This window comes from Nicotiana tabacum, chromosome 3, assembly GCF_000715075.1.
Source record: "Nicotiana tabacum cultivar K326 chromosome 3, ASM71507v2, whole genome shotgun sequence".
NCBI lineage: Eukaryota > Viridiplantae > Streptophyta > Magnoliopsida > Solanales > Solanaceae > Nicotiana > Nicotiana tabacum.
Window position 1 is genome coordinate 35763088 of NC_134082.1, and position 72089 is coordinate 35835176.

Consider the following 72089-nt stretch of genomic DNA (forward strand, 5'->3'; position numbering starts at 1 on the left):
ATGGTAGCTTTATGCAATGCAGAGAATGCAGATGGATACAGAGCTTAGTCTCGGAAGGTAGAATGGTAGCCTTATATAGGAAGTAAAATGGCAAATGGCAATAGAGTTTTCTTAGCTGATAGCGGATTACGGTATCGCGATTGCTGGGGATATTCTGCCTGTTGGGGATACTGTTGTGGGAATGCGATTGCGAGCGAGTGCAACGGTTCGAATAGATGTATTCTTGAACTTTGTGAGTGAGCATATATTATATTTGATGATTTTGCAACTCAAGTTCCTGTATCCAAAGAAAAATCATGAGTTTGTAAAAAGGGAAAAAGTTAGTTCGTATCCCTGCTGGCTTTGCTTGACCTGCTCGGATTTGATTTGGCGATATTGTACGTATCATTAGGGTAGAGTTGCTAAACAAGACAATTTTAGTAATAAATATGCATGATTTAGTAAAAGCATAACATAAGTACATAATTAAGAATAGTTCTCTTTAGATGAACCGACGACTGTGACGTGGTTCAAAACATTGCAACTTCTCTTGCTCCGGAATTTTGAGGGTCCTCCTCAAAATTCTGGCCCAGTTTACTGGGCTGTTGCTTCTGACGGCTGTTAATGATAAATGGCTAGAATCAACTTCGGAATTTTGAGGGTCCTCCTCAAAATTCTGCCCCAGTTTCTAATAGCGGGGAAAATGGAAATTTTATTGAATTGTGACTGAACCCATAGAGCTGCCTACATATCCCCTCTTAAATGGGAATCAGGTCAGGCGTAGTTTAAATTACATCATATAAGGAAAGCATAAAGATTACACATAGTATCGCTTGACTGCGTCTGAATTGATCGGCTTTCGCCAGATTTCTCCGTCCATTTCTGCGAGTATGAGGGCTCCTCCTGTTAGAACCCGGTGAACCATATACGGACCCTACCAATTGGGAGAGAATTTCCCTTTGACTTCATCTTGATGTGGAAATATTTTATTTAACACCAGCCGCCCCGGTGTGAACTGTCTCGGCTTGACTCTTTTGTTAAAGGCTCTGGACATTCTATTCTGATAGAGCTGACCGTGGCAAACTGCATTCATTCTTTTTCCGTGTATAAGAGCTAGTTGCTCGTAACGACTCTTCACCCACTCTGCGTCGTCGAGCTCTGCTTCCTATATTATCCTTAAGGAAGGAATTTCTACCTCAACGGGAATGACTGCCCGTACTTGGACACTCAAATGCTTCAATATAAAACTAAAGATCATCCCACTTCTAATTAATCCTCAAAAGTTAATACTCAACCTATCATTGCTAAAGATCAAACCGCTACTCTAAACAAAAACTACTACTTAGACAATAAGCAAACGGTTTCGCCAAATATCACTATGGCTAATACTAATTTTCTTTGTAAAAATAAATTTACTCAATTAAGTGATGACTTGGTATTTGAAGAAAATGACACTTGTATGAGTGACTCCAACATGGCATCAAATGATACCAACATTTTAGATACAAACAATGCCATGCAAAATGGCACCTTAACGGACACTACTAACCCTCCTAATAATCCTACCCCTACTACCCTAAACTCTCCCCTAAAACAAAAATCTTTCCAAAATCTTGTGTTATCCGAAGGATCTCAACAAAATCCTCCCTTAAGATATGGCAAGATCACTATCCCTTCGCATGTTGGCCAAATGGCAATGGACATAGAAAAGGGAAGCCAAATGGCCACACCCTTAGAAAACCTAAAAGAAGCAATCAATTGTCCTATAAATCAAGACATTGAGCAACCAAAATACACAAATTTGGAAGACTCAATCATTGGTTCTTCCACCAATCCGCTCCCCCCCTCCATTACCACTTACCCCACGCCTACTAGTAGTTCATTAAATACTCCTTACTCCACCCAAAATGTCAAGGATTCCTTCATCCCTACGAAGGAGGAACCGCCTAATTCAAATATTGCGCCAACACAAACCCCTCAATATGGAAAACATTCCACCCCATTCACCCTCAGGAACAACCTCAGATAATCTATGCCCAACCCCCCAAGCTCAAGACTATCAACCTACCAGTTGGATAGAGTTAGGCCTCATGGGCCATGCAATATCTTTCACAGTCCCAATCAACGTCAAGAGGCAATAGTAATCCTCCACAACACCCAATATCTAGCACAACTCATAACGGAGGGAATGAGGTTGGCTATGAACAACTACCTCAACAAAGTTTGGCTAAACAACATTATTCATCCAATGGCTCCATCATTACACCCTCAAATGGCTCAGGTAATGAGAGAACAATGGAGCATGCCACCCCAGTTCAATCCCTTAAACCCTCAAAATGCTCCCTTGAACCTTCCCTTCTTCCCCTTGGAGATGTACACTCATCTCAATCCCATCTTTCTTCCTGGGACATCAACCAGGGGAACCAAGAGATACCAAACCCACCTCTACCCCTTCCAGTACCTCCATAACAACATCAAGCAGACCCAATACCTAGTCCAGTGGAAGCAGAAATAAAGGAGGACGATGTCCCCCTAAACCTAAACTTAGGGTCGGTCCTAGAACTCTCAAACCTAGACTGAATAAAAAAAATTCTCTTCACGGAGAGGCACAAGAAGAGGCATGTGCTCAGCTGCCCGTTAGCCCTATACAAGTGCTCGATGGACATCCGTCCACCACACGACCCAACAGTGGGCAACAAGGCGATGCTCCTAGTACTTCGATGAGAAGAAACACTGTCCTAATGGGAGGAGTAAGGGAGAATGGACAGATGGTCAACCCTGAAGCTAATCTAACAATGAATCGTCCTACAAATTTTATATTATGGAATATAAGGGGAGGGAACAATGAAAATATCAGTATAACTTTTAGGGAAATGATTGATACTCATAGGCCCTACATGGTGACACTATTGGAAACAAGAATGGTTAACCATGCAGCCATGCTTAATGACTTTGGGTTCACTGAGATGATTAAAGTTCCTTTGGAGGGTCAGTCAGGAGGTATGGTTATGATGTGGAAGGATGAAGTAATCAATGTTCACAATGTAGTATGTAGGAACCAAGAGATTCATGCAACCATAAAGGTACTTCCCATACGTAAACCTTGGCTTTTCACGTCTATATATTCTAGTACTTGTGTCTACAATAGAAATATAATGTGAGAGCATCTAGAAAATATTAGCAACTCTTATAAAGGGCCTTGGCTAGTAGGAGATAACTTTAATGATATTCTAGCCGCTAGTGAAAAATTTGGTGGTAAACCTATTAAGGATAGTATAGCTAGATACATATGGTGAAAAATCAATAAGTGTAACTTGCTCGATCTAGGATTTAAAGGAAGAAAATATACTTGGACAAACAACAGGCATAATAAAAGAGGTCTTATATTGGAAAGACTAGATAAAGTTTTGGAAATGAGGAGTGGATTGAACTCTTTCCTAAAAGCTCAATAATCCACCTACCTAGAACCCACTCTGACCATAACCTTATTCTTATAGAATTGATCCCAAAAAATAGGTCTCTTCATAAAATTTCTTTTAGACTAGAAATTTTTTGGTGCAAACATCTAGATTTCCAGACAATAGTAAGAAACAATTGGAATGATAGTGACTACTTCAAAGCCAGCCTTAATTTTGTGGAAAAATTAAAACCCTGGAAAGACAACACCTTTGGTAATATTATGGGAAGGAAGAGGAAATTGCTAGCTAGACTCCAATATATCTAAGCTTCCAATAGCTATACTACCAGCAATTTCCTTTGCAAGTTAGAATTAGACCTTAAAAATGAATTCAATGATACTATAAAAATTGAGGAAGATTATTGGAAACTTAGGTCCAGAGTCTTGTGGCTTAATGATGGAGACACAAATACAAAATTCTTCCATGTCTTAGCCACCTATAGGAAAATAAGAAACAAAATAAATTTCTTCAAAAATGATGCTGGTAATTGGATTAATGATCATAGTCAAATTGTGTCTCGTGTTCATGATTATTTTATCTCTACTTTTACTTCTTCTCACTCACAATCTAGCTGGGCTAACCCCCTAAAATCTCATTTTAGTTGTAATAAAATTAACCTAGACAATCTAGATACCCCCCCCCCCCTTCTAGACTCTGAAATTAAAAGAGCTATTTTCTCGTTCAAACCCTTTAAATCTCCTGGTTCGGATGGCTTGCATCTTTTTTCTTCCAAAAATATTGGCATCACATAGGTCGATCAGTTTGTAATCTTTGTTATGACATTTTCAACAACTAGGGAATCCCTCCTGAAATTAACAAAACATTTCTCTGCCTCATTCCTGAAATCCACAATGCCAAAAACATTAAGAATTTCAGGCCTATTGGTTTATGCAATACAATCTACAAACTAATCACTAAGATCCTTGCAAACTGTCTTAAACCATTCCTAGATCAATTTATCAGTCCATATTAGGCTAGTTTTATGAAAAATAGAAGAGCGTCTGATAATGCCATCATCATTCAGGAGATGGTCTCTAAATTTAATAAATTAAAAAGAAAGCAGGCCCACATGATTCTAAAAATTGATCTAGAAAAGGCTTTTGATCGTTTAGAATGGTCTTTCGTTTGCCACACTCCTGACTACTTTAAATTCCCACCCAAATTTTTTAAATTGTTACTGAGCTGCATCTCAACTAGTAATATAGTAATTTTAGTAAACGGATCCGTCACAAATTATTTTGAGCCAAGTAGGGGAATAAGACAAAGGGACCCTATTTCCCCTATATCTTTATCCTCTGCCTGAAAATGCACACTAAATACATAGAGCACCAAGTGGACACTAAAAATTGGGATCTCATATCCTTAGGACGTAGATGTCCAAAAATCTCTCATTTATTATTTGCAGACGATCTTACCCTAATGGCTAGAGCAAATGATAAATCATGTCAAGCCATCAAATATGGTCTTGGCCAATTTTGTTCTCTATCAGGTCAATATATCAATATTACAAAATCAAAATTCTCTTCTCCCAAAATTGTAACCATACTTTTATTAGGGATATTACCACTATGTTAGGAATTAAAAAAAGTACTAATTTTGGCACCTACCTAGGTTTTCCTATCTTAAACCATAGCCCAAAGCCTAGGGACTATCAATTCCTAATCGATAAGATGAGAACCAAACTTGCCTCATGGAAAATGAAATTCTTTAGCCTAGCAGGAAGAATAACCCATGCAACATCGTGCCTAAACTCCATTCCCAACCACTATATGCAATACACCCTTCTTCCCAAGTAAACCCTAAAAGAAATTGACAAAGTCCAAAGAGACTTTATATGGGGTAGCTCCACAGAAAAAAGGAAAATTCACCTAGTCAACTGGTCTACCCTTTGCCAACCTAAACCCAATGGTAGCTTAGGTATCCATAATGCGCTTAATAAAAATCTGTGTACTCTAGCTAGCCTAAGTTGGAGACTTCTTACCAATGTCGCAATCTCTTGGGCTAAGCTTGTCATCTTATACTATTGTACTAGTCCCATAATGAATAGGTCTTCCTTCGTTTGGAAAAGTATTTGCAAAGGTTGGGAAATTTGTTCCAAGGGTATTATATGGTCCCCCCACCTTCACTCTAATCTTAACATCTGGGAGACAAATTGGATCCCCAAATTTGGTAACCTAAGAAAAAATGTGATAATCCCACCCTCCACTAGGGATAAATTAACAAAAATTAGAGATATCTTTTATGGTTGCAATTGGAATTGAGACAACTTGTCCTTTCTTCTTCCTCGGGGACTACTAGCAAATATCACAAGAATAAAAATTCGTCTCAAGGGCCCCTCTAATGATTACCTATTTGGTCCCTCGCCAATAAGGGAGTGTTCACGACTAGGTCATGTTATACTCTTCTAGAAACTCCTAAAAACATTCACTTGGAATTTGACTGGATTTGGAAACTAGACTACCCCAATAAAATAAAATATTTTCTATGGCAATGCTTACATGATCGAATCACTTGCAGGAAATACCTTTCATAGATTGGACTAAACATTGATCCTTTTTGTCCCATCTGTAAAAGTTCTAAAGAAGAATCCATAAAGCATATTTTCTTAGAATGCAAAGCCGTCAACCAATTTTGGGCTTTCCTTCGATGGCAACACCACAATAGCCAAAATGGTAAACACTGGCTTATCCAAGTAAGAGACCTCAGCTATCCTCTTAATAACGTTTTTTAAACTGGAACTCTTATTTTTCCTTTCTCATTTGGCACATTTAGATTAATAGAAACAATAATAACCATAATAATACTACCAACCCGATCAATGGTTCTCTTATCAAGCAGAGGGCTATGGAATTCAAATTACTCACAGAAAAAATTTCTATACACCCTCCCAAATTACTCATTAAAATCAATTGGCACAAACCTCCAAGGGGTTGGTTTAAACTAAACATTGATGCCAGTTTCAATAACTATAAACAAAATTGTGGCTTAGGTGGTGTTTTTCAAAAATGCCAATGGTAATTAAGTGGTTGGTTTTACAAAATCAACTCATGCAAATGGTTCACTAGCAGCAGAATTGAAAGCCCTAAGAGAAGGTCTCAAAACAGCAAAGGAGTGGAAACTTTTCCCACTTGAAATAGAGACGGATGCTCAGAGGTAATCCATGCAATACATGATGGCAACAATTTATTTAACAAGGTTGTCAATGATTGCAGGTGGTTAATGCACCAGCAGAAGGTTATCCTCCAGCACACCTTCCGGTAGGGGAATGGGACTGCTCATCAACCAGCAAAGAAGTGCCTGGATATGGATAGTCAAGTTTTTGAAGCAGCTGGAAGAAGTAATGCCCAGAGGATCAGTAAAAAAAGTTTTTGCTAGACCTCCAAGTGATGTAATAGATTTTGTGGATAGTGAAAGACTTGAAATTACTACTCATGAAAAACTACTATCTTTTGAAGCTTGCCAACTGTTAGCAAGCTTAGGGAACCAGTATGTCCTTCGTGACACATCTTATGATAAACCCGTACTGAACACTCTTTAGTTATTAATATATATATTTCCTGTTTTCTCAAAAAAAAAATTAATTGTAATAAAATTATAAAAATTTAGTATTTTGTAAAAATAAGAATAATTATCTATAAATTGCATTAAAGCTAAATAATGTACAAAAACTATATTTTACCATTTGATTAGGAAGCCCGCAGAAGTTCATTTTTAAATATGGAGGTCAAAATTGAGTATCAACAATACTTACTGGGTACCGATCGTGGTGTACTCATACTATACTTCTGCATATTTTTGTGCAGATTCAGGTATTGAAGATAACGGACACAGGCGGAGTTAGCTTTTTGATCGTGAGAACTCAAGGTAGAGCTGCTTCTCCGTCGCAGTTCCTTGGAGTCATTTCCTTTACATTTATACTGTCAAATTCCTATACAAAGAGTATCGTATTTTGAGATATTTGTATGTCTTCAGCTAGAGTTCGTGACTTTGTACTACCTAGTTTTGGGGATTATAGTGATTATTGCCATGTTGGCATGTATCACCTCTAAATTTCTTATTAATATTAGATTTTTCTTCATAATATCATGATTAGTTGGTTTAACTGTTGTAAATGATCAGCTTACCTAGTTTTGGAGACTAGGTGACATCACGATCCTTAAGGTGGGATTTTCGATCGTGACAGGACCACGTCCAAATATTCCAACTAGTCCAAAAGCACTACTTGGACCTACTCAAGATCTCAAACTATATACGAAAATATCACATCTAAGAATCAAAGGTCAAATCACATGTTGAACTCTCTTAAATTCATAAGTTTCTATGTTTCCAACCAAGCGTTTGATCCATATCTAAACACCTCGGATCTCAACCAAACTGTATAAAAAAATTCTATTCAGCTACACGAACCTATCCATGTTCCCAAAACACTAATCGAAATCTTATAACCTTGAAATCAACCATCGGTCAAACTTAAAAACTCTCTAATTTTTCAAATTTCCAACTTTCGACAATTAGAGTCAAAATCTAGGAACATTCAAAATCAAATCCAAACATACGTCCAAGTCCAAAATCAACATACGAACCTATTGGAACCATTAGAATCTGATTCTGTATCCGTTTACCTAAAAAGTCAAAGTTTGGTCAACTCTAGAAACTAAAAAGTTCTAAATAGGAGCTAAGTGTTCCAAATCAATTCCAAACCTCACGGAATCCATTATAATCATGTATTCAAGTCATAAAATACCAAATGCACCTAGAGGAAGTCTCAATCAGGAAATGAGGTGCCAGAATCCAAAACGATCGGTTGAATTGTTACACTCAAAAATTAGCTAGTCTATCAAGTTCACTATAGTTTTTATATAATTTAACTGGTTGTAATACAAGATTTACTTTTCCTAATGTATATTTATATCTATACCACTATAAAAGTAGAACACTCAACTTCAAATATTAAATGACAAAAATACCCTTTTATAGATAAATAAATAACTTTAATTGCCAAATTTGACTTTAAGACATTAGTTAAGTTATGACAAGACACAACTATAAACAAAAAAATCACCTTTCAAAGTTATTTATAATTAATGATCTAGTGTGCATGAAAAATATGAATTAAATCCGAAAGACAATTAACATCACGGGACATTGACAAACTAACATACTTGATTGGACCCAACTTTGCATCAAGAGACCGTTGAGAGAAATCTAATCACATACTTAGTTAAATAACATCCTGATGGAGCATTTCACTGAAGAACTTAGAGATCTCGAGGTGATACTTAACTTCAGAATTATTCTGCAGGACATGCCAAGGAAAGTGTTGTATAGATGCACACCTATTCCAACTTTTTCCACACAAGAAAAAAGAAAAAAAAAACGCAGGAAAACGGGGTTAATAACAGATAATGTGCATATCCACAACGTTCTCCTTTGGAAAGTGCCGCACGTCATTTTTATCAAAATCATGGGCAACAAGAAGCTCTTTCAATTAATTTTTGAGCAATCGAGTAACAGTAGGAACACTGTGAGTTAATTTTTCTATGGACATCATGTGTTCTCTATTTATGTAGACACACACGTTCATTTTCTTGGTTCGTATTCTTTGTTGAAGAGATTTTTTCTTTTAAAACTATTGATTTTGCTAAATTTGAATTAGTTTAATCTAATCATCTTGAGAAACTTTTTGTAGTTCTTTTTTTTTTTTACAAGTTATATATTGCTATTGTTTCTATATGTGTCAACATTAACCCTATTTTTCTTATTTTAGTATAAGCGGTAGAAAAAATTATTTTAGCTAAATGAATATAATTGTTATTAGTTAAAAAATTTCCAACATAATAATTTGGAAAACATTGTCGCCGTTGCAACATAACTTATTGGAGAAAATATCTTATGCATCAAGTATTACTTGTTGGGATCAATATAACAAGGCGTCATACTGGAAGCTTACAAAGTAAACCTTGGCGACAATAAATCAGATGACAAAAAGAATTACACTAAAAGAGACATAATATACTTTAATATGGTTTGGTCAATTGACCTACATCAATCTACTAATATGAAAAGAGTGAAAAAGAATCGATAGAATAAATTCTCCCCTGGACAAAATTGTAGATGCTACTATATTGTGTATGAAGGAAGGATCCTCAATTTATAGAGGTCCACAACTTTTTCCTCCAACAAATGGATTTGTCAAATATGAAAGATCTATTTATTTTTTCTAGGAAAAGTAAAATCAATTATAGTAAATATTTTACTACCCCTTCAAGTAACTGGTAAATCCAAATATTTAAAAAAAATTAGGACAAAACCCTAACATTAATTAGTCATTATTTGTATTTGAGTAATTAAACAAGTCACAAATCTAGGTAACTATAGAATGAATGAAAAGGAGAAGCAATGTAGATAATTGGATATTACGAAGATTATGCATTTCCTTTTAATTTATATATGTTACACAAGATTGATATTACATTTTTTATATAAAAAAAAAAATCAACAATGGATGCTAATATGAATTACATCAGCATTTGTACGAGAATTTGGAGGCATATTAGGTGAAGAAGAATATATGAAGAAAGTTAGTTCCTGTAATATGTAGTTCATTTATATCAATATGCATCGAACTACCTTTATAGACACAGCCAAATTAATTGTTAAATTGCTTATTTGTTTCTTTATGTATTAATATTTATATACTTATTTTATAAATTTTTCTAACACGTTAATCTGGAAGGAATACGAAGAGGAAGAGTGTATCGTAATGAAGTTTCAAATACCATTGTGGAAATCAAGATATAAAAAGAAAAATAAACAATTGAATAAAGTTGAAACTTGATGTTATTTTATGCTTTTCATGACTTAATATATATAAAATTCGTAATTATTAACAAGTGATATATGTGCTTTGTACATGTAGAATGACTAATCAATTATAAAAAAGAAAACTCTTCCTAAGGGGTATTGATAATAATGTACTTACGTACATATGCATACACACACACACACACATACATACATACATAAACACATATATACACGCACAAACACACATAAACGCACGCGCAGTTATTTTGCATCAAGATTAAAGTAGCGGTTCAGTTGATTGTATTGAACACGCTCCAAATCTATCTTACGTGCCCCTCTCAACCCCAACTCCAATTAGGACCAATCTGAAGGGTCCGATTCCGCTTCTTCCGTTTGATCGTACTCTTTTGATTTAAGCATCCAGTCTCCGACATCTTGTGTTGGAATCATGATATTAAATCGCTTTACTGCTATAATTAAATGAGTGTTTACCACCATTCTGCAAGTGCCAAAAACTAAACAAAATTCCTGTACAATTTGACAGGAGAACAAATTTGCTATGGACGATAAACTTTTTCCTCAAGATGACGTTAAAACAAAGATGCAGAGGACACTTGTTCATATGCTCAAAAAAACAATAGATACGAAATAAAATCAAATATAAGCTTTACACTGCGTACGACAACAAAATTAACGGTTACAAAGTCAACTGTACAGAACCTGACAAGGAAATCTCCCAAGTCATTTACAAGGAAAAAAAAGGTAATGACTTGCAACATTTTAAGCAAGGTAGTTGTATATTTGAGGATTGTTTTTGTCCCGTTCCAGGTACTCCCTATCTATGAGGCTCTCAATCCTTTTCTTCAGATCAGCTGGTTTTATTGGAAATTTAAGCTGCTCCAACAAATATAAAACATGCAATTAGTTCAAAACAGATCAATCCCCCGACCCTTAGGCCCAGTACAAAACGCTGAGAGCTTTCATGAATCGTTTCTACGATTTAACCATGGTATATTACAAATCACTCTGCAAATGACGATAGATGTTTTACTTGTACTCCAACTAATCGAATGCCTAAAATCTTCTTTCAATTATCAGGAGTCGGTGTCTCTCGTATTTATTCCACTACTTGGCAACTCATATCAAAAGCACCAGTATTGTGGCAAAAATATACTTAGATTTCTTGCAATGATTAACACTTCAAAATATTTTCCCCACAAACATTAATCAGTTAGTAGAAACTTGACTATGGTAAATGGAGTACAAATGATTTGACAAGATTTACTTGAGTAGGAAAATTAAGAGTACAAACTCGAAGATATTAACTATTAGAGTCGAAAGAATTCATAGTATTGCTGTTTTAGGTGTGCATGAGAACATATCCTAACTAGCAGTAAACTCGTTGAATCATATTGCCAACAATAAAGTCTTGATAAGTAGAAAGGAAAGTCTTTCTTCATCAACTTCAGAAAAGGTGCAGACTAACCAGCTAAAGATGAATTGGATCAAATGTAAACTCGCCACTGATAAAGGTGAAAACAGTTGAATCAAAATAGGAAATAAAATAAAGCGGTAATAGACAAAAGTTATCTAAATTATTTGGCAAATAATAAGGTACTACTGATATCGTCCTTTCTTTCTACACCAACTTGGTACAATTGTCCCAAGTGATATTTTCTCACATACATTATCATATTCCAACATGACAATGGTTCTCTCAACCTTATAAGTCCCAAAGTGATGGCCTTTTAGTGGTTTAGAAGCCGTAGACCTAAATTGCAGTTAGGTACAGCACTAGCTTCATGCTTTCTATTGGTGGTAGATTTTCTCATCCTCAATGTTACCAATTATCTTTTTAGTAATAGCTATTTGCCTCCAAAAAACAGTTAGGTACATCACTAGCTTCATGCTTTCTATTGGTGGTAGATTTTCTCATCCTCAATGTTACCAATTATCTTTTCAGTAATAACTATTTGCCTCCAAAAAACCATAATTATATTTGCTTTACTGAACAAGATATAGGTAACTGTTTGGACTTGAATAAAATAATTTTAGTTGCTACTTTAAACTGAAGGCTTCATTATTTAAGTTCATCAGGAAAATCTTTTAGTTAACTTGTGCTCGGATTTCTAATACCTGTCAGGCACCAGAGTACTACATAGGATGGTTCCCACCATAGATAAAGAAAACCATAGAGATAATAAGTAGGTTTAAACTAGAAGATTCAGTGTTGTTTTCCAATTATGCTTTCATTAAAAAACCTTTTGTCTTCTCAAAAAAACAGAATGACATTTCCTTTGAGGTGAAAACAGTAGGTAGTTTCTTTTGGATAATAGTGATCCTCGGGAACGCCTACACACACCTCAACAAATCTATCGGTTACCTGCTACCTCTTACTTGACAGGTACGCATCACTCTACCACACAAAATTAGGCAAAGGGAAAAATTCCCTTATTGTCACCTTTGTTTCGATTCGATCCTTGGTTCCCAAGATTATTACTTCAATTCCTCGACCCTTAGGCCACACATATACTATATAATTGTACTTTAAATTAGTGAAAGACTTAGTTAAAAGATGTGCTCAGCTTTCCAATACCTATCAGTTATCCCCTATTGTGCTCAGTTTTCAAGCTCTTATCAGTTAATCCTATGTCCGAATTCAGACCACATTCAGTATGCTAGTGATAGTTCTCAACCTTGTGCAGAGTTCGGGCATCAAAATCCACTGGGTGGGAGTGGGATTAGGTAGCAGATTCACTCTCCAGCAAAAGATCAACAAGTACTCAGTTAACATAACAGGGTCAAAAGTTTCATTACCTGCTGAAAAAGTTCAGTTATCAAAAGTGTATGACTCAGCACTTTTCTGGTCTTCATTATCCTAACTATTGCAGCATCAACCTGCATACAGGAGAAAAGATTGGATAAAATGGACAGCAAAGAACATATCAAACTTTCCCTTCAATGTTTCAACAGTCCATGTAGACAATTTTATTTTACTGATTAATTTTGGCCAAGAGCCATGTGAGACAACTTTGTTTTCCTGACTATTTTGGCCTTAGAGATAAATAGCAATGTCGAGATACCAAGAGTAATTAGTGCAGGAAAATGACAACATATGAAGAATACATTGTTCAACCAAGCAACATGTCAGTTAAAAGACAAATTTGTGATGCAGTCTATTAAAGACAGCACCAAGCTTGTCAGTTAAAATTGCTACAGCAAGTTCTATTTGACTGACACTAGCTCTGATTGCACAACCACTTGAAATATCAAAGTAGAGAGGGGAGAAATAAACGAGCAAACCTGATATTGTCGGTCCTGAAATACTCTTTCAGTGGTGCTCGTGTTCTCCTCTACTGTTTCCTTCATCTGGATGGCATTTACCTGTATAAATATATTGATTGTTAGCTTTGATGTCTAGCAGGAATAGCAAATGACTTATACCAATCACATCTTTATCTCATATATTTGTCAAGAGCTGCAGAGCGCATTTTTTTTCTTCTCCTTCTGAAGAAAAGACACGCTTTAACACCTCAGGCTCTGAGGTGGGCATATAATCAATTATCATTTATCTGAAAACACCAAAAAGAATATACCTTTATGCGATAAAGTGGAGCAGTAAATTGATCATTGAACACAAAGGTGTCCTCATCCTCGACATCTCTTCCTTTTGGAATCTATAAGATTAATTTTATTTTCAAAACCATACGGAAAAACATCTACATATAAGAAAAATAATACCAAAAATAAGAAAAATCTCCACTAACACTGACCACACACCTTCTGGAGAACACGAACTTTACCACATGCAAGAGACTGTAGAGTCCTCCTCAGCTCTTTATCCTCAATTCCAGTTGCTTCCTTGATATCTTGAAAGCTAAGCTTTTCCGCATCATTAAAAAGCATTAGAGCAACAGTCTGCAGAAGGAACGGACAAAGTCACAAAACGACCAAATAAGATACCCGTAATGATATGCAAAGGAAGTAAGGAACACTGTTATACTAACAACGCAAGAAAATACCAACCTGAAATAGAGAAACTGCGAGCTCCTTTTTACCTTTTGGAAATTCAGCTTTCAGAACACAGTGGCCCAATGAATTTTGCCACATCAAACGCCTACCACTATACTTGCTCAAGTAGAATTCCTTGAAAATATCCTGCAGCATGGATATAATAAAATGTGAAGTGATAGAAACACTAAATGGTGTCTGAGGAACTAAATATAAGCAAATTGGTGGCAAACCTGATAGACATTGAGTTCATGGGGAAGCCGAACATCCATAGGCGGATAGGTTGGCCAGTACCTGTAGCACAACCAGCATAAAAGAACTTCAAATTTTGTGAAGGCACAGACCACAGATAGCTCAAAATTACTAGATATAATAAGTGATGGAACGTTCAGCAGAGTTATCAGCTTACCCCATCGTTAAAACATGGACACTCATCTCGATCCCAGTTGGGAGTTTAGTTCTGGCTTGGGAAGATTGCTTGAAGGATTCATTTATCTCTTTTGACAATTCAATGTCCTGGATAAATGGTTTTGAAGCATTAGAAAAACAAAAATGATGATATAAATACACGTGATTATGCATGTCTGCCAGCAAATTTCTCCATTGGAAGAGAGTTCCGTACACTCATCTCTATTAGAACCTATTGATGCATTTATTCTCAAAAATATTTCAGATATCAGTCAAACTATTGTAGTTAAGCATTGTAAACAGAAAAATTGCAGGGGTATCAGACTAGGACTATGGGGATGAAGTGGAGAAAGGATAGTGCTGAAATAGGTTTCCAAGGCCATCAAAAGATCTGTCAGTAACAAAAAAAGGAAAGACGAACAAGACGATCTGATGTTCAGAGAAACCACTTTATGGCAGGCATAAAGTTGGAAAATGTTGTTTGCTAGATAACATCATTTGGGAAATGTTAAACCTGCTTGCATGTTATTTCTCAATTGATACAACAGCATTTCCCAACTCCAACCTCAAAACGCTGAACAAAAGGTTCATGTATTGGTCATTTTGGAATCGGAAAAGGGTCAAATATACCTTTGTACTATTCAAAATAATTTAAATATACCCTTCATTTGTGTATCCGTTCAATTAAAACCCTACCGTTATACTATTGCACAAATTTACCCCTGATTTGAATGGCGGGACACGTGGCAAGCTCAGATGCAAATAACCCACCCCCAATTTTAATATCCGATTTTTACGGAACCCACCCCTTTTTTTAAACTCATTACCCAACCCATTCCCCTTCAAACTTCAATTTCATTTTCATTTCCCCACTGAAGAAGAAACGCACCAACCCCACCACCGCCCTCAGTCATGTTGCTCTCCTTAGGATTTCCTTTGTAAATTTTCATTCATATAAGTGAATAAGTAAGAGGAAAACGTCTCATAAGGTTGCAGTTCACATGTTTGCCCCAGTAATCAGAACAAAAATTACTCTTCTCTGTCTCTTTCTACTCTCCCCTTTTTCAACTTTCAACTCATTTTCTGTTTCTGCAAAGCTATAGAGGGAGAAAATTAAAAGTGAGGAATGTGAGAAAACACGTGAGAAAAATATATTATTGATATTCTATTCAATTGAAATACAATGAGCCCTATTTATACAATACATATCCTACTCCTATTCTATGTGGGACTAGGACTAACTAGCATTATTTACATAACTATCTAACACTCACCCTTAAGCCGGTGCATACAAATCATATGTACTGAGCTTGTCACATATGTAACTAATACGAGGACCAACGAAGTACTTGGTGAAAATGTCTGCAAGTTAATCATTCGACTTCACAAACTTTGTAGTAATATCTCCTGAGAGTATCTTTTCTCCAACAAAGTGACAGTCAATCTCAATGTGTTTAGCTCTCTCATGGAACCCCGGATTTGATGCAATATGAAAGGCAGCTTGATTACCACACACAAGTTTCATCTTGCTGATCTCACCAAATTTTAACTCCTTTGAGCAACTATTTGATACAAACTAGCTCACATGTTGCCATTGCTCGATACTCTGCTTCTGCACTAGAACGAGCAACCACTTTTTGTTTCTTGCGCTTCCAAGATACCAAAATTACCTCCAACTAAAACACAATATCCAGACATAGAACGTCTATCAGAAGGTGATCCTGCCCAATCAGCATCCGAGTATCCAACGATCTGCTCATGGCCTCGATCTTCAAACAATAATCCTTTGCCCAGAACTGATTTTATATACCGGAGAATGCAGACAATTGCATCTCAATGACTATCACATTGAGAATCCATAAACTCACTCACAAGAAAAGAAATGCCAGATCTGGTGATTGTGAGGTAATTCAATTTACCAACCAGCCGCCTATATCATGCAGGATCACTAAGCGACTTCCTCTGTCCTGGCAGAAGTTTAGAATTCGGATCCATAGGAGTGTCAACGGGTCTACAACCTGTCATTCCTATCTCCTCAATAATTTTCAAGGAATACTTCCGTTGCGAGATCACAATACCTGAGCTACACTGAGCGACCTCAATACCCAAAAAATACTAAAGTGCTGAAAGAAATGGTTTTCCAACCTAGTAATACCATCTTGATCATTGCCAGTAATAACAATATCATCAACATAAACCACCAGATAAATACAGAGATTTGGAGCAGAATGCCGATAAAATACAGAGTGATCAGCTTCACTATGAGTCATGCCAAACTCCTAAATTACTGTGCTGAACTTACCAAAACCAAGCACGAGGAGACTGCTTTAGACCATAGAGGGACCGGCGCAACCGACATAAGGTTTCAAAGAAGGTAATATCAGCGGACATAAGGTACCGCTGGAGTTAGGTGAATAGCATCGATATCCCTTTTGCGTTCTCGAGTAACCCAGAAATATGCACTTAAGAGGACGAGGAGCTAGCTTATCTTTTCCTTAAGTAAGGTTATGAACAAAACACGTGCTCCTAAAGATACGGGGTGGAAGAAAGAACAAAGGTGAGTGGGGAAACAAGATAGCGAATGAAGCTTGATTCTGGATAGCCGAGGATGGCATACGATTAATATGATAACAAGATGTGAGAACTACATCCCTCAAAAACGCAACGGAAGATGAGATTGTATGAGTGGGTATGAACAGTTTCAATGAGATGTTTATTCTTTGTTTCAGCTATCCCATTTTGTTGAGATGAGTACGGACAAGATGTTTGATGAATGATTCAGGAGAGTTCATAAACTGTTGAAATGGAGAAGACAAATACTCTAGGGCATTATCACTATGAAATGTACGTATAGAAACCCCAAAATGATTTTGAATTTCAGCGTAGAAGGTTTGGAAAATAGAAAATAACTCAGATCAATTTTTCATAAAAAATATCCAAGTGCACCGGGAATAATCATCAATGAAACTAACAAAGTAGCGGAATCCCAAGGTAGAACTGACCCAACTAGGACCCCAAACATATGAATGGACTAAAGTGAAAGGTGACTGTTCAATTATCAGGAAGTGAAAGGTGAATGGACTCACACTCTAGAGTGGACAAGTGAGACAATCCAAGTACCATTTTTTGAAGTTTTGACAAATTGGGATATCCTAACCATTTATGTAATAAATCTGGTGAATCAAACTGGACAAGTTGTTGAAGAAAGACAAGATGTGAGTTCATGTGGTATAGCAAGGATAAGGTAATAAAGTCCATTTGATTCACGCCCGGTACAAATGATCCGTTCCGTACTACGTTCATGTATAAAAACAAGGTCATCAAGAAATAAAACAAAGCATTTAAGTGATTTGGCTAAGCGACTAACAGCTATGAGATTAAAAGGATTACTGGGAACATAAAGAACTGAAATAAAGGTAAGGAAGGAAGTGGACTTGCTTGGCCTATTCCAGTTGCCATGGTTTGAGACCCATTGGCCATTGTGACTGTTGGAAGAGATTGAGACAAATTTGTTACCAGGAATGTGATCAGATGCACCTGAATCAATGACCCAAGACTTGTAGGATGAAGATTGGGAGGCACAAGTCATGCTATTACCTATTTGAACAACGGAAGCTATCTCTAAAGATGTATATTTACATGCTTTGTACTGAAGGAGCTCAATATGATTTGGTAGAGAAACTATCCAACTATTCATAGTATTGGACCCCATTTTGCTACAACCAATTTCTCAAATTCTTGACTAAAAGTTGTATAGCTAACTTTGAAATGCCAAATCAGAACAGTTATTTCTTTTCTCTTAGTTAGATGGAGTTGAAAATCAAGGTCTTCACTTGAAATAGTGGGAATCAATAACTCCAGCGGGAAAACTGAAGAAATAGCTGGGAAAAACACTGTTCATAACAAGAAAAAAACATTGTTCACGCCGAAAAATTCCATAACTTGTCGGATTAGAAAGAAAATTGTATGGACAGGCTCGGAATCACCTCCCGAGAAAGTTGTCCTGAAGAAGTTTGGCCAAAGAGTGGCCGGAACAGTTTGCACGTGCCAGCGAGTGTGTCGAAGATGTCGCCGGTCAGCGGCGATTTTTTCCGAGGCAGGTCACCAAAGGATGATCTACCTCGTGGTGGTGTTGGTTTTTGCACAACACCGACAAAAAGGAACTTTTAAACCGGACTGATTTCTTCTTCCCAGAGTCGCTGGTATTTTTGCATAGCGATGAATCTCTCACGTTAGCTCTGATACCATGTAAGAAAGCACGAGAGAAAATATATTATTGATATTCTATTCAATTATAAAACAATGAGCCATATTTATGCAATACATATCCTACTCCTATTCTATATGGGACTAGGACTAATTCACATTATTTACATAACTATCTAACAAGGAAACTGGACAAAAAATGTAAGATTGTTTGTTCTCTATATGCTCGTTTGAACTAAAGTATTTATAAAGAAAATTGGAAAAGTTGTCTCTTTTGAAAGAGCTTGGTATTATATGATGTCCGAGAATTAAATATTTTGTGGGGAATAGATTGTTTTTGAAATATCTGCTATTATTTTTGTTAACTGAAGCAAAGTTTTGGCTGGAGTTAGTGCCATGAAACTTCGAAGGTTAACATTAAGAAATGGGTGGAAAAATTAAGGAAAGATATTAAAATAGAAAAAAGGAAAGAAAAGAGAAAAGATAAATAAAAAATAAATGAAAGATTTTTTTCCGATGGCGATGCCAATGGGCGATTGGGGGTTCTGAATAAATTTAACCCATCCCTCATTCCCCTTAATCACTCATAACTCTTTAACAATTCTTCTGTCATTTGGGTTGGGAAATAGTCATGGGTGGGTTTAGTAAAAGGAACCAGGTAAAAGATTGAGGATGGGTTATTTGCATCTGAGTTGCCACGTGTCCTTCCGTTTAGATCAAGGGTAAATTTGTGCAATAGTATAACGGTGGGGTTTCGATTGAACGAATACTCAAACGGAAGGTATATTTAAACTATCTCAAATAGTATATGGGTATATTCTATGTTGCACGGACTCTCCAAAATGTTGTCGCACCCGTATCGGATCCTCCAAAAATACACTACTTTTAGAGAATCCGGCACGCACCCGGCAGTATTTTCGGAGAGTCCGAGCAATATAGGGTATATTTGACCCTTTTCCATTTTGGAATTTGGTTCAATAAGATAGCACAGCCGAACATACCTTGAACATTCCCTCCAATTTGTTAGTGAACTGGCTACCACACTCAGTTTTCAACTGTAACAATAATGGTAAAAATCAGCAACTGCCACCATAGAAAACCAGAAACAGTGGAAGTTCAAAATCAAAGACTTGCCTTAGAAATCATGGACTTCTCAGCATCAATTGAAGCACTCTTTCCCAACAACAGTCTTTTCGCAAGATCTTTCTTGTAGAATGCTTCAAATACATCCTTACCCTGCACAAAAATGAAATAGCAGACAACTCTCAGAATACTTTCAGGTGAAAAAACATAAAAGAACTATCCGTGAACAACAGAAATAACTTATCCAGCTATAGATTACATAAGTTATCTTTTGCTACTGATGATCGTGTTCTCATACCTGTATAAACCTGAATAACACCAGGACTTTATCTAATGTCCCCTCCAATTCCTCCTCTGATGTACCTTTGTTCCCAGCACGAAGCTTCTCGTCCAAAAACTTAGCAATTAGCTCGGCAGGTCGATTCTATTTCACAGCAAAATATAACCCAATCAGTTCTGAGAATAAAGTAAATACTATATCAAAAGGGAAACTTAGATGAATTCGCATTCAGAATATGATCATCAACTACAATCAGCCGGTCAGCTAGCTGGAAAGTACAGAGAAAGACTGCAGAGACAAGAATCACAAGGGAGTGAAACCAGTGTAACGAGCCCAAATTATATCCAGGATATAGCACAGCCTAGTAGGACGATCTAGAGGTCTTTAATGACTCTTGAATGATTTTCTACGAACCAATAGAGTACATGTCATAAAGAAAATTTATAGACAAAACAAAGGAAGTTAAATAACCAACTCCTAGGCAAGGATAAGGCAAGCTTGACTTTGCAATGTAGCCTAAATAACTGGATGACCATGCACATGCACATGCTCACAAGGACAGCTCTTAGAAAAGAATTATTTATGACCACGCAATTTTCTTCTTCCAATCGGGGTTTTTTGTGGCTAAGGTATCTGTTTACCGCACAAAAAACAACCTTTGCATGCAAATGCCAGGGGCGCGAAGCAAGAAGAATGCCATAAAACTTGTGAGATAGGTTCAGACAAATTTGGAGGTTAAATCCATATACAGAAAGATTAGGAGGAGCCTCTGTCAAGGAAATAACATAAGACTGGCAGGAAAAATCAGTAGGTGAAACTTTTGAAGTAGTGTTTTTCTCTAAATCTTAGCATGTCATGCATAGTGGTGGCAGGCGGAGGAAGAGAAATACAAGCTAGAAAAGTGCATACTTGTGTGATTTCGAAGAGACTGAAGGTTGTCGATCATCAGAATCAGAAACAACTTTCATTTTAGGCGCACGTGATATGTGTGTGTTAGGCGCTCGTAACGGGTTAGAATGCCTTCCACAAACTCGCTCCATAAGAATTCACACCTTCACCTAAGATCCATTAATTTCTACTAATCCATATTTAGCATATATTAACTTTTTCTATAAATTGTTATCTTCTAGAGCAAATTTCCACTACCACTTTTCCAAAATGCTATGCTGAAAGTGGGCAACCTCCGGATTTGCAACTTCCAACCTCAAGCAAGAAAAGACTCATTCTATTAATAAAATTCTCCTGTTTTTTCCTCTCACAAAAAGTATCTCACTGTCTGTTGACAAACTACTTGCAACTTTTGCCAGCTACAAAGCAAAATTCCATAATAAGTGGGTATATTGAAGAGCATAGACTTCATTAAATAATATTCCTTCCCTTAGATAGTTATTATCTTTTCCTCTGAGTCAGTGTTTTCTTAGAGTTTTCAACCACCGGCTGCTACAGCTCTTTATTTTTTTAATTTTCTTCGAAGCAGTAACCCCAAACGTATTGTTGGTAATGCAACCTTGCACCCGGACATCCATGCCAACTATGGATCTTATGTGCACACCCCCCCCCCTACCAAAACAAAACGGTACCAACTGCAATTTATATATATTACTCCCTCTGTTCCCGTTTATGTAAACCTATTTCCTTTATTCAGTTCCAAAAAGAATTAACCCTTTCTAAATTTGGAAAGAATTTAACTTAAACGTCCTACTATACCTTTAATGAGATGTTTTTAGAGCCACACAAATACTATGACATGTTTAAGACTACAAGTTTTAAAAGAATTATATCCACATAAATGTTATGGCTTGTTTAGGACCAAATGTTTCAAAAGTCTTCGTTTCTTTCTTAAACTTTGTGCCCAGACAAATAGGTTCATACAAATTGGAATGGAGGGAGTAATACATAATCCTGGCATGCTTTCAAACCACACATTCCAAATAGACATTGAAATTGTTTGATATGTGGCCCAACAAAGGATTAACGTTGTAGCAGTAAATAGTAGGCAAAATACAATTGTAATTCCTCTTCTATCATCACCTAACTTGAGTTTCTTAATCGTAGCAAACATGAACCTCTTTTCAATGCAGCTAAAACTTAATCCCAACTTGTATTTCCTATGTGGATTCGTTGTTTCCATTACAATCTATTCTTAGCTATGGTATAATTCTCAGAGTATACAGGTCTTTTGAGTTTTGACATAACTCCCTCTATGTGATTTTAGATTGACGTAATACACTTTTATCATCTTCAATCATTGTAGCATCTCACATAGGCCATCATGTTATAATCTAGTGTAATATGCTAGTTGCACCCTATTCCAAATATGATCATCTCTAATTTACTAGTTAAATGACATTGGACCATATCATGATTCCATATATATGGCAGACCCTGCTAGTGAGGAGTAACTATACTTGGTGTATGCATTCTAAAAATAAAATAAAATAAAAATATATATATATATATATATATATATATACCTGGCGTATGTTTATGAGATGCTCAAATGCATCCTTGATAGTGTTACTAAAAGCTTCATTCTTAGAAAAGCTTTCTTCCCATATTATATCAAGGGATGCCTTAAATTCCAAGAGGCTGGAAACCATATCTTTGTCTTTCTCTTCATCTAGCACAATGCTCTGACCAGTTCTTCGTATGTATGAACTAAGGGCTTGCCTTAAAGATTCGAGGGCGTTCACCCTGCAAAATAGCACATACATCCTCTGGAGATCCTCAATACGATTACCATCCATCAACAACGTGAAACCCTGGAAAGATAGTTGAAGGATTCATTAAACAAATTGTAGACACGCTAGCAAGAGATAAACAGACAGGGCGTCAGGAAGTTCTCAGAAGAAACACCTTATCAAGAATGGCAGAAATGTGTCGCTCTAGAAGTTGCCTCTCTGCAGTTGCTATCAGTGGTTTTCTTGTACCTGCATCCAGGTAGAGTAAGCACCTTTCATGTTCTTCATGCAGCCTCACCTGTAGCAAAGAAGGAACTTCAGTTGTTGACTAAACAAGGGATGCTTGTGAAAAGCAATATCCCCATCCTAGAAAAGATAGTCTGATTTTGGAATTGACCAGCTTTTAGTTTGATTTTAGATTCAGTTATTTTCCCGATACAAAATTTATTCAAAAATTACAAAAAGTATAATAACCACAAACTTCTAGAGTAAAAAAATCTTTGTGAAAATAATTACAAGGTGAAGTTCTGGTTGGAGGGAGTATTATTAACAAAGGGGACAGTAAAACAATGTCATTATTAACATTAATTGCTTAAAACAGCAGGTTTCAGGGAGAGGAGAAGCATACCTCCACATGCTTCAAGTAATCTGGAACATCTGACTGTTGCATGTATTTGACACCTTCAGCAGCATAAAACTCGGAAGTACGCTCAAGAAATGGCTTCTCGAAGCTTTCCGCGTAAATCCCCAAGGCAGTGAACATCTTCAGAAGATGGTTGAGCAGTGTCCTTTCAACTGCCTCACCTAATCTGTAACCAGAATGAAATATGTTAAACATAAGAGAACCAGACTGCTAAACATTACAATTGTTGAAGTATGTGACTATCTCATCAAAAAGCTTAAGACGTTAGAAAGAGCACTTTTATTTACTTATGTTAGTCAATTAGTTGTTATGTAAATAAGCATAGTCCTTCATGGAATAGGAGTAGCATAGGTATTGTGTATTGTTATAAATAGGGGTACTTGTATTATAGTTAGGGTACATCAATAACATAATATTTTCCCGTGTATTATTTCTCACATGGTATCAGAGCTATGGTGGTGAGACACATCTAGGAACCAGAATACAGCAGAAAGTCACCATGCCTCAATTTTCCAGTGACTTTTCACGGCTGTCTTGTGTCATCTCTCTCTGTCAGTGCTGTGCAAAATCCAACACTACCACAAGATCTGTCATCGTCCGACGACCAAACCCCACTCAACCTCTCCGGCAGAAGCAGCTTCTCGCGCTCTCACGCACCGTCAGAAGCTAGGGTCTGGCGAGCGTGTGAGCCCACGCACCGACCAGTACGACCTTTTCCGGCCATTTTTTGGAGAAGTTCCTTGCGGACAGTTTGCTCGCTTACTAATCCCAACTCTATACATTCAAGTTTCATCACATTCCGACAACTTTTTTTATTTTCCGGCGATTATTGGCAAATTCCGGCGACTGCTTCAGTTTCCGGCAGGTACAGTGTATTTTTTCTGCTGCTTGTTAACTGCTTCTCTGACCTAACACAATTTTGGACCAAATTTGCCACCATTTTTGTGACTTCGTAATTATTTGATCCAATCATGTGTCTCAGATTTGATGCTTTTGGTTCCAAGAACAGTGGAGTTGGAAATTCAACCTTTATGATTACTTCTGAAACCCTACTTGGAAGTTCAAATTATTTATCTTGGGTTTCGTCTTGGAGTTGTGGTGTAAAAGTTAAAGTGTTCAAGATCACTTAACCAAAAAGGCTAGTGAGGGAGATGAAAAGACCAAAGCACAATGGGAAAAGATCGATGCTCAGTTATGTAGTATCTTGTGGCGATTTATTGATTCCAAATTGATGCCTTTGTTTCGTCCATTTCAGGCATGTCAATTAGTTTGGGAAAAGGCTCGTACTTTATACACTAATGACACATTTCATTTCTATGATGTGATATCGCGGATGACGAATTTGAAGAAACGGGAATTGAATATGTCGACTTACTTACAAGTACAGGCAGTCAAAAGTTGTTCCCGCTCGAAAAAATCACTGTTTACACCGGAAAAATAATAAAGTGGTCGGAATTTGGTGCAACCTGGATGGGTAAACTCGGAATTCCCTTGCGAACAATCTGTCCTAAAGAAATATTTCCAAAAAGTGACCGGAAAGGGCCCCACGCGTCGGCACGTGACGTCAGATCTTCGCTGGAAAAATTTCCTCCGGCGGCGCGTGGGAGCGCGTGGTTGGTCTTCTGATGAAGATATTTTTATGGATTGGTCGCCGGAGGCTGATCTACTTTGTGGTGGTGTTGGTTTTTGCACAACACTGACGAAAAGTCGCTTTTTTACTTGCGGCAGACCTGTGTTTGCCGGAAAAAAACTTCGAGTTGACTGATTTCTCTTCCCGGAGTCGCTGGAATTTATGCACAGCGATAAATCTCTCACGATTGCTCTTATACCATGTGAGAAAGTACGGAAAAAAATATTATTAATTTTCTAAAGTGTTGTACAACGCCCTATTTATATATAGTGATTACATAATAATAGGTATCTACTTTCCGATGTGGGACACTATACATGACTAACTACTTAACAAGTATTGTTTCCCCGGTCACCCTTATACTCTTTTCCCCCTCGTGTTTTTGAGAGCACATGTTTCGTTCAAGATAAGTTAGCCCATCGTGCTCTTAAGTGTGTCTTCCTTGGTTATTCTCATGTTCAGAAGGGATATCGTTGTTACTCACCTGATCTTCGTAGGTATCTTATGTCAGCTGACGTCACATTTTTTTAGTCTAAACCTTTCTTTACCTCTTCTGACAACCTTGATATATCCGAGGTCTTACCTATACCGACCTTTAAGGAGTTTACTATAGCTCCTCCTCCATCTTTAGCCACAGAAGTCTGACCTATATCAATTGTTGAAGAGTCTAGTATTGCTCCTCCTAGATCCCCAGTAACAAGAACACCACTCTTGACTTATCGTCGTCGTCCGCGCCAAGCAACAGGCCCAGCTGATTCACGTCCTGCACTTGACCCTGCTCCTACTGCGGACTTGTCTCTTCCTAGTGCACCGATTGCACTTCGGAAAGGTATATGGACCACACTTAATCCTAATCTCCATTATGTTAGTTTAAGTTATCATCGTCTGTCATCAACCCATTATACTTTTATATCTTCTTTGTCCTCTATTTCCATCTCTACAGGTGAAGCATTGTCTCATACAGGATGGCGACAGGCTATAGTTGAAGTGATGTCTGCTTTACATACGAGTGGCACTTGGGAGCTTGTTCCTCTTGTTGGATTTATGCAGTCAAAGTTGGTCCAGATGGCCAGGTTGATCGACTTAAGGCACGTCTTGTTGCCAAAGGATATACTAGTATTTGAGCTCGATTACAGTGATACTTTCTCTCCCGTGACTAAAATAACATCAGTCCGCCTTTTCTATCCATAGTTGTTGTTCGCCATTGGCCTATCTATTAGCTGGACATTAAGAATGTTTTTCTTCACGGTGACCTTGAGGATGAAGTTTATATGGAGCAACCACCTGGTTTTGTTGCTCACGGGAAGTCTCGTGGCCTTGTATATCGCTTGTGCCGGTCACTTTATAGTCTAAAGCAGTCTTCTCGAACCAGGTTTGGTAAGTTCAACACAATTATCATGGAGTTTGGCATGACTCAGAGTGAAGCTGATCCCTCCATGTTTTATCGGCATTCTGCTTCAAGTCTCTGTATTTATCTAGTGGTCTATGTTGACGATATTGTTATTATCGACAATGATCAGGATGGTATTACTAAATTGAAGCAACATCTTTTTCAACACTTTCAGACTAAAGATCTGGGCAGATTCATGTATTTTCTAGGTATTGAGGTCGCTCAGTCTAGCTCAGGCATTGTGATCTCACAACGAAAGTATGCCTTAGACAATCTTGAGGAGATACGGATGATAGGCTATAGACCTGTTGACACTCAGATGGATCCGAATTCTAAACTTCTGCCAAGACGGGGGAGCCGCTTGCTGATCCTGCAAGATATAGGCGGTTGGTTGGTAAATTAAATTATCCCACAGTGACTAGACCTGACATTTCCCTTCTTGTAATTGTTGTAAGTCAATTTATGAATTCTCCCTATGATAGTCATTGGGATGCAATTGTGTGAATTCTTCGATATATAAAATCGGCTTCAGGAAAAGGGTTATTGTTTGAGGATCGAGGCCATCGGCAAATCGTTGGATAATCATATGTTGATTGGGCAGGATCACCTTCGGATAAACGTTCTACGTCTGGATATTGTGTTTTAGTAGGAGGCAATTTGGTATCGTGGAAGAGCAAGAAACAGAATGTAGTTGCTCAGTCTAGTGCAGAAGCAGAATATCGAGCAATGGCTATGGTAACATGTGAGCTAGTTTGGATCAAACAATTGCTCAAGGAGTTGAAATTTAGTGAAATCAGCCAGATGGAACTTGTGTGCGATAATCAAGTTGCCCTTCATATTGCATCAAATCCGGTGTTCCATGAGAGAACTAAACACATTGAGATTAACTGTCACTTCGTCAGAGAAAAGATACTCTCAGGAGATTGCTACAAAGTTTGTGAAGTCGAATGATCAGCTTGCACATATTTTCACCAAGTCCTTCACTGGTCCTTGCCTTAGTTATATATGTAACAAGCTCGGTACATATGATTTGTAAGCACTGGTTTGAGGAGGAGTGTTAGTTAGTTGTTATAAGCATAGTCCTACATTGAATAGGAGTAGCGCACATATTGTGTATTGTTACAAATAGGGGTACTTGTATTATAGTTAGGGTACATCAGTAACATAATATTTTCCCGTGTATTATTTCTAACAACTTAATTATGTCTCAAACAGTAATTACTAAAGCTACCTTCCCATATAGACCCAAAAGAAAGGAGAAGAGAAGAAAGATAAGCTATCTTCTTTTCATTCTCACCCAAATGAAAGAGAGAAACTCCAATACTGTCAAACATGGCATTGAAGAGGCAAAACAACCTATTGATGCATGGCAGGTCAGACCCTGCTCATTCCCCACCTCTGCAAAAGAACCTCTTTGTTTTCATAATAGATAGAAGATTTTATGTACTTAAGACCTTATTCTTCTACTAATTTACGTATGAGGAGCAATCACTTGAACTAGTTAAGCAAAAAACATTCACCATCCAATAAAAGCATATATACAAACAACCAAAGATAAACCGACCAATCTCAAAATCATTAAGATCAATAAGAAAACTTAATTACCTCTCAGACTCAATCATCTGTAGGAGGCCAAATACAGTTTTGTATTCTACTTCTGAGGCAAGAGAGAGATGTTTGCGGAAAAGCTGCAAGCCCATATCCCACAGTGAACGCACATTTGGGGTTTGTTTCACATATGTTCTATCAAGAAACAAAGCTATTCCACGAATCATCAGCATCTGGTCACAAAAATCCTGCCAGCGCCTCTCAACAAGTGATAAGAAAACGACAAGATCTTCACTTTGGCCAGCTAAAGACCGTAGAGCTGCAGCTATGTGTGATTCACACTCTTTTTCAATTCGTTGATATAGACTTCCACCCATTTTGTGTAGACAAAGGTCATTCACAGCCTACAACAGAAAACTCAAACAGTGAACTTTTATAAGCTACAGTATTAGAAAGTAATGTAGCAACATGCACCTGATAAAGCGCCTCTAAATCACACGGATTACGCTGCTTCAAGAATATCGCACTAATAGCTGACTTTAGAGTTGCCCAAGTATTTTCTTCAAAATTTGTCGGCAATGTAGGTTTTGCTTCAGGGAGAAAAAAACAAATGGAAAGGTTAAGCTTAGACATTGCTGCCTTCAAAATATTGACACCCCATCTACAATAATCCAAAGCAGCTTAATGTCATGAAAGAATAGAATCAATAATAACTTATAAAAAATACTAATAATAATAATAATAATAACTTATTGGTCCAGACTCCAACTAAAGAGATATCAAGTTATACTTATCCAAAGTAAAATATAATAAAAGAGATATGACTTAATATAGAAAATAAATTATGTTAATCTGACGAAATCCCTTCAAGTTAGTACGTACCATCAACACACAGAGATAACAGTCTCCAACTTCTAATTGATTATATTCTTACAGTATGTTATTAATGAACAAGCTTTCCAATTGAAATCTTTTTCTTTCTGACAGAGCTATAATGAAAGGCCTGTTTATTCACAGGGCTTCTATAGCTACTTCTTTTCCTTTTCTTTTTTTTTTCCGACAGAGCTATAATGAAAGCCCTGTTATCACTATTTCTTCTAAACCTACTTCTTTTCCATTTTTTTCCAGGGGAAGGGCCACTAACTAGGCGTTAGCAATATGATGACAATGAGCATATGAATCCATAAACACCAAAAAATAGAATATATGGCAAGATAAATTCGATATTTATAGAGGGAAAAAACCATGCAATGGGAAACAAGGTAAGAATTATCAACAATGACACCGCTGTAAACCAATCGAAAGAGATATAGTTCAGTTTAGTAGCATCTTTTTGTAGGTATAATGAAAAGTGGCTCCAAAAGACAATTAACAAAAGGAAAGTCCCAATTCTTGAGTTCCTAAAATGGCCAAGCGAAGTCACCATTTTTTCAATTGACTAATGAATCTTCCCATTTCTAGAATTTAAGCATAGCTATTCAAAGTTTCTTTTAATAGTTTCGAGTCCTCTCTTCAATAATTATCTAAAAAGTTTCATGTACTCTTAACCATCATAAGTTCGCCTTTACCAAATAGCTTTATAAAGTACATAATTTTACGGATGCTAGGAAGATCTGCAACCATAAGCAGCATACCAAGAGATAGAGCCTACAAGAAAACATGGTTCTCCCTCCATAAAGGTCACTCAAACATCTGTACAAACCAGGATCTCATGGTTGCACCAAAAGGAAACTAGAGACAAAAGGCTATTCCTTGAATATACAAAACCATTCTCAACCCCCTCAAATGCCATTCTATTTCCTCCTCCATATAACCCAAACCAGAGCTAGGGGACAACTTAACTGTTGCACTTTAACTTAAGCCCATTTTCAAAAAGCGTGCAACAACACAGAGACTCTACTGCATTGTAGTAGGTTCAAGCCAACACCCCAGATGAAGTTAATAGATTTTAACTAGAGCATCTTTCATTATAAAGTATGATCTTTCCTTAACTTTCCTTTATCCTGTTTGATAAGTTGCTGATGTGTTATTCGTTTTTCCTAAAACTATCATTGGGGACCAAGGAATGTGATGCGCTATCGTACTTCTTTCAAAACTAGCATTATGCGTGGATTAGCCGGCTGGCGGTATCATCAAGCGCTCCCGTTCTTTCCCCTCTAAAGTTGTAAACTTGGGAGCAGCTTTACATCTTATGCAGCTAAACGTAATGAGCCTAGGATAGAGTCAACTGTCAACCAAACAACCTATTTATGTCATGCATCTATTCAAGCCTAGCCGACTTAATACCCTTAAAGTATTAAGCCAATTAGTCGACCTTGTCGAAATGTCAAAGGGTCTCCGACTCAAAGTATCCAAAATCCATAAAACATGACAATAGATCCCAGCTCTAATGAGTTCAGTATCATAGCTGCCTAAAATAATTGTTTTTCGGGAATGGTAAGAGAGTTGCCTCAATAAATGTTAGCTGAAGCAAATAAAAGGTTTGTCTGACTATGGTGCTTGGTGAAAGGAGATCTTTTAGAAGCCAAAAAATCTGGGTGACTCATCGTTAAGATGGTTGTTCTGAAGTGAGAAGAAATTGCGGATGCAGCTTCTTCTTACTCATATTTTACTTCTCATATACTTGTTTTGGGGTTACTGGTTAGTAACTTCTCTAACAGAACTTCGACCCCTTCCCAACCAACAAAAAGAAATTCTTTAAGGGAAACAAAGCATTTCATACATAATATCTTTTTTCCTTCGATAAAGTAACGAAAAGATTGATATGGTGGGTAAAAAGCCCTTGTATCCAACTATTATACAAAACATTTGTGGTTCATACACAAGATTTTGTATTTGTAATAGTAATGCATATCAAATTATTGCTTCCTTTCCAAACTCTAGCGGCCTAAGTAGCATGACCTTCGATCCAACGCTATCTAGCCTATACTTTAAAGGTTGTGTTTTCTTTCCCTCAGATTGGAGAAATCCTTACACATACCTTCTTTTGTTAGGATTTTGATCCACTATGCCTATCAACGCAAAGAACAAACACAGAAAGTTTCGCGATTCTTCTGCTACAATTGTCTCCATCAGAAAATAAATAACATGTGGCACTTAGTTCTGCGGAAGCTTTGAAAACAGTGAGGAAAAAAACAAAAACAAAAAACTAGAAGATAATTGACCAACTACTGTAGCACTGGAGACTTAAGACAGCGTAAGAAACAGAGATTCTGTCGCCGGCTTGTGGCTATTAAGCATATGCACCAGTAAAGACAATTAAGTCCTTGTCCAAACATTAGAGAGTGGAGAAGATAATACACGGTAAAATGCTATGTTAATAAGAATCAGAAACTGCACATCTTATCCATGTAAATTGAGATAGCATTCATAATCCCATGGACTCTATTATTTAGAACACATTACTATAATTATTTTGCCAACCAATGTGCACATGATTTCCTAAAAAATTCTAAAAGATCGCTCAATAGCACACTATCCAACAAAATTCTATCATGAGATAAAATGATAAATTGAACCCTAACTTCACTAGATGTGCTAGGGAACAACACTCAATGACAAGTAATTTTTTTCCATCTGCCTAAGCCTTGATGGACCGAGTTATCCTATACTTGTGTAGAGGTGCGCGCAAGCTAGCCTAGACACCACCGACATTTTAACAAAAAAAGATCATGTATTTACCATAGTTTTTCTGCATCACACCAATTATCATGACTAGGATACCCCCATGATACCACAGTCGAGCTAAATTTTATCTCTTATCAAGCTAAAATGCAGAACTAATTAATCTTGATAACTTTGTATTTGGAAAAAATACATACCGCCTTAGGATGTACAACCCTAATTGCACATAGTTTGGCAATCAATCAGTCGTTTAAGGTAAAATGTCTCATTTTTTTCTAAAAACCCATTTGTGCTTAGACCCTAAGAACCCTAATATGACCAAGGAGCAGCAATAGTTAACAAAATTCAAATCTTTATAAAATTGAATTATGCAAAAAAAAAAAAAATAGAGAGTTAAATCAAACCTTTGACGAGCTTAATGACGAGTTTCTTAGCAGGCTGAGGAGGGGTAGCTTTCTTGCGAGACAAATTGGCAGTAACCCCACCACCAACTGAGGCGCGTGAAGGCGCGTCCATGTTCGAATCCTCCATCATGGCCGAGTTACCAGAAGGGTCTTCAAGGTTATCGAAGTGAACGTGCTGGCCGTTTACAGCTTGTGACTTAGCCTTCTTCATCAACGAATAAGCTGGGCCTCCGCTGCCAACGTCGCCGCTGCCGGTGCTCGGAGTGGAGGAGGAGGGATTTGTGGAGATGAAGAATGATGAGCGCTTCTTGGGGTTGGTGGTGGGTTGAGACATAGACGAGAAAGAGAAAGGTTTTTAAGAGCTCATTTTGTTGTTAAAAAGAGAAGAAGAAAGAAAGAAAGAAAGAAACGCTCGTTAAGCTAAAAGCCTAAAATGTCTATTCTATCTGTAAGCAAGGAGAGTCTAGAAATAGGATTTTAGGTAGAAAATGTTTTTCCTTCCATTCAATTTCATTTTTAAGCCAATCTAGAAAAGGGATGTTAATACTTTCATTTTGGGCACAAGAGGAAGGATGTTAATGGAAATGGCAAACCAAATGCGTGATACAGCTGGTTTTGGGTTCAAGTTCAAAGTTAAAGATTCAAGGGGATTGGTGAAACCCCACTTGTCCTATATCCGACGAGTATTTGACAAATGAGTAATGGCTTGGGTAAATTTCAATGTATATTTAACATTTAACGAGTAATTAAAATTTGAGTTTAGAGAACATAACTATCCGATTGCTCGTTTTATGTAATTATGCTCCGTTTGCACTTTTCATGCTTCACACATATATGTTTATGGTTTTTTGAGTTGCGGGGTCGGTTAGTTTCGTTTCGGGAAGCTTTCGGGTTGATTTGGACCCTTGATTCTTGACTTAGAAGTTTAAATTAGAAAATATTGACCAAACTTTGACTTTTGTAAAAATGACCCCAAAACTGTAGTTTGATGACTCTAATAGCTTCGTATTGTGATTTTGGACTTGGGCGTATGCCCGGAATTGATTTTGGAAGTCTGTAGGTTTATTTGTCGAAATTTGGCAATTTGAAGTTGAAAAGATTGACTGTAGGTTGATTTTTTTATGGTATTTAGAACTTGTCAGCAAAATTTGGTGTCGCTTGGAGTTGATTTGATATGATTCGGATGTTTAGTTGTAACTTTAGAAATTCTTGAACTTTACTTTGAAATTCATGTGTTTTAGTGTTCGATTCATAGTTTTAAATGTTATTTTTATATTTTCATTGCGCGAGCGAGTTCGTATGATGTTTTTAGACTTGTGTGAAAGTTTGGTTTGGAGCCCCGAGGGCTCGGATAAGTTTCAGACATATTCCGGAGAGATTTGGACTGAAATTACAGAAATCTGGTGTCTGGTGTCTGGTGCTCTGGTGTCGCAATTGCGAACACTAGGGTAGCATTTGCGAAGGTGACAGAATGGGGCAATTGTCAAAAATGCGACTACCCCTTCGCATTTGCGAAGGCAGCAGATTTTGGACCGAGTTCGCAATTGCAAACATTTGTTCGCTTTTACGAAGTTCCCAACTTCGCAATTGCGAAGCCTTTATCGCAAATGAGATGTTGACTTAGGCTGTCAGGCCTCGCAAATACGTGCCCTGGTACGCAATTGCGAGGGTTCGCATTAAGTCGCAAATTCCACATTTGCAGGTAGTTAAAGGGCTGGGAGACGGGATTTTTGAACTCATTCTCTCATTTTTGAACCTTAGACTCGGTAGGAGGTAATTTGGAGAGGGGATTTTCACCAACAAACCATGGGTAAGTAATTCTAATCTATTTCTAATTATATTTAATCAACATATCTTAGATTTTAACATCAAAATCATGTGATTCAAAGTGAAAATTTGTGAAACTTTGTCAAGTTTTTGGAAAATAAGAATTTGAGTTTTGAGAGTCGATTTGGACTCAAATTTTGAAACTAATCACATATATGAATCCGTGGGATCATGGGTAGCTGGAATCTACCATTGGACGCGAGTTTTGACCGAGCGAGCCCCGGGTTGACATTTGTTGACTTTTTGGAAAAAGTATAAAGAACTTCGCTTTATCTATTGCAATTGATTCCCTAGCATTGTTTGATGATATTAAGTCGATTTTGGTTAGATGTGAGCCGTGTGGAGGCGAATTTTAAGGGAAAAGCTATTTCCAAGTGTTGAAGTGGCCTAATTAAGGCAAGTATCTTGTCTAACTTTGTGGGGGGGAACTACCCCTTAGGATTGATATTGATTGATTCATTTGTGCTATATGAAAGCCATATACGCAAGGTGAAGAGTGGGTACACGGGTTGTACGTGGTATTCGATCGGTTTAGCCTACTTAGACTATTCACATGCTTTAATTAAAAAGTCATATCATGTTCTAAATTCTCATAGTCAATATATCCTTATTTGTGTTAGTCTATCCTTACATGCCTTAATTGACTTGTTTAACACTTGTTATACATCCTACTTGATAAATTGCTCTCATGATTTAGTTGACCTTATTGCCTCTTTTATTGTTACATGCTATCTCTTCATTGTTAATTATCATTATTTGAAGTTATTATTCGTGTTATCTCCTTCATTCTTGATTATCATTACTTGAAGTTATTGTTCATGTTATCTCTTTTTTTGTTGATTCCGCTATTTGAAGTCATTGTTATAAGTTATCTTTTCCATTGTAAGTTATTCTTATTTAATATCGTGGTTATACATTATCTCATTGTTTAGTTGTTGGTGTTGAGGTTGTGAAAGTCATTATCACATTGAGGCGAAATTGTTATTGTTGAAACATCTTCCTTGTTGGGCATTTTACATTCATTATTGTTATTGATATTCTTGTACTATTGTGGTGGAGCCATGGGTTATTGTTGTGGAAGCATTGATATTGTTGATCATTGGCAAGTTGTGATATATGGGCACTTGTGGTACGAGTTGTTATTGTGATATGATATTGACGCGCATGCGGCGGTATAAGGCTTGGGGTTAATGTGTATGCGGCGGTATAAGGTGGGACTTATGTGAGTGTTGCTTGTAATAAACTGTGTGAAGCCACGCTGGCGTCATAAGGTGGGCTAAAGTGCGTGTAGCTATTTCAGAAAAACTATTTTCAAAACCTATTTCAAAAGTAAGTCTCACGCGGCGGTATAAGGAGAGATTGTGATTGAAATTGAGAAATGTCAATACGAGGCGGTACCTCATTGTGATTCTTGATTTATACGAGGTGGTACCTCGGTGGTGATTCTTATTGGACACGAGGCGGTACCTCATTGTGATTCTTGTTATTTATCTCATTTTGCAAGTAGTTTTGGTGGGAACGTTTCTTCTTGTTGTTCTTCCTTGTTTAGCAGTTGTTGTCCGTTTATGATCATTTTGGTTCTCTTTATCTGTTTCTTTAATATTACTTCCATGTCTAATTTCAGGTATCAGTTCATGTTATTATCTTATTTCGTATCAGTTATTTCTCCGCTTTCCATTATTATTCGTTCCTACGGTTTTATTTGGTATATTTATATACTAGTAGGTGTCTTGAACCGGCCTCGTCACTACTATACCGATGTTAGGTTTGATACTTACTGGTACCGTTGTTGTGTACTCATATTATGCTTCTGCACAATTTTTGTATAGATCCAAGTATGTCTGCCCGTGCCGGACGCTAGAGTTAATTTTAATTGCTATTGTGGAGACTTCAAGGTATACCTGCTCTACGTCTGCAGGCCTCAGAAACACCTTCCCTATTTTACTTCCTGCTGTATTTCTTTCAAACAATGGTGTATTAGATATTCTAGTTTTATTCTACAGAGCTTTTGACTCGGTTCTACTGGTTTTGGGGAGTATATTGATGAGATTCTATTTTATTTTGGAAGCTTATATTAGTTATGCAACTTTGTTTTAGTATTTTGATAATTGTTTCTGCTAGGTTATTATTATTTGTTAGGCTTACCTAGTCGTAGAAACTAAGTGTCATCACGATGTCCTCCAAAGGAAAATTAGGGTCATGACAAGTTGGTATCAGTGCTCTAGTTTCATAGGTGTTACGAGTCATAAGCAGGTTTAGTAGAGTCTTGCGGATCGGTACGGAGACAGTTGTACTTATCTTCGAGAGGCTACATAATGGTTAGGAAAACTTCACTTCTTTAATTCCTTATCGTGCGAATTGATTGATTTCAAAAATTGAATCTTTGACTTTCTATTCTCTCACAGATGATAAGGACACACACTGCTGGATCCGACGATAAAACACTCGCGCCCCCTGCAAGTGCCGCGAGAGGTTGGAGCCGGTGCAAATACCGAGGAGGGGCACGTGGTGCAGCCAGAGCACTTGCCCGAGCTGCGACAGAGGAGCCACCAGTAGCTTCAGTTGGGGGACAGGCACCCGAGGCGCCTATTGCCACCCCAGCACTTCAAGAGACCCTCGTACAATTCTTGAGTATGTTCGATACCTTAGATCAGGTGGGGTTGATCCCACTTGCACCAGCCACATATCAGGCTGGGGAGGAGCGCAAACCCCCGCGGATCGTACCCTAGAACAGCAGGTCCACATCCATCAGGTCCCAGAGGTTATACCGGTACAGCCTGTTGCTCTAGTTCAGCCCGCAATTAAGGTAGTAGCACCTGAGGAGGAGCAGCTTAGGCTCGCAAGGTTCAAGAAATATCACTTTCCTATTTTCAGTAGTTTAGCTTTAGAGGATGCACACGATTTTCTTGAGGAGTGTTGCCGTATTCTCCACAAAATAGGTATTGTGGAGATGAGCGGGGTTGCTTTCACTACTTTCCAGTTGTCTAGAGCGACATATCAATAGTAGCGAGTGTACGAGGAGGGTAGCCTAGCCTAGGCATCTTCACTTATATGGGCCCGGTTTTCAGAGTTATTCTTAAGTGAGTTTATTCCCTAAACCCTTAGGAATGCATCGGGCGCAAATTTTGAGTAGCTGCGCCAGGGGACTATGATAATGTCGGAGTATATTATCTGATTCAGTGATTTGTTTAGACATGCACCTGCCTTGGTTTCTACAGTCAGAGAGAGAGAAAGTCCGTCGATTTATCGAGGGGCTCAATTATGGTATTAGGTTCAACATGGCCGGAGAGTTGGAGACAGATACCCCATATCAGTAGGTGGTAGAGATTGCACCGAGGTTGGAGGGTATGCAGGGCCGTGAGAGAGATGACATGGAGGCTAAGAGGCCTTAAGGTAATGGAGGATTTAGTAGTGGCCATGCTGCAACTACAATCCGTCATGGTAAAGGCTATGTGAGCCGTCCGATTCACTCAGCACTTCCAACTTCTAGTGGTGCTCCGGTTGTTCCGAGGTCTCAGGTTGCACATGTTGCTCAGCCACTTTGTAGTGCACCTCCTGCATGGGGTGCCTTCAGCTGTTAGTCCAACCAACCAGGTCTAAGCTAGTCCCAGTCGCCTGCCCATTGAGAGCATTCTTTGAGTGTGGTGATACCCGTCACATGGTTAGAGACTGCCCCAGACATAGAAGGGGTGCACCTCTACAAACTACTCAGGCTCCATGGATTCAGTAAGTTCCACAAATTTCTCGGGCCATGATTGTTGCCTCAAGTTACCGCCCCACCCGCATAGCCAGCTAAGGGTTGGGGAAGAGCGGGTAGAGGTTGCCCTAGAGGAGGAGGCCATGCCAAATTCTATACTTTTATAGGTAGGACAGAGTCAGTTACTTCAGACTCAGTCATTACAGGTATGGTTTTGGTTTGCCATAGAGATGCATCAGTCTTATTTGATTCGGGATCTGCATATTCATATATGTCATCTTACTTTGCTCCGCATTTGGATATATCTCATGATCCTTTCGGTTCTCCTTTTTATGTGTCCACATCTGTGGGAGATTTTATTATTGTAGACCATATGTATCTGTCGTCTTTAGTTGTTATTGGTGGTTTTGAGACCAGAGTTGATCTATGTTACTTAGTATGGTACACTTTGATGTTACGTTGGGCATCGAGTGGTTGTCGCCCTATGATGCCATTCTAGATTGTCACGCCAAGACTATGATGCTAGCTATGCCAGGTTTACCACTGTTAGAGTGGAGGGGCGCCTTAGATTATGTTCCTAGCAGGGTTGTATCATTTCTAAAGTCCCAGTGGATGGTTGAGAAGGGGTGTGATGCTTATTTAGCCTTTGTGAGAGATGTTAGTACTGATACTCCTACTATTGAGTGAATCCCGGTAGTTAGTGACTTTCGAGATGTATTTTCGACAGATCTTCTAGGCATGCCGCCCGATAGAGATATCGATCTTGGTATTGACTTGTTGCCAGGCAGTCAGCCCATTTATATTCCACCCTATCGTATGGCCTCAGGGGAGATGAAGGAGTTAAATGAGCAATTGCCAGAGTTGCTAGATAAGGGTTTCATTCGACATAGTGTAACACCATGGGGGTACTCCGGTCTTGTTTGTGAAGAAGAAGGATGGTTCTATGCATATGTATATTAATTACCGACTGTTGAAAAAGGTTACAATGAAGAACAGGTATCCATTGCCACGCATTGATGACTTATTTGATTAGCTACAGGGTGCCAAAGTGTTCTCTAAGATTGATTTGCGGTCAGGTTATAATCAGTTGGAGATTTGGGATCTAGACATTTTGAAGACTGCCATTAGGTCTCGATATGGTCACTACGAGTTCCTTGTGATGTCATTTAAGCTGACAAATGCCCCAACAGCATTCATGCACTTGATAAACAGTGTACTCCAGCCTTATCTTGATTCATTCGTCATTGTGTTTATTGACGGCATCTTGGTGTAATCCCGCAGTCAGGAATATCATGAGTAGCACCTGAGGATCGTACTCCAGGCCTTGTGAGAGAAGAAGTTGTATGCAAAATTCTCAAAGTGTGAATTCTGGCTTGATTCGATGGCATTTTTGGGTCATGTGGGGTCGAGTGAGGGGATCAAGGTATATCCCAAGAAGGTTGAAGCAGTGTAGAGTTGGTCCAGACCGTCTTCAGCCCCTGATATTCGGAGTTTTCTTGGTTTGGCCGGGTATTATCGTTGTTTTGTAGAGGGTTTCTCATCTATTGTTGCACCTATGACCAGATCGACCTAGAAGGGTGCTCTTTTCAAATGGCCCGAGGAGTGTGAGACGAGCTTTCAGAAACTCAAGACTGCTTTAACTATAGCCTCAATATTGGTGTTGATGCAAGACGGTATAGTGATTGCCTACGTGTCTAAACAACTAAAGACCCATGAGAAGAATTACCTAGTCCATGACTTGGAGTTGGCAGCCATTGTTCATGCATTCAAGATCTGGTGGCATTATTTGTACGGTGTCCCTTGTGAGGTATTTACCGACCACAAAAGTCTACAACATATGTTCAAACAAAATGATCTTAACTTGTGGTAGCGGAAGTGGTTAGAGTTACTTAAGGACTATAATATCACCATTTTATATTATCCCAGGAAGGCCAATGTGGTGGTCGATGCCTTGAGTCGAAAGGCGGAGAGTCTGGTTAGTTTAACATATCTACCGGAAGCATTGAGGCTATTAGCATTGGATGTTTAGGACTTAGATAACCAATCGAGTTCTCACATGCGTGGTTTCTCGATCTTCTCTATATGATTGTATCAAAGAGCGTCAGTATGATAACCCCCATTTACTTGTCCTCAAGGACACGATTTACCACGGCGATAATAAGGAGGTTACTATTGGAGATGACGATGTGTGAATGCAGGGCTGGTTATCTGTGCCCAATGTGGATGGTTTGCATGAGTTGATTCTTCAAGAGGCCTACAGTTCGCGGTACTCCATTCATTCGGGTGCCGCTAAGATACATAAAGATTTGAGGCAGCACTATTGGTGGAGGATGATGAAGAAAGACATAATGGAGTATGTAGCTTAGTGCCAAAATTGTCAACAGGTGAAATATGAGCATCAGTGGCCGGGTGGCTTTCTTCAGCGACTTGAGATTCCCGAATGGAAATAGGAGTGTGTCACCATGGATTTCATTGTTGGACTTTCACGGACTAAGAAGAAATTTAATGTGGTATGGGTGATTATGGATCGGTTGATCAAGTCGGCCCATTTCATTCCGGTGGTGACTACTTGTTCTTCAGAGCAGGTGGCTCAGGTTTATATCCGTAAGATTGTCCGAATTTAGGGCGTACCGATATCTATCATCTCTGATCGGGGTATGCAGTTCACATTGCATTTCTGGAGAGCTGTACAACGTGAGCTAGGCACACGGGTTGAGTTAAGTACAACATTTCACCCTCAGATGGACGGACAGTCCGAGCACACCATTCGTATATTGGAGGATATGCTTCGCGCCTGTGTTATGAATTTCGGGGGTGCTTGGGATCGGTTCTTGCCGCTTACGGAGTTTGCCTACAACAATATCTACAAGTCGAATATTCATATGGCTCTTTGTGAGGCTCTATATGGGAGATAATGTCGTTGTCCAGTTGGGTGGTTTGAGCTGATAGGCTAAGTTATTAGGCATAGATTTGGTTCGAGATGCTTTGGAGAAGGTCAAGATAATCCAGGATCGACTTCGTACAGCCCAATCTAGATAGAAGAGTTATGCAGATTGGAAGGTTCGCGATGTTGCATTCACGGTTGGAGAGACAGTCTTGATCCGAGTTTCACCCATGAAGGATGTGATGAGGTTCGGGAAGAAGGGCAAGTTGAGCCCTAGGTATATTGGACATTTTCAGATCCTTGAGAGGATTGGGGGGTCGCCTACAATCATGCTTTGCCACCTAGTTTATTTGCGGTTCATCCGGTGGACCATGCATCTATGCTCTGGAAGTATTATGGTGATCCGTCTCATGTTCTAGACTTCAGCATAGTCCAATTGGATTGGGATTTGACTTATATTGAGGAGCCTGTGGCTATCTTGGACAGATAGGTCCGAAAGTTAAGATCAAAGAATATTGCTTCAGTAAAAGTTCAATGGATGGGCCATCCGATCGAGGAGGTGACCTAGTAGACCGAGCACGACATACGGAGTCGTTATCCTTATCTATTCACCACTTCAAGTTTGTCCTTATGCATGTTCGAGAATGAACATTTGTTATATGAGGGGGGAATGTAATGACCTAATCGGTCATTTTGTGTAATTGCATCCTGTTTCCCTTTTTCATACTTCGCACATGTATGTTTATGGTTTTATGACTTGGGGGGTCAGTTAGTTTCATTTCGGGGAGCTTTTGGGTTGATTTGGACCCTTGATTCTTAATTTAGAAGTTTAAATTGGAAAATGTTTACAAAACTTTGACTTTTTGTGAAAACGACCCCGGAATTGTGTTTTGATGACTCCGATAGCTTCGCATCGTGATTTTGGACTTGGACGTATGTCCAGAATTGATTTTGAAAGTCCGTAGGTTAATTTGCCGAAATTGGCAATTTGAAGTTGAAAAGTTTGACCGTAGGTTGACTTTTAGCTTTTGAGATCGGAATTTGATTTTTGGACTTGGAATAGGCTCATTATAGTATTTATAACTTTTCTGCAAAATTTGGTGTCGTTTGGAGTTGAATTTATAGCATTTAGACGTTAGTTGTAACTTTAGAAATTCTTGAACTTTACTTTGAAATTCATGTATTTTAGTGTTCGATTTGTAGTTTTAGATGTTATTATTTTGTTTGATCGCGCGAGCGAGTTCGTATGGTGTGTTTTGACTTGTGTGGAGGTTTGGTTTGGAGCCCTAAGGGATCGGATAAGTTTTGGACATGTTCCGGAGTGATTTGGATTGAAATTGCAGAAATCTGGTGTCTGGTGCTCTAGTGTCGCAATTGCGAACACCAGGGTCACATTTGTGACTATCCCTAAGGCAGCGGATTTTGTACTGAGTTCGCAATTGCAAACATTTGTTCGCTTTTACAAAGTTCCCATCTTCACAATTATGAAGCCTTTATCGCAAATGCAATGTTGACTTAGTCTGTCAGGGTTCGCAAATATGCGAACCCTGTATTGCAAATGCGATATCTGCAAGTGGTTAAAGGACCGAGAGATGGGATTTTTGAACTCAGTCTCTCATTTTTGAACCCCTAGACTCGGTAGGAGGTGATTTGGAGAGGGGATTTTCACCTACAAACCTTGGGTACGTAATTCTAATCTATTTCTAATCATATTCCATCAACATATCTTAGATGTTAATATCAAAATCATGTGAATCAAAGTGAAAATTTGTGAAACTTTGTCAAGTTTTTGGAAAATAAGAATTAGAGTTTTGAGAGTCGATTTGGACTCAGATTTGAAACTAATCACATATATAAACTCGTGGGGTCATGGGTAGTCGGAATCTACCACTGGACCCAGGTTTTGATCGAGCGGGCCCCGGGTTGAATTTTATAGACTTTTTGGAAAAAGTGTAAATAACTTAGCTTTATCTATTGCAATTGATTTCCCTAGCATTGTTTGATGATGTTAAGTCGATTTTGGTTAGATTTTGTCACAACCCAAAATGACGGACCACGACGGGCGCCCGAGTCCTACCTGTCGAACACCCTTAAGCATGCGTCTAAGATATAAACATGAATAACATTTGCTGAACCACGAAAATAGCATACGTGAGGAAACTTGTCCAAAAGACATATATACATACACATGCAAAATACGTAAGGCGAGCCAACAATGTTGCTATAGATAATTACATATCAAAAACTAGAAGCCAGCAAGGCTACATACTATCCAACTATACATACTGTCTATAGACCTGTAATAGAAAATACAACTGTACAAGGACGGGACTCGGCCACGTCATACCCATATATGTATACAAGCATATCTTACCAAAATCAAAAGTAGCTCCGGATCAAGTGGAGCACGTCAACTCTCGCTGATTACGGATCATAAGAAGGGGGACCATCAGCTTGCCTACCTGCACCTGCGGACGTGAAACAGAGGCTCCGGGAAATAGGATGTCAGTACGAATAATGTATTGAGTATGTAAGATATGAAAAACAATACATAAAAGACATAGATGAACATGGAATAAAGAATTCTACCTATAAGTCTAAATAGCTTTATAAATCCTGAAACATTTATAATGTCGTGCACATGCATATAAATGTTATGTCATGCATAGGTATAGGCATATATAATATCATCAAGCCTCTGAGGCATCCCATCATATCATCTCGGCCATTGTGGGAAAAAATAATCAAAATATACCAACTGATCAGGTGGTGGTGCGTATATAACGCCGTAACCTTTTCCCATATCCTATATATATATATATATATATAAACACACATATAAATACGTGTATATAACACCATCTAGTCATGGGTCAATGTACATGTATAAATGTATGAAATGCATGAAAATACGTTAATAATCTCAATATTCCTTTCGGATAAACTTTATCAACTACGTATTATTTTGAGACCCATGAATAGAAGATATAATAATATGTCACATGGGGAATCAAGAACATAGAGACCCCTAGTATTTCTATGAATAGAGTCGTTTATGAAAGCTGTGCGTTTGCTCGTTTCTTTTTGTATCATTTGGATCATGCCAAAAAAAAGAGAAAGGATACTCTTAACATACCTAGTGTAGGTAAAATCCGTATGATATTCTTGAAAAATGTTGCATCGTACTCCCTTAGAATCACAAAATCTCAAGTTGCTACTGTGCTAAGAGATCTTGTTGGTTGAAGAAATCACGTTGTAGCATTAAAAATGAAGAAATCAAGTCTGGCTAAGGTGCAAAGGTTCATGTCTGTTTGTGTTGTATTGAAAGTCTTAAGTGTTGTATTGAAAGTCTTAGATTTGAAGTATCTTGCAAGTAACATATTAGGTGACTTAGAATTGAAGTGTATTGTAACTAACCTATTTTGGTGCCACCTAATCTGAAATGACTAAGAATCATTTGATTAGAATGTGGCTTGCTGCCACGTAGGGGTGGGGGTGGGGGGATTTTAAATCTTTATCCAAACTTATTAGTTAATTAGGTAATGTTCTGTTACCCGATAATTAACCAATTACCCACATAATTAAGAATTATCTCGACTTACTTAAAATACTACTCATCTCTTTTTTTCATATACTTTATACATCATACTATCATGGTCATATGGTACCTTGTATGGTATTAGTCCATAAATATCGGGTACTATAGCTCGGACTGTATTTTATCCCAAATCGGCAACCTTCAATGAAACTCAAATTCGTGTACCCTTTATCCTTCATGGAACTTACTTATCGCTTATTATAAATAGCATAAATACGTTAACCTCAAGATAATCCCATCCCCGCGTCTATGTTGATTAACTAAAGACGAAACTTTAACGTACGAAAACGCGAGATGTAACATCCTTCCCCCATTAGAAACATTTGTCCTCGAATGTTTAACTCCTCGGGATCCATATAACTTTGGCAGAGTCGCCTTTGTAACAATACTACTACCAACTCTTCCTATAGAACTCAATAATTCAATGCCACATAGGACCACAATCATCAATAATGACAATGACCTCACACGACCTTTAATGACAATAACTAATACAGGAATACATACACGTACCTTAAGGTTGTGATGTCTCAGTTGGACCCTTCTCTGGAGGAGGAAATAAGTAGGGATATCTAGACTTCATGTCTTCCTCGGCCTCCCAAGTCATTTCTTCCACAATGTTGTTTCTCCAAAGTACTTTCATCAAAGCTACGTCTTTAGTTCTCACTCTCCGAACTTATTTGTCTAATATAGCAAATGGAGTGTCTTCATATGATAGCTACTCTGTGACCTGAACGTCGTCAACTAACACGATTCTGTAAGGATCTCCGATACATTTAAGGAGCATAGACACATGAAAGGCTGGATGTACAGACTCCAAGTCCCAAGGCAAGTCTAACTCATATGCTATCTGGCCTACCTTGTGTATGATCCTATATGGTCCAATGTACAGAGGGCTAAGTTTTACTTTTTAACCGAAACTCATAACACCTTTCATCGGTGATACCTTTAGGAATACCCAATCTTTAACTTGAAACTCCAAGTCTCAACGTCGATTATCTGGATAAGACTTCTGTTGGCTTTGAGCTGCTAATAGCCTTCCCTGTATAAGCTTAGTTTTCTCGATTGCCTGCTGTACCAATTTTGGTCCTACTAACGTAGTTTTCCCAATGTCGAACCACCCTATAGGCGACCTACACTTCCTTCCATAAAGGTCTTCGTATGGAGCCACCTGAATACTGGAACGGTAGCTATTATTATATGTGAACTTAATAAGCGGCAGATGATCATCGCAGCTACATTTGAAGTCAATCACACAAGCTCGCAACATATGTCTGAATAGTACGCTCAGCATGTCCGTCTGTCTGGGAATGAAATGCTATACTAAGACTTACCTGAGTCCCCAACCCTTTTTGGAAGGACCTCCAAAAGTTAGCTATAAATTGAGCTCCTCTATCCGAGATAATAGATACAGGGACACCATGCAATCGTACGATCTCCTTAATATAAAGCCTTGCATAATCCTCTGCGGAATATGTAGTCCTAAGGGCAGAAAATAGGCTGACTTTGTAAGCCTATCAACAACTACCCATATCAAATCGAACTTATGTTGGGTACGAGGTAAGCCTACGATGAAATCCATTTTGATTACTTTCCATTTCCAAGTCGGAATCTCCATAGCCTACAATAATCCACCGGGTTTTTAATGTTCAATCTTAACCTGCTGACAATTAGGGCACTGAGCAACAAACTCCGCTATATCCTTTTTCATTTCGTCCCACCAATATACTTCCCTGATATCATGATACATCTTTGATGCTCCTGGATGGATAGAATAATGAGAATAGTGAGTTTCTCCCATAACCTGCCGATGCAGCCCTACAATATTAAGGACACATAATCATCCTCGATATCTAAGGACCCCATCTTCTGTAATTTCAAATGGTGTCTTCTCCTTCTGAGGGGTGGTATCCCTATAGCGAACTAATACAGGATCCTCGTATTGGCGTTCCTTTACTTCAGTTACTAAAGAGGATGTTGTCGTATCCTGAATAGTAATTCCAATATCACCTGAGTCCAGTAACCGAACTCTAAGACTAGCTAGCTGATAAATCTCATGGACTATTCCCCTCTTTTCTGGCTGTAAATATGATAGGCTACCCATAGATCTACGGCTGAGGGCGTCGGCTACCACGTTCGCCTTCCCCGGATGGTATAACATATCAACGTCATAATTTTTAAGTAATTCCAACCATCTCCTTTGACGTAAGTTCAATTCCTTTTGCTTGAAGACATACTAGAGGCTCTTATGATCCGTACAGATATCAACATGAATGCCATACAAGTAGTGCCTCCACATCTTTGGTGCGTGAATCACTGCTGTGAGCACGTGATTTTTGCCCTATATGAATTACTCCCATAAATTCAACACAAAATAATTTCTTTTAGTAGTTGCAATTTTGTGGATTTTCGTGGCATTTTATGTTAAATGTTTGCATTTGTCTGTGCATTTTTATTTTTTGTTTAATTAATGAAAAATACAAAAATATGTTGCATTTGCATTTAAGATCTAATTTTGCGTTCTTGAATTAATTAGTAATTTAGTGTTTTATAAAAATGGGAAAAATCAAAAAAAAATATAGTTTATTTTGCACTTTTAATTTTAATTTTCGAATTTTGGTAGTTTTTCCTTGAATTTGGTTTTTAATTATTTGTGGTAATTGTTATTTAGAGTTAATTAATGTAATAGGATAATTTGATTAGTGATTAATTTAGGATCATTTTTAATTTTAATTTAAAAAAAAACTAAAAGAAAATTGGAAAAAGAAAGAAAAGAAAAGAAAAACAAGTAAAGTAAAAATAGAGGCTGAATTTGGGCCAAATCTGTGTCAGCCCAAACCAGATTTCCCCTTCTTTTGCCTCAAATACTCGCCGACCCAGCACAATACCCGTCCCCTAACCCGGTCTGCCCCACCTTAGAACCAAACGACACCGTTTCACCCATTTCGATCTGGGCCGTTGATCATAGTTGATCGAACGGTCCGGAACTGGTTTGTTTTTAGTATATCACTGTCAAAACGCCTTCCCCCCAACCTATCTCCCTCATCCACTTAACCTTCAGAGACCCCTCTTTAGAACCCTAGCCCGCCGCCCTAATTCCCATAGCCATTAATGGCGGCGCCACCTCCGTTCACCACCAAAATTACACCACAAGACCACCACGTCCCCCTCGTTCCAAATCCCTGATTGGTTTCCTTCGAATCCTCACCAAACTCGTCGAATCTGGATTTGAAGATGAACCCTAAAAATTGCAAACCGAGATTCTGCTAAAATTTCGAGTCTAATTTGATTTTGTTCGTGTGTTCTTTATAAGAACACACGATTAACATCAGATTTGGCCGGAAAATCTAAGGATTTGAAGATTTGTCACAACTTTTTATTGTCCGAGGCTTATAGGTATTTCCTTATTTCTTTTATTTTTTCTTCTATTTTCTATTTTTCTGCTTCTTCTCTTCTTCTTGATTCTTTATTTTTATTTTGCTCCCGAGGCATAGGGTCATGCATGAGTAATTGTGAGCATTTTCCTAATTAGTATAGTCAGTTTGTAACTAGATTAGTGTAAATCTGTTAGTATTGGTTAATTTTTATAAGTAAATCATTTAGGCTAAGTTCTTAATGGTTGAAATATTTCAGCATGTGTTATTTGGTTATTTAGATAATATCTAGTTTGGGCTGAGTGGTTCTTTGATCCTGTGGGTTGAATTTGGGTCAATCTCGACTCATTTTGGGTCTGGACCATTGGGTCAAAGATGACCCATGACTCGTTTTGGTTGCAAGGGTTATTTTCAGGGGTTATAGGGGTAAGTTGGGAAAATTGGATAAAGGAATCTATGGGTAACTGATTAGGAAGCTTTTAGGAAGCTGGGGAAGGGAACTTATTTGAACTTCTGAATTTTTAACCAAGGCTATCTAGGCAAAAACAAAAATTGGAAAAGGGGCAAGGCGTAAAATCTGAACCTTGAATACTGCCCTACTTTCCTTGCCTATAAAGGCACTTTTACTTGGGAAGAAAGGGAGAACTTCAGAGATAAAAAATACAGAAAAGAGAAACGGCTAAAATTTTTAGTGAAAGAGACTGTTCTATTGAACTTCATCAGTGATTTTTTTTCAATTTCTGAAAACAATAATTACAGGTTTTTTGATTTGAAATGGATTGACATTGGGCTTTGAAAAGCTGTTGTGGTTCAAGTTTGTTGAGGTTCACTATTCCATTGGGTCTCCGAGTTGATTTTATGGTTCTAATTGCTGAATCTGGGTTTGATTATAGGCTAGAAATGGTTTGAAAATTGTTTTGCTGTTTGGGTCTTGGGTTGAAATCATTGCAGTATAGTTCATTTTCACTGGTTTCGAGCTGTTTTCCTCCCTTGGATTTTCTATTGTTTCATTAGCTTTATGAATTGATTTCACTGCTCAACTAGTTAAATCTGGGACTGTCATCTGCTGCTGTTTATTTGCTGACTGTTCACCTCTATTCTTCTTTGTACAAATTCCAGGTGCATGTTCTGAAACCTGCATAATGTGATCTTCAAGTTGAAAGTGAAATGAAAATGGAAGTCGGAGGTTTAATATTCAGTCGTGTGTGCTGTTTATGTGTTACGCTCAATATTCAAATCTTCTTCTCTATGTAAATCTTTGCTTGTCATTCTAAATACTAATGTTGTTTAAGTTCCTATGCATCTAATGTGTACAACTAGATCTTGTTAGTTAGTTTTAGTAGTAGCTTATTCAGCTTGAATGGATTCTTCGATTACTGAAATCACACAGATGTTACTACTGATGTAGGTGCAACATTGGTATTGCCCTTTTAGTAGTTTGTTAGAAATACATTTTGGTTATAATAGTTGAATTCTTATCACTCCTGAAGCATGGGAACTATTAAGGATTAATTGTAGGCTACATGGTAGCATAGTATTGATTTTCAAGTGTTAATGAGGCTTACTATAGTGTTTGATCATAAGGGAAAGCAGGTTCTAGTAACTGTCTCATCTGGAAGTGTTAGTTTTAAATTTCGGGTTTGATGTTGGTTGATATGTTATTATCTCAAATGTTGGTCTGAAATCAGCATTGGTTCTTGTTAGGCCACAGAGTTGAGCAACATGAACAATGGAATTGGGGGCAGTACTTACTCGTTTGCGGGTTCGAGTTTTGGATTTTCATTCTTAACTAAGACTTGGGCTTATTAAGGCCCAAGCTTGAAGGCTTGATGTTGATTACTTTATCAGTAGTCAACTGGGTTCACGCAGTTACCCCTGAAATTTTCAGACATTGCTTGTCTGCCGTGGGGACTCGATCTCGAGTCCTGCACTTACTGATCTCAGTTTCCAAAAGGAGTGGGCTCATCTCAGGCCCATGCCTTAAAGGCACTCGTAAATGGGGTTATGCACTTCATGTTATTTGAGTTTGTTCAATGTCATTGAATCCATTCTTCTTCTTTGTTTAGTCAGTGTTGCTGAAGCAGTTTTTCTTCAAATAATTTGGCTATTTAACGTAGCACCTGTCAGCTACAAAGTAGATTCGAATTCTTAGTTTTAAAAGGTAATTAGAACTCCTTTAAGTGCCCTTTCACCGACTAGGCTCCTAAAATGGGTTTGAGGTGTGCCATTTTAGCCAAGCATATAATGCATGGCCCTCAAAAGAATAATTCAAACATATATTGAAATTAGAAATCGAGGCGTGCCACTTAGCGATTTTTTCATGGCCCTCGCAAAGTTGCAAACGCGTGGTTGCTTTAGGCGCATTATTTTAATAAATTACCTTCCTAAACTTGGGTGCGCATTTATGTGACCCAAATCCAAATCTCAACGATGTTAAAATATGTCAAAATCACGAGTGCATTTATGTGACGTGGTTCGAGACGTGTTTTAATAACGTAGCAATTTTCTGTAGAAATGAGTAAAAGTGGTTAAAACTAAAATTTGCACATAGGTTCAGAATTGTTTAAAATCAGAAAATTAAGCCGAATATAACAGTTGAGCGACCGTTCTAGAACCACGAAACTCGGGAATGCCTAACACCTTCTCCCGGGTTAACAGAATTCCTTACCCGGATTTCTGTGTTCGCGGACTGTTAAACAGAGTCAATCTTTTCCTCGATTCGGGATTGAAACCAGTGACTTGGGATACCATAAATATCCCAAGTGGCGACTCTGAATCTTTTAATAATAAATCCCGTTTCGATTGTCACTTTAAGTTGGAAAAAACTCCCTTATATACACCCCTTCCGGGGGTGTAGGAAAAAGGAGGTGTGACAAGTATGAGTATAGAGATTTTGGTATCCCCGAGGTTTTGGGGCTAGATGCCCTCGTATGTGGATCATTTCCTACTTGCGGATTGTGAAGGAATATTGAGGATGAGGTAATTAATAGCATGCATGATTGATAGGTCGTTGTGGATTTTTGGGAAGGATAATTACCTATTTGGAAATAATCAGGATTTGGGTTGGAGGCTATTTGAAAGCTTAATGAGAATATGTATCTTGTATCAGGTCCAGTTTGTGTGCTCCTGTGAGATCATCATTATGGTTATGTTATTAGGCAGAATGGATATTATTTGTGCCCCTAGCCTATGATATGTGCTACTCTTTTATTCTTTGTTAGGCGGTGAGGTTCTAACGGTTTTTACCCCACGCATATTGTAATTCTGCTCAGGCCTTATGGCGATGCGGGCGAGATAGCCCTCGTAACGTTGATTTGCTCATTGCACTTTAGTTGTGCTTGCTTCTTTCATGCTTTAGCACTTTCATTCATTTTCCCACAGTTTTATTCGTGCACTCTATTGTACTTGATATTAGTATTCCTATGTTCAGTGAACCCAAGCATTTTGGTTTGATGAGTATTTGGGAGCGGGCTGCATGCCGCAGCAGATGTTATGTGGGATATCCCTTTCCTTGTGTTTATTTGGTGTTGTGTTTTCCCTCTGTGGGACGATTTGATGAAAAATTATACTTTTATGGTTACACATATTGTACTTGTTAGATAATTATTATACCTTGCTTTTCTTTATTTGTGTTGCATAATTGAGTTATTGTTGGTTTGGTGTACAAATTGTGTAGTGTGAGAATCCGCGTGGTTCTGTGATGGGCTGTTAGTTGGGTTGCTTGTATTGGCGGAGGTGAGGTTCATAGACCTGAGATTAATACTATGGTATTGGGCGTGAGGAGTGTTTGGAAGTATGAGAGTGTTTCTGCTATGATTTGGGTAATGACCCTTGGCTGGTGAGAGAGCTTCTTGACTTGTTGTCTACATGGGAGGCTATGAGATTCTGCATATTTCTTTATCATGAGCAGCAATGTGGAGGTCTGGAATAAGGTTATATTCAATGTGAAGTGTATTTCCGGCATCTAGGAGGTTATTTGAGCAGTTATGGTGGTTAGAGGTTATTGCTTCGGGCATTTGAGTTGTGTGGGGCAGCATGTGATTGTATTCTGGATTAGAATTTTGGTTCGATTCAGCTTGTTAAGGTTTATGCAGTGTGATGATGTGGAATTCAGATCTTATGATGAAGTTCATATGTTGAACTTTGGGTTATGTTCTAAGGTTATGGGCTAAGGAGGAGATGAGATCTTTAGTTAAGTTGCATTGTCAGTTCTGCTTAGGTTGGATGATGGGGAATCACCCCCAGGTATATGTATGGTGAGCTCATGCAGTGATTCTGTCACGCCCCAACCTCGGGAGATACAAACGACGCTCAATCGAGTGAACCCAACTGAGCAAGATTTTTTGACACCTTCTACCCCACTCACTATGATCAAGAAAACCATGCTTTCATTTAAATTAGACCGTAGGAAAGATCGTACATGAAACATTGCTAGTTCATTTTATATTACAATCCTCAAACCATAGTTAAGTTTCCAAAATTTCATACAATTACAGATTAGAGGAAGCAAGAGTTAAGAGTTACAACATAGTCTAGTGACACATTCAATACCCGTACAAATCCCATACAAAACGTCTACGGAGCCTCTAAGGATACAAAAAACAATTATGATAATGCCGGCAACACGGCCCCGACTATACCTCAAAAGTGGAAATTTATAACAAAAGGTGTACAATATAACCCCTGAGAAGAGGATGCTCCGCTACCTGCGATCAGCACTGTCTGCTATGGAACCACCTATATCCATTCAAAATATGTAGTGCCCCCGGCAAAAGGGACGTTAGTACCATGGAATAGTACTAGTATGTATAACTAAACACCATCTTATTAGAAAAAACAACAATACAAGAATAAAGAAATCATACAGATTAACAAAGCTTCAAACAATCACCACGTAATCAAATAAAAGGGTTCACATAGCTTTCACATAGTTTCCATAACTTTAAGTGAGGACATTTCATACTGTTACATCATCATTCACAATACCACCGCTTTCTTGCGCGGAATCTGATCACGACCCGATCTTCTAGGTTGCCTCATTTGAGACATGTACCTCAGTCACAATTTCATTCTTACTTTTTGGATTCAATATCACCACAATATCACCATGCGTGTAGCATGGCGTCCGATCACGGCCCGATCGGCTAGGCCGTCTTACCAAGACATTTTTTCTTTTCTGTCAATCATCGCATTTCAATCTTTATTTCATATATATCAGTTCATAGGCACTTGGGGCCTCAATTATCACATCATACTTGGCACCAGGCCATATTTCAATATTCAAACTCTTTTCCCCTATGTTTCACATCATTTCCACTTTTAACATTAACCTTGCAATTTGAGATAATAGGCACATACAAGAGCAATTCAAGTTGTAAGCATAGAGAGAATTTCACATAGTATGGCATAACAATCTCAATTTAAACTTGACTTTGAATCTAGGCATTTTAGCACATAGTTCACATTCTTCACACATTCTCAATTTACCAAGAATAGCATATGTCGCGCCCCCTTTTTCCATCCTTGCAGAGGGAGTCCGGGTTTCAACATTCACGGGATGTAATGACTCATTTTCGTTTGGAGATTAGGTATTTGAAGAGTCGTCACCTAACGGATTATGGTGCGTTACGGCACCTAGAGAAATTAACTCTTGGGTTGGTTTGCATTACTAGAGATTAGGGTAACAGCTCGAAATAACCTCTAAGAGAAGGTGTTAGTCACCCTTCTTGGTCTACAACTGTGGGTCCCGAACGAACTTATATTTAAAATTAGTCCATATAAACAAGTAAGTTGTAAAGCTCATTGAACAAGTCAAGTAATGAAAGGTTTGAACAAATTATACAAACAAAGTTTTAAATAAGGAGAGGATTTGGGGTAAGAAGGGGTCCTAGGTTGTTTATCCTATAAGATCACCCCACGCAATATCCGGTAAACACTCCTCAATGAGGGGTTACACATGACATTAATGCACAATCATCATATCCCATGTCTACCCTTCCCATCCCCTTATTGGTTATGCAAAGCGAGTATTTGGTCATTAATTCCTATTGCATGTTGCTACCTGTCCCTTCTTAAAATCCCGGAGGGAGTTGGGACCTCTACCTATAGGTCGTTCTAGACGTACCCCTAAGGTTTTAAAGGCAAAACTCTAAAGGCAACAGTCAAAAAGTATCTAGGACTTTCACATAATGAGAGCAAGTAAAAGGCTCATAATTTCCTCCACAAACAAGCATGCATGCAGCACGACTCAACCACAAGTAAGGTCTTTAGTAATCAAAGTCCTAAAGCAGGATTTCTAAGTGATTATGCAGAAATAAACCACTTTCAGATACAGAAGTCATAACATTTTTAGCTGCCTAGGACCTCATCTTTAAAAGCTTATTAGAATTCAGAGACGTCGAGTGACAGAAACAGCTTCAGAGAAATGCAAGTTTTGAAAATGCCCTAAGGCTAGCCTATATGCAGAACTGTGTCTATGTTAATGCAGAAACAAACAAGTTTTTGAAATAGAACCTTTCAATAACTATAGGCAGAATATCTAACGGGATTAAAGCAATTATGAAAGGACCAGTCTTAGAGAGATATCGCCCGACAAGGCCAGTTTTAAGAAGTAAACTAGGTGAGATAAAATCGACTCATTAGGCTAATTAGATTACCCGACATAATTGAGAGTAGAAGTCCCGTTAGGCATGGTATCTAAGCGTGTTACTGGTTTAGGCAATTTGCAGTAACTTATTAAATCAGAATTATGTCCTATAGGCATGGTATCTATACTTGAATTGATTTAAAACATGATGTCTTGGAACCTGGAAACATGGTTTCTAACATGACAAAAGCAGGATTTATGAACATGGTTTATATCTGATGCAAATGACTTTAAAAGTGAAAACCTATAGACATGATGTCTATTATGCAAAATGAAATCAGATTCAACAAGAGTCACACCCTATGAACATGTTTTCTATTGAGTAAAACAGGCAGATTTGAAAGTAAAATCCTAAGAGTAGGATTTCTACCTATATTATCCCACAAAGTATACATCTACCCTCCCCTTTTACTAAATTACCCCGAATATCTGTTTACAAAATATTACAGGCCAACAAATGAATTACATAAATGAAATAGAAAACTAAGAAGTTATTCTATAGGGAGCCTGCAATTAGGCCCAAGTTTCCCAAAGCCTCCAATGGTCTTTCAAACCTCATTTCTACAGACAAATCAGGGTCTAGGTACATCAAAATTCCCTAAGTGTCTCAAGGACCCCGGGCAATGCTTACACCTAGACTTAGTAGCCAAGCATTGAACCAGTATAGTGTGGAAAGCCAGCCTTAGTATGCTAGAGTTCCAAGGGTTCTCAAGAGGATCCCAAGGCAGTACACATACTAGAGAGGGCAGAACTTATTAACTAAGAGTAGAGTGAAAGTGTAGGACACCCGTTTGAAAGAAGTTTATTAAAGACTAGACTTAAAGGTCTATTTTGAAAGCAATTAGTAAAGCAATAGAGGTTGTTTGAAAGAGGTTGGAGTAATAAACAGAGTTCAAACACTTCAGGATAAGACCACACACAGCAAGTTCACAGAATCTAAATGTATTCAGTAATCACACAGGGGTTAAGGGGTTTGGGGATAAACAAACATTGCCTGCAGACACATGACCCCAACAGGAGTATTTAGGACTGGTATGGACATGCTCAGAGATAGCTTGACACTGGCATAATCACAAACCAGTCATGAGGAACATAAACACTTAGAAGGGAATAGGGATTCATAAAATGGTAAGTGCACAGTAAGTAAAGGAAAACAATTATCTAGACATGTTTGAATCACACAAGGGAATACATGAGATTAAAGGGAGGGGATTTATACTAGTATGTTTAGCTACAAACTCCACAACAAAAACATAAGTAAAAGCAGGCTAGAAATAAAAGAAACTAAAACAAGAAAAGAAACATGTTGTTGTTGTGGCTGTAAATTAAACTAGGACATACCAGTGAAGATAGAAGTAAGCAGAATGAAAGAACCAAAGAGCACAGATGACTAGCGTTGGCTTGCTGCCGTCTAATAGTAATAGAATAACACAGAGATGTTAAACAAGAGAGGGGGGTTTTGGAAGCCAAGTATGTGTCATTTGTGAAAGACTTAGGGTATTTATAGTTGAAAGTAGGTAATGGATAAGGTAAAAAACATAGCAGTATACTAATTTAAGAACTCAGAATCAATCACTTAGAGAATCAAGGAAGTACTTCCTTGAGTTACGGGAATCAAGGTCAAACGGAAAGATTCAGTACCATATAAGTGAGAAAGGAGGAATCAGTGCATAATTAAACAAGGAAAGGGGCCAGAGTCCATTAGGCATAAAGTAGTCGATTAGGACCAAATTCAGAAAGACCCAATTAAGGTAAGACTAAGTAAAACCAAGTATCATAGTAAATAAGGTAATAAAATCAGTGAATTCAAACAGACGAGTAGAATTCTAGGGCCTTGAAGGAAAATCTTTCAATTACCAACAATTAAGGAAAATTAGAATCAATCATGAGGGGGTCATGATCCTTCGCATTTCAACATATAAATAGAGATGAATGAACAAAAGTAGCAAACGAAAAAAGGTCAATTATATAGGCAGAAAGAAATAAGAGATGAGCAAGCACAGTCATATAGAGGTGATGTAAGTAGGCTAGAGATTCAGCAGGACATATTCGAAGCATGGTGACCACGAGAAATTAACAAGACCAAGGCAAAGAAAGTTATGCTAACACACAACGCCTAGGCAAAGAGAATCATGCTAACACACAGAACCAAAGTCAAGAAAATCATGCTCACACACAGAAATAGAGTAAGAAAATCATGCAAACATACAAAAATAAGTAAAGAAAATCTTTTTAAAAATTAGGGCTTTTAATAGAGTTGTGTTAAAAAGTAGTAGGAACATAGAATCAGTCAAGATAAACGAGGGAAAAAGGTTTAATCATAAAGAAATCAGTTGAAACCGGTATAGAAAGAACTCCGAGAAAACCCTAGTTTTCAAAGAAAGTAAGAACGATTTAGACTAGAGGATCTTTTAGAACAAAGCTCAAAAATAAGCAAATCATAGAAGGAAACAGGTTTAAAGCATGAAAATAACACAGATCTGAGAGATCCAGAAGAGAGTTAGGGTTTCAAAAGGAAACCTATGTAGAAATCGAAAGAACCTGTTGTAACTTCATAAATCGTAACACACATGGTGTGATTTTGCCCAAAATCACACTAGAGAAGCCTCAAACAATAGAATCAGAAACCCTAAGTCCGAATCGGCATGGCCCAGGACCCTTGAATGCCTTAGAGATGATGAGCAAGGTGATGAGAGTGACCATTGGAGGCTTGGGGTTTGAGAGATAGTCGCCAGAGATGACCAGAGAAGGAGGTGAGTGGAGGAGTCTAGGTTAGGTTTGAGAGAAGAGTGGAGATGAGAGAGCATATGAAGGTGGCGCCTTTGGAAAAGTGATTAGGGTTATGGGTCGTTTGAAAATTAAAAAGGAAAGAAATTATTTGGACCGTTGATCTGAGAGATCAACGGTCAGGATTAAAATGGGTAGGTGGGTTCTGGGTTTGGGTAAGGATTAATAGGGTATGGGTCGGGTGATTTGGGTGTGAAATTGGGTCGGAAAAGGGTCCACTTTTGGCTATAATTGAAAGCCAAATTTGGCTGTTATTTAAATAGCTAATTTCCCCTATTTAATTTATAAAAAATAGTAGGTAATTTTTGAAAAATAAATTAAGGTACAAAAATGATTTAAAATACATAATTAACAATTTAAAAATACAGGATCCAATTTTATGCATATAAACATAATTATATCTAAAAATGGGCTAACATTGCAATTATATGCAATTTAGCTTTTAAAAATACTAAATGTAATTGTGAAAAAACATAAAAATTATATTAGCCATATTTTGGTGTAAATATTGAAATCCAATAAATAAATTATCAAAACAATAATTTTGGAAATAATTATTGGGATTTTATTGATAAAAAGGGGATAAAATAAATCAATTTAAACCCTTAAAATTATGGGAAAAATAATAAAACCCTTGGTCATGCTTATGTATACATATATATGCTATTTCGAAGGCTTTTATGCATATTCAAAACATATAGGGAAAATTGGGTATCAACAACTGCTCCTCTTTACCCGGGAAGGATGAAAGAGTTTTCGGGTAAAGAAATGATGGCCAATTTTGACCGGATGGGATGTTTTGAAAGATAGAGGTCGAGCTCAGGTTTTCGAGTTGCCTACATATCCCTGATTTTACAAGAATCAAGCCATGTGTAGTTCTAGATTCACCTACGGAGTATGCTGATGAAACTACTACAAGAATGGACACGAGATGTGGAAGCGGCTATGATCAGGATGGTTGGAGTTAACTGGAGTGAGATCGCTCTTGCTAGGATAACGGTTACTTACTAGTTACCAGCAGATAAAAGATTCTACAATCGTATTTGCGAAAATTTAAACATGATGCAAATTCCCTTTGGACCATGAAGGTTGTCTTCGGACGGTTAAAGATGACGTCCTTAGACCATGACGTCCTAGGCCATGAATTGTTTTAATGAGGGATTTGCAGGCCATGAAATTATGTTCTCGGGCCATGAAAATGATTCCTCCGAATCATGAAGCCTTTGAATAATGATATGCAAATTCGAGAGATCCTCAGGCCATGGCATGGTGTCTTCAGGCTATGAGGATGGTGTCTTTAGACTATGACGCCTTTGGATAGATTGGCGATATTTTAGCCCATGATATGTAATAATATGATGTAACAAGACAAGGTTTAGTCTTGCAAAGCAGAAGGCAGAGCTCAGCCCAATTGAAAAACAGGTAGATAGTAGTAGAAAATAAAGCAATATTGGTGCAAGGAGGGACAGTGCTTAGTACCATGCGAGTGGGGAGGCAAGGATAGCCTTATGCAAATGGGGAGGCAAGGATTAGCCTCATGCAAATTCAGAGTCAGGGCTTAGACTCATGTGAGTATGAAGGCAAGGATCAGCCTCATGCAAATATAAAGTCAGGGATTAGACTCATGCAAGATTGGAGACAGAGCTTAGTCTCATGCAAAAAGAAGGCAACGCTTAGCCTTATGCAAATATGGAGGTAGAGCTTAACCTCATACAAGATTTGGGACAGGGCTTAGTCCCATGCAAATGGAAGGCAATGCTTAGCCTTATGCAGATATGGAGGCAGGGCGTAGCCTTATGCAAGATTCGGGACAGGGCTTAGTCCCATGCAAAGTGGAAGGAAATGCTTAGTTTTATGCAAAATGGAGGCAGGGCGTAGCCTCATGCAAGATTTGGGACAAGGCTTGGTCCCATGTAAATATGGAGTCAAGGATTAGACTCATGCAAATGTGGAGTCAAGGCTGGACTCATGCAAATATGGAGTCAGGGCTTAGACTCATGTAAATATGGAGTCAAGAATTAGACTCATGCAAATATGGAGTCAGGGCTTAGACTCATGCAAATGCTATCGTCAAATATGCCTACGTTCAAAGAAAAGTCGTGAGTTTCATGAGGGGAGGTTGGTTCTTGCTTCGTCTGCTGGTCTTGCCTCGTCCGGTTCTGGAAGCCCCTTTCGAGTTCCCCTAGGTAGCACCTGACTGTTATGAAAATAGAATTTCGAAAATATGCATTCATTGATAAAATGGAATTATTTTGGAAGCGTATTGATATATCAAGTAACTTTTGATGAACTAGCGACTGTGACACATTTCAAAAGCATTGTAGCTATCTTATGTTGGAATTTTGAGGGTCCTCCTCGAAATTATGCCCCAGTTTGGTAGATGATTTTTAACTGTTTGCGGATGACGGACCTTGCTAAATTTTCTTCGGAATTTTGAGAATCCTTCTCAAAATTCTGCCCCAGTTCTTGAATGATGAATGACTTTCTGGCATGTGATGGCGCTGGCTGGACTTGCTCCGGAATTTTGAGGACCCTCCTCAAAATTCTGCCCTAGTTCTGATTTTGGGGAAAATGAAAATTTTATTATGATATGACCGAACCCATAAGGTGCCTACGTATCCCATCTTAAACGGGAATGGGGTCAAGCGTAGTTCAATTACATCAAAAAGGAAAATGTGAAATAATCTAAGCATAGTATTTCTTGACTGCGTCTGAATTGATTGGTTTTGGCCAGATCTCTCCATCCATTTCTGCAAGTATGAGTGCTTCTCCTATTAGTACTCTGTGAACCATGTAAGGACCTTGCCAGTTGGGAGAGAATTTCTCTTTGGATTCATCTTGGTTTGAAAAAAACTTCTTTAATACCAGCTGTCCTGGTGCGAACTGCCTTGGTTTGACCCTTTTGTTGAAAGCTCTAGACATTCTGTTCTAATAGAGTTAGCCGTGGCATACTGCATTCATCCCCTTTCCATCGATAAGGGCCAATTGTTCATAGCGACTTCTTACCTATTCCATATCACTGAGTTTAGCTTCCTGTATGACTCTTAAAGAAGGAATCTCTACCTCGGCTGGGATGACTACCTCAGTACCATAAACCAACATGTAGGGGGTTGCTTCGGTTGACGTGCGAACTGTGGTGCGGTACCTTAACAGACCAAAGGGTAACTTTTCATGCCACTGCTTTTGATTCTCTACCATTTTCCTTAGTATCGTCTTAATGTTTTTGTTGATGGCTTCTATGGCTCCATTTATCTGAGGTCTGTAGGCGGTGGAATTCTTGTGCTTGATTTTTAAGGTTTCACATATAGCTTTTATCAGGTCACTATTGAGGTAGGCGGCATTGTCAGTGATAATGGACTCCGAAACTCCGAATCGGCAGACAATACGATCCTTGACAAAATCTGCAACAACTTTCTTGGTTACAGTTTTGTAAGATGCAGCTTCTACCCATTTCGTGAAGTAATCAATGGCTACTAGAATAAACCTGTGTCCGTTTGAAGCAGTTGGCTCAATCGGACCAATAACATCCATTCCCCAGGTGGCGAATGGCCAAGGCGAGCTTGTTGCATTGAGCTCGTTTGGTGGCACTTTTATCATGTTGGCATGCACTTGACATTGAAAGCATTTGCGGACATATTGAATAAAATCCATTTCCATGGTCATCCAAAAGTAACCTGCCCTGAGTATCTTCTTGGCCAGAACGTAGCCATTCATATGCGGACCACATGTCCCAGCATGTACGTCCTCAAGTAGCTTGGAAGCTTCTTTTGTGTCGACACACCTTAGTAAACCCAAATCCGGAGTTCTTCTGTACAAATTTCCTCCGCTGTGGAAGAAGTGATTTGACAACCTCCGGAGCGTGCATTTCTAAATGTGATTTGCGTGCTCCGAGTATTCTCCTTTTGATAGGTACTCCTTGATGTCATGGAACCAAGGCTTTCCATCGGCTTCTTCCTCGACATGAGCACAATATGGATCAATGTAGTTTTTATTTGGATGCTGTATCATTGATGACAAGGTGGATAATGGGTCGACGAACTCATTCTGAATTCTAGGCACATGTCGAAATTCTATCTTCATGAACCTCCTTTTTAATTCCTGCACATGGTGCAGATATGGCAATATCTTGGAATTCTTAGGAGCCCATTCTCCTTGCACTTGATGCACAAGCAAATCCAAATTGCCGATCACCAATAACTCCTGAATGTTCATGTCGACTGCCATGTTGAGCCCTAGTATGCAAGCTTCATATTCTTCTATATTGTTGGTGAAGGGAAATCTGAGTTTAGCAGATACGGGATAATGTTGACCCGTTTTTGACAACAAAACTGCTCCAATGCCTCCTCCTTTGAAATTTGCGGCTCCGTCAAAGAACATCCTCCAATCGTCATATGCTTCCGTAATGTCTTCTCCCACAAATGATATTTCTTCATCAGGAAAATATGTTTTCAAGGGTTCGTATTCTCCTCCCCCTGGATTCTCAGCGAGGTGATCTGCCAATGCTTGTCCCTTTACTGCCTTTTGAGTTATATAGACGATGTTGAACTCACTCAGTAGTATCTGCCATTTAGCCAACTTCCTAGTAGGCATGGGCTTCTGAAATATGTACTTCAGAGGATCCATCCTGGATATGAGGTATGTAGTGTAGGCACATAAGTAATGCCTCAACTTCTGGGATATCCAGGTCCAAGCACAGCAAGTGCATTCGAGCAGAGAATACTGTGCTTCATAAGGTGTGAATTTCTTACTCAGGTAATATATGGCTTGCTCCTTTCTTCCTATCTCATCATGTTGCCCCAATACACATCCAAAGGTTCCATCTAACACGGATAGATAAAGCAGTAATGGTCGTCCTAGTTCTGGCGGGACCAGAACTGGCGGTGTGGACAGGTATTCCTTGATCTTGTCAAAAGCTTTCTGACAATCCTCGGTCCAACTTGTCTCAGCATCTTTCCTTAGCATTTTGAAGATGGGTTTACATATTACTGTGGACTGTGCTATGAATTGGCTGATGTAGTTGAGCTACCTCAGGAAGCTTATCACGTCCTTCTTGCTTTTGGGTGGTGGTAATTCCTGAATAGCTTTGACTTTAGTCGGATCTAGTTCGATCCCTCGGTGACTGACGATGAATCCTAATAACTTTCCTGTGGGGACCCCGAATGCACACTTTGCGGGGTTCAACTTCAAATTGTACCTCCTGAGCCTGTCGAAGAATTTTCTCAAGTCTGCTATGTGATCCGCGGCCCTATTGGATTTGATAATGACATCGTCCACATATACCTCTATTTCTTTGTGTATCATATCATGAAAGATGATTTTCATGGACCTCATGTAAGTGGCCCCTGTGTTCTTCAGATCGAACGACATCATTTTGTAACAGTATACACCCCAAGGCGCAATAAAAGCTATCTTCTCGGCATCTTCTTCATCCATCCAGATCTGGTGATAACCTACGAAGCAATATACAAAGGATTGGAGTTCATGCTTGGCGTAGTTATCGATCAGGATATGTATATTTGATAGTGGGAAATCGTCTTTCAGACTTGCTTTGTTTAAATCCTGATAATCGACATATACCCTGACCTTCCCGTCCTTCTTTGGAATTGGCACAATATTAGCTAACCATGTTACATACTCAACCACCCTGAGAACCTTGGCTTTGATCTGCTTGGTAACCTCCTCCTTGATCTTCAAACTTATGTCTAGTTTGAATTTTCTGAGTTTCTGCTTGACTGGCGGGCACATGGGATTGGTAGGCAACTTGTGAGCTACTATAGATGTGCTCAAACCGGTCATATCATCATACGATCATGCGAAGATATCCTCATATTCCTTTAGAAAACAGACGTACTCTTCCTTCTCTTTTTGTGACAAATGAATGCTGATGCGACTCTTTTTGACGGTCTCGACGTCTCCCAAATTTACTGCTTTTGTTTCATCCAAGTTTGATTTAGGCTTGTTCTCAAAATTCTCAACTTCTCTGATAATTTTCTCGGGTATCTCATCTTCTTCTTCTGAGTCACTATTCTCATGTTGCATTGCCTTATTACATGTCACAGTAACTGGCTCATTAGGAAAAGTAATATAACCTAGAAAGGAAAATTATAAAAATAGTAATGAATAATGATAAAGTATAAATGCATTTGATTAAAACTGAGGAAATTGTTCAAACAAAGCTTGGCTTGGTGGATCGAGCATTTATTTTAAAACAAAGAAATCTGTAAACAAAATTGCTAAAAAATAAAATGCGTAGAACGACTTATAAATTCTGCCAAGCTATCCAGGGACTCGGCGGGCTCGGGATGGTGTGACGGTCCAGTTGCTGAGAATAGCTCCCTTTGCCATGGTATAAATGGAGAGGCCTTCTTCCTCCCCCTCCTCAATTATGGCACTGCAGTCCATATCCTCGTCTTCCAAGAACAAATCCTTCAGCCCAACTACTGCTTCTTCTTCGGCAGTTCCCCATATTGTGTCTGCCTGATGGAAAGCCTGTTCCAAAGGGGGTATTGGGTTTTCAAGAGGGTAATACATTCCATGCCATGGAGGCGACCATTCCCTGTACTCCAGCCATGTATACTGGTATCCGAGCCCAAAGGTGGTACCATGATTTTTCAGTCGTATCGACTTGGTGATACCCTGGAGGTTCTTTCCCAACCCTTTGCCGGGTTCATATCCGGACCATACCAATATGCTTTCTATTTTGTTACTCCACCACTTATCTTTCTTGACGGCATTGACCTGTTCAATGTGATGATAAGTTTCCCCTCCTAGCCTCCTTCTATGTTCAATGGCCGGGATGGTTTGACTAGTGTAGATGGGATTGCTCCGGTCCCCATGAATGATTACCTCCTGACAGTTCCATTTGAATTTTACGACTTGATATAGTGTGAAGGGTATGGCTCCAGCAGCATGGATACATAGGCGGCCCAACAAAAGACTATATGAGGCTAGTATGTCAAGCACTTGGAATTCAACATCGAACCAAGTTGGTCCCATCTGCAAGCAAAGGTTGATTTCCCCAATCGTGGCCCTCTAGGACCCATCGAAAGCCTTCACATTCATGCTTCCGGTTCGTATTTCATGGAACCCTTTGTCCAACCTTTTCAGGGTATCCAGTGGACAAATATTCAGACTAGAACCCCCATCAACCAAGACCCTAGCAATGAATTTGTCTTCAAATTGTACCGTAATATGCAGTGCTAGATTATGATTCAGACCTTCGGGCAGTAACTCATCCTCATGGAAGATAATCTTGTGGCTTTCTAGTACCTGTCCGACCATGTTGGCCATTTATCCACCAGTGATATTATTGGGTACATATGCCTCGGTCAATACTTTCATCAAGGCGTTCTTGTGTGCCTCTGAATTCTACAGTAGTAGGATAGATATTTGAGCAGGGACTTTGTTCAGATGATTGACAACAGAATACTCTTTTGCCTGTACTTTCCTCCACAAGTCATTCGGTTTGGTCTGAATGACAGGCTGCCTAGTAGTGGCATCCTTGCTTGAACCTCCCAGGTGTTCAGGTGTGTAGAATCTTCTAGTTCTAGTCATCCCTTGTGCGGCGTCATATTCCTCTATCTTAGTCTTCCTTTTTCGCCGAGCCTCAGCGACATAATCCCAGGGTATCGCTTTTGAGTTGAATGGGGGTGTGGTTGACACCGTCACAGTAAAAGGTGTGATCACTTCTACTTCAAATGGAGCGGAGATGGCAGCTGTTGGAGTTACTTCACCTCGAATGGAACTGATGCAGTTACCTCAATGTCAATAGGTGCCTAAGTATGAACCACAATAGGAGTAAGTGTAACTTCCACCTTGAAGTCATCGCCTTCTCGGATAAGCCCTATCGACCCCTCGGGGTCCCATTCCTCATTCGTTTCTATAATATGCACATTGTTGCCTCTATGATCAGGGAGGGGATTGTTACAGATATTATGTGCGGCTTCCTTTGATTGTAAGACCTTGTTGTCAATGAGTGTCTGAATCTTATCCTTCAATGTTCGGCACTCAGCAGTGGTGTGCCCTTTCATACTAGAGTGGTATGCACAGGTTTTGTCCGGATTGACCAATTGGGATAGATTTTCCAGCGCTACAGCAGGAATATGAGTGACATAACCTACGGCCTTTAACCTTTCGTACAATTGGTCGATGGGCTCAACAATGGCGATGAATTGTTTGGGTGGCTTGCGGTCGAAATTAGGTCTTGGTCTTGGATAAGTTTGGCGAGTTAGTGGTGATTGGAAGTAGGATGGTTGGAAATTATAGGTGTGATAGATTGCGGCTGGTTGAGAATATCTGGGAGAAGAGGGTTGATATGTATATGGTGATGCTTGGTATATGGGTGAAGATGCTTGTTATGTAGGTGGAGGTGTTTGATATGCGGGTGGAGGTGTTTGGTATGTGAGGGGAGTTTTTGGACCCTGCCCCGACATCTCTCTTATTCGATATGCCATCGGATTGGAGTTCCTTATTTGTGGCTTGCAGTGCCTCGAAATTTGTTACTATTCCGCTCTTGATTCCTTCCTCGATCCTTTCCCCGAGCTTGATGATGTCAGAGAATTTGTGATTTTCGATGACCATCAGTCTCTCATAATATTGTGTATCCTATGCTCTGACGAAGAATTTATTCATCTGTTCTTCATCCAAAGCGGGCCTGACCTTGGCGGCTTCCGACCTTCAACGAGTAGCATATTCGCTGAAAGTATTAGTGGGCTTCTTCTTGAGATTCTGGATGTAGAAGACATCACATTTTCTTTGTTGAATCTGAATCGGTCCATGAAATCTGATGCCATACTTGGTATTAGTGGACCATTTCTTGGGTTGCGGACGTCAACAGCTACCTCGTTACTCCTAGTCACCGCCTGGTCTGGAAAGAATCAGCGCTCAGGTGCGAACTCAGCTCTGCCTGTATCTGCACACATGGTGCAGGGAGTAATGTGAGTACTCCGACCCAGTGAGTAATAAAAATAAATAACGACTGAAAACATGAAATCTCATAACGGCACAATATAGCGCTATCCCAAGCAGTAAAATCAGTTATACAGTAAAATAGTGAGTATCAGATAATTCTTCTTTTAAAGCAGTAAGACAAATAATTTCCACAGTAGGGATAAATCAAAAGCTTGTCCCTCGGGCTCAATATGTAAATCTCAGTATAGTATCAGCCCCTTGGGCTCACTCCCAACTCACCAGCACACAACAGCAGCCTCTCGGGCTCACTCCCAACTCACCACACACAAGCAATGGCCTCTCAGGCCCACTACCAACTCACCTAGGTGCCCTGCGCTCACTGGGGGTGTGTACAGACTTCGGAGGGGCTCCTACAACCCAAGCGCAATATCATAAGGCCTTAAAGCCTTCACACATCACACTCGAGGCCTGAAAACCTCCTCATATAACACTCGAGGCCTGAAAGCCTCCTCACATCACTCAATATATCCTCACGTATGGCCCTCAGCCTCAATCAGTCCAGAAAATAATCATAAGCCTCTTGGGCATCAGTAAAACAATAGTGCTCAGCTCAACAACATTATAAATATCATTAAATCTCGAGTTGAGTATAAATGTAGCTGAGTTCACAAAATAATATAATTCAATTGGACCGAGTTCAAATAATATTTCAATTCGTGAGGAAAATAGTGATGTAAATTCACAAAATATTTCAGATAATTGGCACGAAGCCCAAATATGACAATAAGCCCAATCATAGTGAAAAACAATAAATCTTTATCAATTACGCGGTAAAATATCATCTGGGATAGACCAAGTCACAATCCCCAATAGTAAATGACCCTGCGCTCGTCATACAACGCGTGTCTCATCTCAACATAGTAGTATGTTGTGCAATTCGGGGTTTCAAACCGTCAGTGCATCATTTAAAATCATTACTCACCTCAAGACGGTCCAACGTCTACTCCGCTGTGCCCTTGCCTCTCGAATTTACCTCTTCGTGCGTCGAATCTGGTCAACTTACAATAGGCTAAGGGAATATAACCCAATCGAAAAGACTCGAAAAATATCGAAAATCACGAAATTTGCAAAACCCGAGGCCCGGGCCCACTTCTCGAAAAATTACGAAATTCACATCACCGGATTCCTCGTCTCGCCACGAGTCCGTACATATCAAATTTACCAAAATCGGAGTTCAAATGCCCCTCAAATCTCCATTTAATTCTCTTAAGTTTCAAGCCCTAAACCACTATTTTTGTCCATAAATTACTTGAGTTTTCAGCTCTAATCCATGTATTTAACTTGGAAATAAGTCGAAACAACTCACCTTTGATGCTTGATGAAATCTCCCTTGAAATCCTTTCCAAAATAATCCAAGCCAAATGAAAGAAATGAAAGAAATAAGCCAAATCCGTGTTTAAAGAATCTGCCCGTGCTTTGTCGAGTTGTACCTTGCACTTGTGCTATACAAGTTGTACATCTTATTAAAATTTTCCCTTGTCGGACACCTTCTGCCTAAACACCCATAACATCTTGTATAAATATCCAAATGACAAATGGTTTGAAGATATAGAAACTAGACTCGAAGATCTTTAATTTGATAGGTTGTAAACTATATAACTCTTTATATATCCCGAGGTATGAGCTTCTAAAGCGCATCCGTAAATTCTGTCGAAATCGCTCTACCATCCATTTTCGATCCATCATAACTTTCTGAGATAATATCAAAATCACAAATGGTTTAACTTTCTGAAAACTAGAATGTAAGGGCTACAACTTTCGGGTTTTGCAATTTTTCGTATTTCTTATATATTACAAGATATGAGCTTCCAAACAGGACACCTCGCGCCTGAAATTTTCTGGGCACAGCAGAAGCCTAAAAATTTCTGCAATTTTTTTCAAAGATGAAATAGTCCGTTTAACCACCCAAAACTCACCCGAGGCCAGTGGGACCTCAACCAATCATGCCAACATATCCCATAACATCGTTTAAACTTGTTCCAACCTTCGTAACGCTCAAAACATTATCACAACACCAAATTCGCATCGGATTCAAACCTATGAACTTTGAAACTTCTAACTTCCACATCCGATGCCGAAACACGTCAAAACTAGTCTGAATGACCTCAAATTTTGCAGACAAGTCCAAAATGACATAACGAAGCTACATAAACTCTCGGAATTCCATTCCGACCCTCGAATCAAAATCTCACCTATCAACCAGAATTCGCCAAAATACTAACTTTGCCAATTCAAGCTTAATTCTATACCGGTCATCACAAAAATATTCCGGACACACTCCTGAGTCCCAAATCACCTAACGACGCTATCCGAACCATAAAATTTGCATTTCGAGCTCTCTAACACATACGTCAATATCCGATTGACTTTTCCAACTTAAGCTTCCTTAAAAGAGACTAAGTGTCTCAAACCTTACCAAAATCATTCCGGAATGACTTCAAATTTTGCACAAAAGTCACATTCGACATTACGGACTTGCCCCAACTTTCGGAATCACATTCCGACTCCGATATCAAAATTTCCACTTCCGGTCGAATTTTCTCAAAAACCTTCAAATTTCTATATTTAGCCAAATGACTTCAAAATGACCTCCGGACATCCGAATTCACTTCCGATCGCTCTCTCAACTCCAGAATCACCATACCGAGCTATTCCCAGACTCGGAATCTCAAACGGACATCTATAACTCTGAAATGCCTTCCAACCCAAATTTATGAAATTCTTCTAAAATACTAACTTTCACAATATACGCCGAAATGCTCTCGGGTTATCCAAAACCAAATCCGAACATACGCCCAAGTCCGAAATCATTATACGAACATGCTGGAACTTTCAGATCCCAATTCCGAGGTCGTTTACTCAAAATTCCAATCTTAGCCATTTTCTTCAACTTAAGGTTGCCGCAATGAAAAGTTTCTTTCCAATTTGACTCCGAATTTCCCGAAATTCAACTCTGACCATACGTACAAGTCAATATACCTGAAATGAAACTGTTCATGACTTCCAACTGCTGAACGACGCGCTAGAGCTCAAAACGACTGGTCGGGTCATTACATTCTCCCCCACTTAAATAGATGCTCGTCCTTGAACGTTCCAAGAACTGCTCTTAAGTTATCTGAAATAACTGTTTAACACCTCGTGCACCTGCCCATGCTACCACAACTCATATGGACGCATTAGTTTGATCAAATCTGCAGATATCCTCTTTTATCCATACAATAAGCTCAGAACACAATTCCAACACCTGAAATTCTCCGCCAGACCTGTTCCCTGTATATAAACACTGTATCAACTACCACACGAGGTACCAGAACACGACTGCGTACCTTTGTTGAATTAGCACCATGCATCGCATAATTCACCATCTAACCACAATGACACTCCATGAACCTTAATAGCCAAAATTCTACGACTCTGATGCTCCCAATGCGTATGATGATATACCTATACATTCTGTTATAATGCTGACGATACAACCACAACGGAGGAGATGTGCAGAAATTTCTAACCAATTGCAGAGTTAACCAAACATTAATTCTCTCCTTTTTGACTAAAATCATCACCTTATTACTACCCAAATACTGGTAACTACCCTGTAATATACCTCACATAATCCCACTGCAATGGTCCCCGATACCAATAGTCTCGCCTCACCTAGTACGAGCTGCTCAGACAACCAATCACCACATACAATGACCAACGGTCTCACATGATGCAAAAATGCGCCAATAGGCCATAATGCGAACAAGATACATAAGGAAATGATTCAGGAATAGACTGCTCAACTCACACAACAAATATGGACTTTTCCCCAGAGAATAGGAATTTATCAAGCCGTTTCACAGCACACATGGCACAATCACAATATTACATGAGTTGACGAACACAGAACAACATATGATATTCCAACACCCCTCCTTGAGGAGCGCTATACTAAAATGAACACATCTGACTCACATGAAGCCCATAATCCTATTTAAATCCATTCACCCACTTCAGGTCGATTCTGCTCGCACTGAACTAGGCTGATAGCCTTTCCTGGACTCGTAATAAGTCATTTCTTCTCATAACATGAAAGAACTACCACCATAGCCGGGACAACACCCCACAATCCACAACCAAATGAACCGAACGACTTCATATAGATCTTAGATATTCTTCCAACATTTCAACTTTCTTAAGTCCCCAAAATTTGACTAACTCCCAGATTTTTCAAATATTTCGGCAGAGTCTCCCTTGTAATTGGGCCTATCCACCTATCAGAGTAACACCAAAATAACTCCTAACAGCATGTCCACAATCCAACAAATACCACAAGTATATCAATAACACTTATCACCACATTACAAGCCCGACATTATCACAATGATATCTTGACATGAAACGCATCATTTGTATGATCATAACCACATTTCTGGTCTTAATAGTTGTTCATAAATAATTCCATCATTATCAATAAATCTCATATTAACAACCACCTCATTTCAAATTTTCACAATACTGACAACAGAATGTGAGGCATGAAGATCTCATTATTACTTACTCGGATTAATGAGTCACATTTAATGCCACCTGGGAACTCATCTCATAAGCTAAAACTCAATGTTTACAGTATGAAAATGGCTGAATATGAACATAAAATATACAAGAATTATCAAATCAACCTAACTGGCATGACTCCCTTTAATATTATTGTACGAATTAAACTTTACAAAGGAAAACTTTAAACTCATAATTATTTACCACAAGGACCTTGTCCTTACATAACCTCCACCGCGGCTTGCAGCCCGGTTTAAATATTTCATATTGTGCCAACTGCAGTTTTCAATTTCCTTTCTTTCTTCTTCTCAATAAATTTCGTAAACATTTTTTATTCCATAGCACATAACGAACCCTCATACCGGTAGGGCATATAATTCATAAAAAAGAAGAAGTTGGAACCAATTATTCCGAAACACATTAAACCCATTGTAGTGAATAATAAACATTACTTTAACCTTACCCTAAATCCTTGGAGCCCAATTTCTAACATCCAGAATTCTTTTCAAGAACCGAATCTCACATACACACACACTGTATAAGTCCGAACAAACTGTGTCAAGCCATAACAATACCCTAGATATAATCGCATAACATACTACACAACCCGTATACTTGCAACACCATTCTCGATCACCATAACCACTCAAACCAACCAAGTACCAATAAGAAATCCCACATTAAACAGAACCTCGCTCCAAAACCTTCATACCCCATCAATAATGAAGAAATATACAGGAACTCACAATACACAACACGTTCCCCATACCTACAGAAAGTATCTATTTTAAACCATGGTAGAAACCATCAAGAACACTTGAAAATCCATTTTCTCCTAATCAAGCTATCATAACTAAATTCCTCTAATTCAACCAGGCCACGCAGGTCATCAAACTCAGAAATATTGCCATATTACTACAACTAGTTCAACAAAAATTCTTCACAAGCTTTAGGTAACACAGACCGTAAAATACCTCAATTCCACTACTAAGATCACCTTCATTCTCGTGACAATCAACTCAAATTTCTCAATTAGAGTCAAATCCAAATCTCAACACATACACCCTGTTAGTAGAAAAGAAACTCTCTACTCAACATTATAAGGAACACACCTACGTAGATTATTCCGCATGAGATAACCCACCTACCTTGCCTCCAATTAACATTTTTGTATACCTTTCACCGTCATACACATTACACAATCACTTAGTCTTCCTGAGTCTAAACTCATACTGTAACATGAAATTTACTTCATTCCAAATAGGAGACTTGAAAAGATTCTTCACGCCCATAACTCAAAGCTACACCTCTAATCACAATGGAAATCATACACTTAATAGTTTGCCTATCATCCAGCAGATCTTCCGCGACACTTCCAAGTCATATAGAAACATCTCGCAGTACTAACATACCCATCACACTACTACCCAACCGTCATTCCCACTAATAGGGGCAATACCAGACATATAAGTTCAAAACACTTGCTCACACAATCAGCAGCTTGGTGCTTAAGCCGTAGGAAAAGATCCGGCCTCAAGTCCTTCAGACTGGCCCAACATCAACTCATAGAGATCACGTCTCGCCCCTCAATCAAGGAATCACAAGCCATCAAGGC

The 72089-nt window shown here is 38.6% G+C and overlaps 1 protein-coding gene across 1 annotated transcript; it reads right to left on the reverse strand.

Annotated features, from left to right (window-relative positions):
• Window positions 1-10867: 10867 nt before the first annotated feature.
• LOC107770797 (cullin-4) lies at window positions 10868-32788 on the reverse strand. The gene is made up of 17 exons (XM_016590130.2): window positions 32153-32788; window positions 28599-28714; window positions 28182-28528; window positions 23542-23722; window positions 23089-23211; window positions 22707-22994; window positions 20251-20376; window positions 20004-20105; window positions 19871-19924; window positions 14665-14771; window positions 14489-14549; window positions 14271-14402; window positions 14025-14162; window positions 13841-13921; window positions 13548-13628; window positions 13062-13142; window positions 10868-11138 (listed from the first exon to the last, which is right to left on the reverse strand). The coding sequence occupies exons 1-17, from the start codon at window positions 32484-32486 to the stop codon at window positions 11025-11027; spliced, it is 2466 nt and encodes an 821-aa protein (XP_016445616.2). The 5' UTR covers window positions 32487-32788; the 3' UTR covers window positions 10868-11024.
• Between the last annotated feature and the right edge of the window lie 39301 nt (window positions 32789-72089).

Coding starts and splice junctions, on each gene's coding strand:
- LOC107770797 (XM_016590130.2), bottom strand. CDS start 32,486: ATGTCTCAACCCACCACCAACCCCAAGAAGCGCTCATCATTCTTCATC. Junction 19,925..20,003: donor AGAAGTCCATGATTTCTAAG/GCAAGTCTTTGA, acceptor TTATTGTTACAG/TTGAAAACTGAGTGTGGTAG. Junction 14,163..14,270: donor TCGCAGTTTCTCTATTTCAG/GTTGGTATTTTC, acceptor TTCCTTCTGCAG/ACTGTTGCTCTAATGCTTTT.